This window comes from Neofelis nebulosa, chromosome 12 (assembly GCF_028018385.1).
Source record: "Neofelis nebulosa isolate mNeoNeb1 chromosome 12, mNeoNeb1.pri, whole genome shotgun sequence".
NCBI classification, from domain to species: Eukaryota; Metazoa; Chordata; class Mammalia; order Carnivora; family Felidae; genus Neofelis; species Neofelis nebulosa.
The window spans coordinates 68120306-68192394 of NC_080793.1; the positions used below are offsets into that span (position 1 = coordinate 68120306).

At 43.1% G+C, this 72089-nt stretch overlaps 1 long non-coding RNA gene across 1 annotated transcript; it reads right to left on the reverse strand.

The window, feature by feature from the left end:
- Positions 1–28556: 28556 nt before the first annotated feature.
- On the reverse strand, positions 28557–35770 carry LOC131491977 (uncharacterized). Its single transcript, XR_009251756.1, has 5 exons — positions 35564–35770; positions 33855–35054; positions 32293–32418; positions 32016–32185; positions 28557–30016 (listed from the first exon to the last, which is right to left on the reverse strand). It is a non-coding gene; the product is annotated as an uncharacterized LOC131491977 (long non-coding RNA).
- Between the last annotated feature and the right edge of the window lie 36319 nt (positions 35771–72089).

Genomic DNA, 72089 nt, shown 5'->3' on the forward strand with positions numbered 1-72089 from the left:
AAAACTAATTTGTACTGTTGATCAATAAGGAAAATGTCTCCAAAAATTATGCAATTTCACTTATTGTAAAAATAATTTTACCACTTTACCACTTATTTAAAGAAATAATTTTACCACTTTCACTCTGAAAAGCACCCTGGTTTGGGTGATGTGGTGGTCAGTTTCATGTGTCAGCTTGGCTAGACTACAGTCCTCAATCAAACATTAATCGAAGTGTTGCTGTGCAGATATTTTGTAGATGTGACTAAAAGGCCATAATCGGTTGACTTTAACTAAGAGAGATTATCCTAGACAGTCTGGGTGGGCCTGGCTCAATCAGTTGAAAGCTTGATGAGCAGCACTGAGGCTTTTCAGCAAAGAAATTGCACCTGTCATCTGCAGTTTTAGCCCCTACCTACCCTTCCTGATGGCCTGCCTTTCAGGGACTCCAACTTGTCCAGCCAGTCCCCATAATCAGTAAACCAATTCCTTACAATAAGTCTCTTACTCTCTGTCTCCTGCTGGTACTGTTTTTCTGGTGAAACCTTGATTGATTCAGATGTTAGATTCTATGGTCACCTTCATCTTTCCCTCACAGGGACATCTGGTATCTGGCACGAGGTCCTCTAGGGAGCCCGATGTCCAAATACTGACTCTTACCCACCGAGATCACCCAGTGGGAACCCCCAATTTGTAATTCTCTGATCTCTGAAATGCCTTTCCTAACTTGCTAGGTACACCTAGAGTAGCTGTTACATAAATTATCTTGACTGGGGACATTCATCTTTGAGAGTGAAAGAGGTGCTATTCACTGGCTGGGGGCCAGAACATGAGCATAACCCAAGCAAATTGCATCTCCTATATGCCCTCTTAGCCTGTGGCATCCAGCCAGCCATGCTGGCTTCCTCGGGGCAAGTACGTTCAACAGGCTCCTCCACTGGCCCAGGGAAAGCATATACCTTTGCACTTTCAGCGGGAGTGCAGATCCCTCCCACTGCAGCCCTGTCTCCTTTCTCTGCCATTATGGCAGCTTCAGCCACAGCCTGTCCATTTTTTTCCAGGGATAAATCAAGTAATAGTCCCAAACTTTCAAACTACAAAGAGCAGGAGGCAAGCTTTCTAGTTGGTGCTCTTGAGTAAATCATGTGATAGTCCCAAACCCCCAAACTCTAAAGAGTAGAAGTCAAGCTTTCTAGATGGTTCTCTTGAGTAAATCAAATAATAGTACCAAACCCCACACTCCAAAAGGTAGAAATCAAGTTCTCTAGAGGTTCTCTTGAGTAAATCAATTAATAGTCTCAAGCCTCCAAACTCTAAAGGGTAGACGTCAAGCTTTCTAGATGGTTCTCTTGAGTGCCTCCTCACTTGGAGGACTTCCTGCCTTCACCATGGTGGGTATTCAACAACTCTCACCAAAGAACTCCTCCCTGTTGAGTTCTTCCTTCAGTCCTCTAGCCTTCCCTTTTACATTCTGAAGCTGCCTGCCCAATCTGCTAGCATGCTCCATAAAGCTGGTTTACCCCTAGTTGCTTTTGGTTTGGGGGGTCTTTGAAGACATTGAATCAGCAAGATAAGTTTCCCTTAACACCACCACCTCTATCAGTTAACCCCTACCACAATCACATCAGGCAGGTAGGTAAAGTCCTAGAGTCTTGTTTAAAAGTGAGAAAATGTGTGTCTTATAAAAAATCATACCAAAAAAAAAAAAATCATACAGCTGGTAAGAGACAAAGCCAAAATGAGGAATCAAATCTTCTGACACATAGTCTAACAAACTTCTTATACAGCACATTTCTTCTCACTGACAAAACAATTGAAATACCCACTCTCATAAATATGAAAGATGGGGTCAATCAGCTGTTGACCAAATGCACAAGAAAGAAACAACCTGCATTCAAGTATAATTAAGTCTACATTCAAAATGTGCAGATTGATGATGCAATTTCTCCCACACTAACAATTGCCCTATCATTCAGAACATTTCCAGTCTAACTATCCAACAACCAAACCAATATACCTACCAGGGCGGCAACTTCAACTATGAATCAAAGAAAAACAAATAGAAAACAATCTGCTGTCCCTCTCTCTCAATCCAAATAATTAAGCCCCACATACTAATGCTGTCCATTCCAACACCCTATTTTTATTAGTGTGGGTCACCTTCAATGTTCTAAGAGAATTCTAGACCAAAGGTAAGATGGCAATGGTGTCATTTCATCATCCACACCTCAACACAGGCAGGACCCCTGAGAAGTTGCTATAATGTCCCCTCCCACGGCATGAGGATGGGCACCCATTCCTAGGATAGAACTGAACTAGTTCAGAGTGAACTTCCCTCTGGGCTTGGGAAAAAACCGAACTCTGACCAGTTGTCTCAGGGAGTCTTCCCATGGGCCATTGATCTAGACCATGACACAAAATGGGGCAGGATCCGTGAGGTATGGGTGTGAGAGACAGGGACAGCCATTCCTCTCTACAAAATCAGAACAGTGGAGCGCTGAAGGTTCTCTGGGGAATTACCTTCTCAGCCTTCAAGCTGAGGTGAGGACCAAATACAGCATTCTAAGAAGGAAGGCTGACACATTGAAGGAAAGCATAGAGAGAGCAAACCTGATCCTGTCTGTGTAACAGTGTCTTCTTCTCAGAAGGATGGTCCAGGATCCTCTACCTTCTCTCCACATCTTCCCTTTTGCAAGAGTTGTCACCTGTATTTCCTCAAAACCTTCCCCTTTCTGCCACCTTTCCATGCCCCAAGGTATCACCTAACTAATTCAGATTCTCCTCACCTCTACTATACTATACATTCTCAACAGGCCCACCTTGAGGGGGGTGACAATTGGGTTTGGGGGCGATGGGAGCATCTTTTTTTAAGTCTCTTTTTATGTTTAAAGTACAAATATAGATACACTATATAAACATACATACAGTATATCTGAATTTAAAACGTCATGGAGTTGGCAATTAGAAGGAAGGATGTCTAAAAGACTTCTTAGGGAAGTGATAATGAAAAAAAGGATGAGACGGGGCGCCTGGGTGGCTCAGTCGGTTAAGCGGCCGACTTCAGCTCAGGTCACGATCTCGCGGTCCATGAGTTCGAGCCCCGCGTCGGGCTCTGGGCTGATGGCTCAGAGCCTGGAGCCTGCTTCTGATTCTGTGTCTCCCTCTCTCTCTGCCCCTCCCCTGTTCATGCTCTGTCTCTCTCTGTCTCAAAAATAAATAAAACGTTAAAAAAAAAATTTTTTTTTAAAGAAAAAAAGGATGAGAGACACTGAAGCAGAAGTATCCTGACTGGCCTCCACTTCATTCTCTCCCTCAGCTGCCCAACCCTCCCTCCCTCCACCATTCCAGTGCATCCTACACTTCCTGACCAGGGGTGCTTCTGGAAGCACCAGTCAAGCCTCGAATAACAAGTCTTACATCTTCCTCAGTCTTACATCTTCCTACTTCAGAACTTGACGCTCATGTCCAGTCAACCTAGAGGACTTCTGATTCCTCCCATACTTTGGATCAGTTGCTTCCTTTTTAAAATTTTTTTAAATGTTTATTTATTTTGGAGAGAGAAAGGGAGACAGGGCATGAGCAGGGGAGAGGCAGAGAGAGGGGAGGAGGACACAGAATCGGACACCTCTGCCCTTGAAAGAACTATAATGCTGTCAGTGCTCATTTCAAGTACTAACTCCCTTATGAAATCTCTCCAGGACCACCCCAATAAAATTGGTCTTTCCTCTGTCAGACACTCCAGAGCACTTCGTACATTTCTACCATAATCGTTGATGGCATTATATGAGTCTATTACGTATTTGTTTTAGCCACACACCCCCGAAGCCACTCCATGTAAAGTTAGGCTTCCTGAGGACAGAAATGATGAATTGAAACTGGTACTGCAGCAAGAATGACCACCTACCCATTTTACTTACTCAACACTTAGGAATAGAAGTAATGAAATCAAAACCACACGCTAACATTCAAGCAATAGTCATAGGTTCGAAAATACAAAATGATCAGGCGGAAGAACTAGACTATTGTGGTGACTTGAAAACAATGCCGTACATAATCATAGAGATTTAATAACTGTTTGTGCTCAAGAAAGTATGAATTGTGACCATCAGCCAAGTTGGTGATCATGTTAAAGATGGTACACATCATCTGCAATTCATACAACAATCTGATTGGGGTGAGGGGTGGTTGAGGGGGCGTCATTTGAATTTTAAGGAAGAAGAAACTCAACCTCAAACTAATGAAAAGCAGAAAACTGAGTAGAACTGACTCTAAAAGGCCAGGTTCTTCCGTCCATGATATAAGTCCTCTGTAGAGAAGCTAGTTCTGTACAGCAGTTCAGAGGAACAAGATATCTTTGGTAGATGTCACTTTAATGAAGAGCCTCAACGCGCAGGCTCTAGAATCAAGCGGGTTGAGCTTAACTCCTGGCTCTGTCACATCTCAGCTGCAGGACTTTGGAAACTGAACCTTGTTTTTCTCATCCACAAAATAGGGAAAATGGATAAAGTGGCTCTGGAAGCTGTAGGGGAGAATCCATTTCCTTGCCTTTCCCAGTTTCTAGAGACTGACTGTATTTCTTGGCTTATGGCCCCTTCTTCATCCTTCAAAGCCAGCAAAAATTGGGAATCCTGGCTCATATGAGATCACTCTAACCTCTTCATTGTCACATGTCCTTCTCTGACTCTCTTCTGCTTCTCTTTTCCACGTTTAAGCATCCTGGTTGTTACATTGGGTTTGCCCAAATAATCCAGGATAATCTCCCTATTTTAAGGTCAGCTGACTAACAACCTTAATTCTATCCGCCGCATAACCTAACATAATCACAGGTTCTAGGGATTAAGATATGGGTATCTTCATGGGCCATTATTCTGCCTACCAGACTGTTCCACTAATTAAAAAGAAGAGTAGTTAGTAGTAAGGAGTTGTAGGCAGAGTTGAAGGAGCTAACGGGAAGGAAATTCTTTCCTTGACAATTACATATGGAGAAAGGCTAGTGCTCTGGCTAACATAGAGTATATATAATGCAATTATCTCAAGTCAATGGGTCTTTTGAATGGAAAATAGTCAACCAGAGTTCTGAGTTATGGGTTACCGTGCTAATCGTGTTAACTTCAGCATAGCATATGCCCTTTCTAGGGCTTGGTTTTCTCATTTGTCAAATGGAGATGGGACACTCACGGGGAGATTGTGTGGAACAAATAGTACAACATGTATCACTTTTTAAGGCAGCGACAGCAATAATAAAAACAAGGATATATGGTGTACTTAACACCAAGTGCTATGGTGAGAGCTTTAACATTAGTCCTGAATCTTCACAACAACCCAATGTGATAGTACTTATTAATTTATCCACTTTACAGGAAAGGAAACTGAGGCTCAGAAAGGCTAAGTAATTTGCCCAGTTTATGTATAGGAGAGCCAGGACTGGAACACCGTTCCATGTTACCCCAAAAATCTCTACTTTAAAAGCAGTTATGATATAGAATAGAATAGAAATCTAAGCTATAAAAATTAGTTCAGGAGTACTTCATTCTCTCACTAAAAAAAAAGAAAAAAGAAAAGAGAAGAGAAGAGAAGAGAAGAGAAGAGAAGAGAAGAGAAGAGAAGAGAAACTGAAGTCTTGCATCTGTCCCCCTGTAACATAATTACTGGAAACCCACAATTCCAACCAACCCCCCAGCCAGGGAGAGATTCATTTGTTAACCACCTTTAGGGTTCTGCACAGAATGAGGTAACGTGAGGCCTGAGTGTTGTTTGCTTCTGAAAGGGCTGTGAACTGAGGCTCCACATTTCCATCTCAGGGAGCTCTTGCCTCAGTCACATTGCCCTCTCGCATGTAGTTTTCTACCCAGAACAGACGTGTGATTTCCTTTCTAGCCTGAGTCTGTCTTGCCTACTCCCAGGAAAGCCCGCCATATTGTTTTCCAGGACATTCTTTTCGAACAACAAACAAGCCAAAAATTGTTTCTGTTCTTCACTTCAGTAGAAATTATAAAGCTTCCCCTGCATGCACAATGTCTTTTTTCATGTCTCTGGTAAATTATTTGCACGTGTTGCCACCAGACCAACTGACTCTGCTGAAAGCCCACCCTTCCTCATGCCTGGGATGACCTCTCACCCAAGAGGTCAGTGCCCAAAAGGCAGCATGTGCCAACTGTGCTGTGTGCTCCATTACCCATGAGATTCTGAATAATTGTGGGTAATTACTGAAGCAAATGAGTTATAGCTAATTACTAATGTGGTCTTAATCCCAGCAACAAGCGAATGCAAAAATGCTCACTGACATTTCACTCTCTACTATAATGAATACAGCTTGCAGTTTTAGTTGATTCCAAAATATTCACTGTTATGAACGGAGTCTGAAATCCCAAGGGAATTAGATAGCTGAGTGTTTAAACACGCAGGATTTTGCTTTCCCCACTTCTAATTTGCTATCAGATATTTTTAAGGGCAACTTCCTTTTTGTGGTACACAACTGCGTGGGCTTTCTGCTGTAGTTTGCAAATGTTATTAAGAGTTACCTGACTCTAGAACCTGCTGAAAATGCCATATGATAAGAATTTAAGGCATCACTCGGAAGGATAAAATGAACTAATAGATTTTAAAGTCCTTTGGGAGGATAAAAGCACAATACAATTATAAGGTATCATTATTATCCCCCCATAACTATGATCTATAATGCCCCATAAAAAATAGAATTTGCTAATTGTTGCATCTAATGTTGTCAGTGATAATCAGTACATGCCTGGATAACTGTAAAATGTAGTCTTTTTTGAACAAGTAATCCAAGAGTATTTCCTCTCATTCCCTAAATCCATATTTTAATTGCTCTGATTTGGGGATGCTTCCAACTTCTTAGGAGAGAGTTAACTTTGAGACTGAACACAGTGGAGATAAGAGCATGGAACATGATATATAGCAAAGCCAAGACTAAAACCCAGGTCTTCCGATAAGTAGCTAAATGCCCCTGGGCAAAGCATATATTCATTCTGAGTTATAGTTTTCATATCTTCTAAAAACGGGACTGATAACTGACACCTAAGAATACTGCAGGGATGAAATGAAATATAAAGGAAAAAGCACTTTGGAATGCTTTTTGTGTACATGAAATCAAGACTTCTATGAACAGCAGAATATGGTACTCCTAACAAAACTAAAAGCTTCATCATGAAATGAGGACAATTAGCTTCCTTTCCTGTCAAAACTGCTTTAACACCACGTTTCTGTACGTCAGGGTTTGGGCAAGAGTGAAAGTTTTGTTTGAGCTGCAAAACTAAATGGAAGAAATGACATTGTTAGCAAATCTCTCTGATTTGAGACCAAAGGAAGAATTCCTGTTTAGGGACTTGCACGTCTCCAAAGTTTGTTGAATTTGGTTTGCAGCCTATGCCACCTTTTACATCCAGAAGTTTCTCTGCATTGTGAAATAAGCGCTATTCTGTAGAGACGATGGCTTCCATCAAACGAGAGACTTCCAAAAAGAATCCCTCCATCTTAATCTTTTTCAAGGCCCATATAAATGTACAGGGGGGAAAATGGGGAATATAAATGCAATTGCTAACGTGTCCTTACCTGCGTTTCCTATCTTGCCAGAATCCAGATGTTAGTGAACTCTCTTTTTTCCTAATGTACATAAATAAAAACAAAGCTGGGCTCAGGCAAATTTGCAAAGTATACACTCACTCAGACAATGAATATTAATGGAGTACCTGTGTGTGCAGGGCACATTCTAGGTTCTGGAGACTCAGCAGTGGACGAGACAGACATTTGTCTTTTATTCCAGCAAACCATGCTCAATAGGAAATAAATCAATAAACAAGAAAATGTCAGATTGTAACAAACCATTTTCAAATCATTGGAATAAGGCCATGTGATGGGAGTAACTGGCTGACCAGGCAAGTCCGTTCTGAGATGACGTTTTAAACTGAAATCTCAATGACAGGAGGGCTCAGGAAGATGAACACCCCATCTTGGTGAGCCTTCCCCACCTATACACGGCTCCTTTCCTTCTCTGCTTCCTCTGTTACAGATCAAGCTTCCCATGTTAAAGCAGCCTGCCCAGACCAGGCCTTCTATCAAGCTGGCCAGCTTCGTGCCTTCTTAATTCATTCATTTAACAGACTCTAAAAGGGTTCTATGCTTAGGTCATGACCTCGATCCTAAGTGTTGAACAACCTCAGACCTGTGCCGCAATGTCAGTTTTATGAAATCTGTTTTGCTAATAGGGCTCATAAATAACAACCACAACAACAACCAACATTTACTAGATGCTTACTACGTGTCAAAATCCAACAGACCAAAGCAAAGGAACAATGGCCACAGCAATCACCAGAGACCTAGGACCAGGGGCCTTTGTCATTTTTCTGGGCTACAGAATCTGCAGGGATTCTGTGCACCCAAGGGAAAGTGACAAAGTGCCACAATCAACTGATAGCTGCCTTATGTCAACTGTGGCAGTGAGGGATTGATCCAGATTCATTAAAATATATATATATACACACACATACATATAATCACTTATATGGATATATTTTATATAAAGTTATATAATATATAATTTATGTAAATATATATTATACTTACATGTATGAAATAATATACATAAAATATTACTGGATCTGGAGTGCTTTGAATCAGACCAGTGTGATCAAATCATTCTCCAGTTCAATAAACTTTCAGTGACTTCCCACTTCCCCTGGGAAGAGCAAACAGGTGACCAACAGGCCTGCCAGTGTTTCAGTGGGCGGTCGGGGAGAACCCACACAGTGCTGTAAAGATCAGAAAGCCCTCATTAAAAATACCAGGTTCCCGGGATCCTCTGAAAAGACTCAGAAGTTCTGGCATCTTTGGGACCCCATTTCTATATGGCATCACCAGCTGGCATTGAATATCAACTGTCCACCAATTTCATTAACTGTCAGTTTCACATAATTTCTAATTTCCATTTTGGTTGCTTCTTTGATTCATGAGAGGTTTCAGAGTGCATTTTTGGATTCTCAGCCTATGCTGTGTCTTCCAGTTGTCTTTTGTGTTACAATTTCTAACTGTTTGCATTCTGTTTACACAATGTGGTCTCAAATGACACTCATTTTAATTTTTGTTGAGGATTGCCTTATGTATAAAAACTAGGTTAATGTTTATAGATCCTCGGTATGTTCTCCAATTGCTGGGGGAAGTGTTCTATATATGTCTGTTAGATGCTGTTAATACTCTGTATACCTAATGAATGTTTATCTGGCTTATCTATAAATATCTGATGGAGTAGTCTGAAAGTCTCCCACTAGGATGGTTGTTGTTTTGTCTACTTTGTAATTTCATCAACTTGTGAATCTTTTCTCAGTAGGCATTATATAATGATCTCCTAAATGCCTTTTGTCTTAAAACCAGCTTTTATCTAATATTAACCTGGCTATTCCAGTTATCTGGAGTTTGTACATGTCTGATATAATTTTTTCCATTCTTTTATATTCAACCTTCAGTATCTTTTTATGAGGACTTATAAATAGTCCATATCTGAATCATCTGCTGTACTGATATGTATTTGTTATCGACAGTCCATATCTGGGGCACCTCAGTGGCTGAGTTGGTTAAGCGTCTGACTTCAGCCTAGGTCATGATCTCACAGCTCGTGAGTTCTAGTCCCTTGGAGGGCTCTGTGCTGACAGCTCGGGGCCTGGAGCCTGCTTCCAATTCTGTGTCTGCCTCTCTCTTTCTGCCCCTCCCCTGCTCATGTTCTGACTCTCTGACTCACAAAAATAAATAAACGTTTAAAAAAAAAAGTTCATATCTGAATCTACTGCATTGATGCTTATTGTTGGCTTGTTCATCCAGTGTGAGAGTATTTGTCCTTTTTTAAAAAATTTTTTTTAATGTTTTTATTTATTTTTGAGACAGAGAGAGACAGAGCATGAGCAGGGGAGGGGCAGAGAGAGAGGGAGACACAGAATCCAAAGCAGGCTCCAGGCTCTGAGCTGTCAGCACAGAGCCTGACGAGGGATTCGAACTCAAGAACTTGAGATCATGACCTGAACTGAAGTTGGATGCTTAACCGACTGAGCCACCCAGGCACCCCAGTATTTGCCTTTTAACTACATATTATAGTCTGCTAATATTCGTTTTGATTAATGATATATTTGGATTTTTTTTTACCACCTTGTTTTGTATTTTCTCCTTGTCCAGAGCTTTTTAGTTTTTGCCCCTCTGTCTTGCCTCTTTTTAGCTTTGCTGTTTTTTTCTCTCTCTCTCATTTCATTCTTTGCCTCTTCTGATTTGAAAATTACATTTTGGTTGTCTATTCTGTTAGTGGTGTCCTATAAATGACCAACATGCATCTGTAACTTTAAAAACTAGAAGTTAAAGCCAAATGCAGGGAGGGGATGCAGACGGAACCCACTGGCCAGCCCCCACCTTCTGAGTGCGTCTGAAATAAACTGCAATCTCTGATTCCCCAAAAAAAAACCAAAAAACTAGAAGTTAATCAATATTTTTACCTTCATTTTGAGCACCATATGAACCTCAGGGCACTTCAACATTGACCACATGCTTTTGACTTACATGTTATGTATTTGAAGGTTTTATTTCTACACTGATGTTATACACTGTAAATTAGATTTTAATTGCTTATGCAGTCAGTGTTTGTTTACATTTACCAAGACGTACACCATATTATTTATTCCTGTTCCCTCTTGCATCTCAGGTGCTCCCTCTGGGGTCATTTTTTTTTTCCTGAAATATATTTTTTAGCCTTTCATGAGTGAAGACCTATTGGTAGGAGTCTCCTGCAGGGTCTTGGGGTTTTATTTTATTTGCTTGTCTTTGTCTAAAAATGTCTTTATTTTGGCCTCATTCTTGAAAAAATAGTTTCACTGGACGTTCGATTTTATCTTTAATTGTCACTATTGATGTTTTTTAGAGCCAACATCCCTGGGAATGAATATGGAAAAGAAACCTAGAGATGTCTCTGCTGGCATATGTTTACCACTTGTTATCTAAAGTGACTCATCGGATGGGGGCTGATGTCAAGACTCGTGGACCTGAGAAATCTTTGTATTGTAAAACGCATAGATAGACAACTAATTAGGCATCCTTTTTTTTTTTTTTCCACTCACAATTTTGGCTACAGGAGTAAAACACACTTAAGCCCCTTTATGTCAACAAACACAGCACAATAGCATCTTCTCAACGACATTGTATTCAAATAGAACCACGGGACACTACAGTAATCTTGAACCATCTCTACAGCCCAGTAACGCCCCCCAGTAACACTCCCCAGAGTCAGTTGCCTTCCAGCTGCTTTAGATTAACACCCTTCGTCCCACATTGAAATTGTTCTAGAATGAAGGTACAATGTCCTCACTCTTACTAACACAGAATTCCCTTTGTACACCTTCTTGTCCACCCCGCGGTAAGCTTTACCTTTGGTAGATGCTCAGTGAGTATTGGCTGAGCTTAAAAAAAAAAAAAGAAGACTCAGCCTTGTCCTGAGAGAGATTTCAATCTAACATAGAAATAGGTCAAGAAATAGTTACCTACCTGTACCTGCAATACGGACAGCTTTGATAGTGACCTAAATAATGTGTTTACAGAGAAATGAACTATTGCATCGATCGATTCCCTTTATCTGTGAGTGCTTATGGCTAGAAACTGAAATGGAGTTCTAGATTATGAGCCCTAGGTGCTGAGAGCACAATATTTTGATGGAAAAATGTTGTATATGGGAATTGATGCAGAGAACAATAATCGGGAAATAACTGCACGTTGACTATGTGTCAAGCATGGTGTAGACCACTTTCTCTATATTATTACACTTACTCTTTACAACAATGCAAAATAAATACTATTATCTGGATTCTATAGTTTGGGGAACTGAAATTTAGAGACAATCTAACTAATAGCTACCTTCCCCACCACCACTATTCTCCACCACCACCAAAAAAAAAAAAAAAATTAAAGGCTGGAGTGAGGTTGACACCCCTTATTTGAGACCACTGGGCATTCTGCCACTCAATATGATTCTGGAGGATTTCAGTGACAAGACCCGCCCTCCTGACCCCATGGGTGGCCCACCAGATTTGCTCTCTGAGACCCTCCAATGTCTTGCGAAGTCATAGAAGCAACAGTGCTGGGGGTGAGTCATGAAAGCAACATCTTGAAACGAGCTCTGTGCTCTGCAATTCACACAACTTCCCTGGCTCCTTCTTAAGGCCTGGTAGGCAGCTCTTTATTTTTTCCCTTTAGTTTGGTTTGCCACGCAGCATCCTTCCAACAAGTGTTCTTTTACCAGACTGAATTTCTGTTGTGTTCAAACAAATAACCGTAAGGGATAACTTAATACTGAATAACACTGGGAAAGAAGCATGATTATCATCCTGAAATGGACACAGGAAGTGAGATTCCCATCTGTGATGCTGGAAGGTCGACAAGCACTGATGAACCTGATCAAACCAGTGCCTGTGGCCCTGGACACAGCACTCCTACGGTGGGTGGGCTCTCAGGAACTGGGCAGTTCACTGCTCAGGGGGAAGAATGCCAAGACCACAGGCCCAGAGGGTTGCTTCTGAATGCACAAGCTGAATTAAAACTACAGAATACATGCTCAAACCTTGGAATTCCCACCTCCAGGCAACAAAGAAAAAAACATGGTTTTTCTGTGAGTGCTAAAAGTATTCCTTTATCAGGTTAGAGTTGACCTGATAGAAAACCAAACCCAAATGATTGACAGGCTGTTATTCGACGAATCCGAATACCAGTTAAGTCCACAACATAGCGAAGTCTCTTAGTGAACATTTGGGACTTGATCAGGAAGGAGTGGAATTCTCCCAACTGGAACAGTGACATCTAGAGGGAATGAGGAAACCAGAGAAGCCCATTTAGTTCTTTTCCCACAAGAAAACAATGAAGAAGACCACCTTTTACAGACTAGAAAATACTTTATAGACAAGAAAAACGTACAGGTTTCACACGGTAAGAGGCAGAGCCAGAATTCAAGCCAAGAAAGTCTGATCCAAACCCCAAGCTCTAAACCAGGGTTCAGCAAGCTCTTTCTGTGAAGTACTTTCCAGGCCTTTGCCAAAGGTCTAAGCTCCACCAGGGTAAGCAAAAGCAACTTCAGGTAACACATCAGCAAATGAGGGTGGCTCTGAGCCAACAAAATTTTATTTGTGGACACTGAAATTTGAATTTGATGCAATTTCCACAGATCACTAAATATTCTTCTTTTGGTTTTTGGAAAGAATTTTCAAATATTGAAATCATTCTTAACTCATGAGCCATACAAAAGCAAACATTGCTGTCATTTGCCAACACTCACTCTTAACCATACTATGGCAACAGAGGTGACACAGATTCAAACTGTACTACAAAGCTATAATCATCAAGACAGTATGGTACTGGCACAAAACAGACACTCAGATCAATGGAACAGAATAAAGAACCCAGAAATGGACCCGCAAACGTATGGCCATCTAATCTTGGACAAAGCAGGAAAGAATATCCAATGGAATAAAGACAGTCTCTTCGGCAAATGATGCTGGGAAAACTGGACAACGACATGTAGAAGAACGACCCTGGACCACTTCCTTACACCATACACAAAAATAAACTCGAAATGGATGAAAGACCTAAATGTAAGACAGGAAGCCATCAAAATCCTCAAGGAGAAAGCAGGGAAAAACCTCTTTGACTTTGGGCACAGCATCTTTTTACTCAACACGTCTCTGGAGGCAAGGGAAACAAAGGCAAAAATGAACTATTGGGACCTCATCAAAATAAAAATCTTCTGCACAGCGAAGAAAACAATCAGCAAAACTAAAAGGCAACCGACAGAATGGGAGAAGATATTTGCAAATGACATGTCAGATAAAGGGTTAGTATACAAAATCTGTAAAGAACTTATCAAACTCAACACCCATAAAAACAAATAATCCAGTGAAGAAATGGGCAAAAGACATAAATAGACACTTCTCCAAGGAAGACATCCAGATGGCAAACAAACACATGAAAAAATGCTCCACATCACTCATCATCAGGGAAATACAAATCAAAACCACAATGAGATACCACCTCACATCTGTCAGAATGGCTAACATGAACAACTCAGGCAACAACAGATGTTGGCAAGGATACGGAGAAAGAGGATCTCCTTTGCACTGCTGGTGGGAATGCACACTGGTGCAGCCACTCTGGAAAACAGTATGGAGGTTCCTCAAAAAATTAAAAATAGTTGGGGCACCTGGGTGGCTCAGTCGGTTGAGTGTCTGACTTTGGCTCGAGTCATGATCTCACAGTCTATAAGTTCAAGCTCTGCATCAGGCTCTGTGCTGACAGCTCAGAGCCTTGAGCCTGCTTCAGATTCTATGTCCCTCTCTCGCTCTGCTGCTCACCTGCTCCTGCTCTGTCTCTCTCTCTCTCTCTCTCTCTCTTAAGAATAAATAAGACATTTAAAAAAAATTAAGTTTAAAAAAAATTAAAAATAGAACTACCCTACAGCCCAGCAATTTCACTACTAGGTATTTACAAGGGATACAGGTATGCTGTTTCAAAGGGGCACATGCACCCCCATGTTTATAGCAGCCCTATCAACAATAACCAAAGTATGGAAAGAGCTCAAATGTCCATCGATGGATGAATGGATAAAGAAGATGTGGTGTGTGGGTGTGTATAAATGGAGTATTACTCGGCAATCAAAAAAATGAAATCTTGCCATTTGCAACTACATGGATGGAACTGGAGGGTATTATGCTAAGCGAAATTAGTCAGAGAAAGACAAATATCATATGACTTTACTCATATGAGAACTTTAAGATACAAAACAGATGAATATAAAAGAAAGGAAGCAAAAATAATATAAAAACGGGGTGGGGGGGACAAAACATAAGAGACTCTTAAATATGGAGAACAAACCGAGGGTTGCTGGAGGGGTTGTGGGAGGGGGGGATGGGCTAAATGGGGAAGGGGCATTAAGGAATCTACTCCAGAAATCACTGTTGCACTAGATGCTAACTAATTTGTATGTAAGTTAAAAAAATAAATTAAACTAAATGAAAAAAAAAAGAAGGAGAAGAAGAAGTGCCACAGGCTTCCATGATTTCTTGCTACTGTGTCCAGGAAAGGCCCAGTGTAGATAAATATAGCACGTGCTTACTCTTTGGTTTACGAGCAGTAGGACATCACACTGTCAGGAATGGCAGCCTGCATTTTGGAACTGCCCGTATGGGCCACATGGTTGGCTGTTTAGAGGACGGAAAGTCGAGTATTCATTTCAAAAAAATAAAATAAAATAAAATAAAATAAAATAAAATAAAATAAAATAAAATAAAATATCACATTAGAAGGAGGAGTTTGAATGTTTGAGGAAAATACTCATGCTGACGTGAGGCCAGCTGAAACGTGTGTTATGCCTAGGAAGTAAAATACAAAGAGCCAGGCATGTTTACTTTGCATCTCATAAATGATTTATGAGAACTTTAATACGGCTACTGAGTATACTTTAGGCTTGTTAGACGTTTTATTTTTTGACCAGGGAAAACTTTGTAAATGAAGACCCTGATATGTTAGCTTGGATTCCAGAGCCAAAGATATTTTTAAGTACGTCGGGGCACCTTTCTCTCTGACCAGTCCACTCCCTGCTGCCATTCTGATCTATGTACATTTCTCCGTGGTCACTACAACTCTGACATTAATCACATAAAGAAAGACTCCTTGTCTACTACGAATTCCACATCTGCTTTCAAGAAAGGCTGGGAAAGCAGATCTAGGGTGGAGGTGGGGGATCAGAGCAACGTTAGACTCAGTCACAGATGTAAGATACATTCAACCAAAGCACGAGCACAATCTTATTGTCATCTTCATATAAGTGGCTGTGAGTGTTGAACACTTTAGAAAGCCCACACAGGGGTGCCTGGGTGGCGCAGTCGGTTAAGCGTCCGACTTCAGCCAGGTCACGATCTCGCGGTCCGTGAGTTCGAGCCCCGCGTCAGGCTCTGGGCTGATGGCTCGGAGCCTGGAGCCTGTTTCCGATTCTGTGTCTCCCTCTCTCTCTGGCCCTCCCCCGTTCATGCTCTGTCTCTCTCTGTCCCAAAAATAAATAAAAAACGTTGAAAAAATATTTAAAAAAAAAAAAAAAAAAAAGAAAGAAAGCCCACACAAATCCACCACGTTGAGGTTCATCCCAGGACAGCAGGTGAACACATTTGTGCCCTGCGTTCCCAGGGAGAGCAGCCTTGGGATTTGGGGAAAGAAATGAAACTATGTCTAGAGAGGTAGATATATCTTCCATCCATCATATCCCATTTTTTCTTGGTTTCCAAGAAAGTCTATGTAAAAGAATTTTGAAGACGTGTTCTGGTTGCTTTCTATTTGCTAATTTATAGATAGAATAGTAGAAAGGAGTAGAAATGGATAGAAAGTGGATAAAGAGTGTTGGTTGAGAAATAAAGGGTTGATAGGAATTCTTACGATCAGTTCCTTTCAAAAGATTTGAGGACTGAATTTGTACCAGACATTTGGATGGATGATGCAGAGACACTAGGGTTTTAAAAGCCCTTATTTTCAGGAAACTAATTATATGGAGTCAAGTAGAATAAAATATGTACAATAAACAATGATGCTTTAAATCAAGAGTGGAAGGAAATACTCCTTTAATGTTGTAAGAAAAACACAGAAGAGCAGAAAGATCAGAAGTTCTAATCTTGCTTTTTGTTTGTTGCATCTGAGATACTTACCTGAAGGCCAGAACATTGTGAGAGCCCTTCTGCTTTCCCTCTTCAGACCCCAGAATCTGAAGATCCATGCCCCAGCTCCACCCATTATAAGGCAAATAGAAAATTGCTGGCAACTTCATCAGGAGCCAGATACAAAAGGATGTGAAGTTGGGGGGAGGGCAGGGGTTGGTACCTATGTTCCTTAGGCCAAACTGGACCACTGCCTAATTTTGTATGGCCCACAGGCTAAGAACAGTTTTCACATTTTCGAATGGGGAAAAAGATAAAAGGAATCAAATTCAAGTTTCAGTGTCTGTAAGTAAGGCTTATTGGAAGACAGACACCCCCATTCATTTACACATTGCCTCCGCTGCTTTTGGGGTGAACAGTTCAACAGAGACTCCATGGCCCACAAAGCCTAACACGTTTACATGCTGGCCTTTCACAGACAAGGTTTTCCAAGCCCTAGGTGAAGAATAAAAAGCTAAAGAACTGAGGAGGGAGAGAAAGATGGTGAGGAACCGGTCCCGGCAGCACTGTCATCACCAATTGTAAGAATATGCGGCGGGTGGGGGGGGGGGGGAGGTGGCACCAGGAGAGCCCACAGAGAAAGCCTTGTGCCCTCAAAAAGGTCGAAGCGAGGTGGAGAGACTAGGAAACCCATTCACAAATTTATCTATGGGTTGCCCTGTTGTTTAAATCCAAATTAAAGGACCGACTGAACATTCTTTGAAATTCTACACGTGCTGGAGCAGCTGAAAGGAAGCCTACTTTGTTATGGATCGAAACTCCCCCCCAAAAGCACAATAAGTCTGTGTGTGTTTAGGAGGAAGGGGTGGATATGTGGAGACATACATATTGCAAATACCTTTTGAAAGGTCTATAGTGGGGAGTGAAACTGACATGAAGGACTGAGGTTTCACTTCCGACCATATCTATTTCAGTAGCGCTTAAGTATTGTCATAAGCATTCTAAGTAAGTGAATAAAGCAATAAAAATGGAAGAAAGCAAGAAAAAAGAAAAGAGAAGGAAAGAAAAGAGAAGGCAAGGCAAAGCAAAGCAAAGCAAAGGAAAGAAAAAAGAAAAGATGCTCCATTAAAGAATTGTAACCACGAGTTTTGTGGGTTCAAAGATAATGGCAGTCAGAGTTGACTATTCAGGAAAAGGGATATGGAAGAGGCAAATCAGGAAATGCTTTAGGAGGACATGACATTTGTAATAAGCCTTTAAGGATCAATAAGATTTGACAGGGTGACGAGGGCATGGTCAGCCAAAGAAACATTCAAAACCAACAAGAGTAGGCGTTCTCTGGCCCCAGTGAAGAAAGGGTCTTCCCAAATGGTCTCCAAGCTTACTGATATGGGAAATATAGTTTCAAGGCTGATTTGGTTGTATGCACAGGGACACATTCCACAAAATAATCAGCTGTGAAGAAAGGCTTGGCTACTTATTAGCACAGCTTGCAGCTTATAAGAAAATAACGAAAGAAGAGAAGGAGGAATATTTCTATCACAGTAAGATAAATGCTGAACATACCGGACCATCCTGAATTCCAGCCACACTTGCTCAATGCTTCACAGTAAAGTGACCAAAAGTGGATCAATCCGGTTTCCGAAGTAATTAGCAGCCATGCCTTTCTCGGATGCAAATGAACTTAAAACAGAGCCAGCTTGCAGGTTTAATGGTGGTCACTTTGACCTTCCTATCAGTACAGTCTACCAGCAATTCTCACCTGATAATAAATGTCCTGAATTAGTGTCTCTGCAGGTGGAGACTGAAAGTCTCTAGTTCTGTCACACTTCCAGGTGAGATTTACGGATGAAAATGTGAGAGCCTCAATTCTAGAATGTGCACAGCATTGCTCCATGGCGTCTGTTGTTGATGACCCTACTAAAAGACAAGTTGAAACGTTTAAAGACGTAGCTTCCAATTTGACCTTTCCAATCTAGCAGCTTCGAATTGAGGAATTTGAAACCATGTTCTTTCTGGCTCATCTGTGCTCCGTTGAGGACTTCTTAGACTTAACGTCCACATTTCTTCCGCTTCTTTCCCCAAACTTCTTCCTCCAGTTGCTGAGGGAGGTAAGAGGAATAACCCTCATAAAGCATTTAGCACAAGGCCTGATACGTAGAAAAGGTCAAAAAATGTTGATTGCTTCCCGCGGTTGGATTCATCTCTTAAATCTCTTGGGTGGTTTGTCATAAGACTTCTCAGAAGAAACGGGAGAATGATCGCAGGTCCTTAAAGTGCAGCTGTAGTGAACCTCGTGGGCACTTGTGCTCCAAGCCATTGGCTGAAGACAGGGCACTCAATGGTGCTGACTTTCAGTGGCTCTTTACCCATTTCCAGGCAGTCAGCTTGGAGCTGCTCTCTGGAGCAGTGGTTCTCAGCCTTTGCTCAACTGTGGAACCCCGGACTCTGACAGAATCTGACCCCAAGGTTAGCTCCGGAGCAGTGCCAAGTCCCTGTGGTCGAAGCAGGGGTGTGAGCGCCCGGAGTCCACCCTCACCACCCCCCGGCCCAGGACCAGCTTCCCCACTAGGGGTCCATTTGGAAGCCAACCTTAAGTCTCAGAGTCTCTCAGAGTCTCTCAGAGTCTGCGATGGAATAAATTCGGTGTGAATGTTATAAAAGTGTCAAGAAAAGACTCTTGATCACTGGAAAGAGCAGAGTCCTGCAGTGAAGGCAAAAACCACTCTGAAACACTGCTTCCGTTATAAAATGAATGTTTAAAATAAAGCTAACCTGCCCAGATACGTGACAGCTTTGCGAAGAGTTCCTGCTAATTCCACAGCCCTAACACAGTGCCATTACCTACTTGGTACTTTTGGAAAGTTGGTAAGTGGAGAGAGAACAGGGGTGGAATCATACAACGTTCAATAAGGCCCTGGGCATAGTGACACAGCAGAGTTACACTACGGGGCCGACTGGGAGCTGCTTTGCCATACAAAGTGAAGAACTGGACCTTTCTCCCAAACCACGGGACCTGAGGTTCTGGCTCTTCCACTCCAGGTGGAGCCAGGGCCCTGGGGGGAGAACAGAGGGGTAAGAAAAGCTGAGGGATGGAGAGGAGAAGAAGAGGGAGAACACAAAAAGCCCACACAGAGAAGGAAACTTCAAGAGGCCCATCAGAGGGGGGACTCAGGGCATATTCGTTATCAGCTCATTGCAAGGCCTACTTTCCAGCGAAGAAGCATGCTTTCATACTTGTTCATACTCCCAGCACATGACTGAGAGGCTACATGACCACACTGCCGTTAGCAGCCTCTGAGGACGTTTGGGATGAAGCCCGAATTGCTGAACGTGACTGATGAGGCTCCTGTTGACTTCTCCAGACATGTCCCTCACCCCCCACCCCTTCCCCGCCCTCACCACCCTCCTAGTCACTCCCCACAGCCACACTGTCTTCTCCAGTCACACTTCGTTCCCTTCTTCATTGATTTACCCAAGTGTCCATTGAGCACCTGCTACGTGTCATGTACGTAGACTGTGTGCTAAATACCAAGGAGTCCCCAAATGTCCACCTGGAATCATCTGTTCTCTGTCCCTTTACTCCTGCTGTCGCACTCCCCCCCTGCCTGGACACTCCTTTCCCCTCTGCTGACCACCTCCTGCACCTCCTTCAGATGGAAGCATCCAGAGGCTTTCCTTCACCCTCCTACCCTCCCTGAGCAAGCTGGCTCTTCATCCGTGTGCTCCCATAGCACGCACCCCCTCTCCTCATCTTTTTCACACCCCCATGACACATCATTGCCAGACCCCATGGTCTTTGTCGCCTTCACATGCCACATCATTGCCGGGCCAGCTGCCAGTCCCTCTGGGCTATGGCAGGGCGGGTGGGGGAACAGCATTGTGCCTGTGGCCCGGCCTTCACCGGGGATGTTACCTGAGAAATTAAGCCCTACAGAAAAAGAGTCCACGTGTTCTCAATCCTCCCAGGGAGGTCACGTTGCATAGGAAACGAGCTCATTCCTGAGCCACTGCGGACACCGCGGACATCCACGCTCAGTTCTCTCAGGGAACCCCCCGGGAGGGCCTACTGTCCATCCAAGCACAGAGCCCAGCACCCAGCATCTCTCAACAAATGTTCGTTCAACTGTAAGTGAGCGAGGTGTCCAGGTGTGGGGACAAGGGGAAGAATTCACTGTGTTCTCAGTCGCCTCTAAGTAAGGTCAATATCAACAATATCCCTTGCCCGCCTATTGGACTAAAACTCGCAGGGAAGATCAGAGCTAGTTAGAAGAAGCCGGAGAAACCGTAAGATCTGCGGCTCTTTCAGCACCAGAGGAGCATTGTTCCCGTGGGTTCCAAGGCGGAGAACGACTTCTCACCTTGCCTTCCTTCACTGTCAGCCTTTACTCCTTTACTCGCTGGCTGCTTTTATTACATTGCCTTGCAGGTGCCTCTGTTCCTAATTAGAGCCCGGGGCCTGACCCCCTGAGAGCTGATAACAATTTTGCCCCGAGACATACCTGACCGGCTAACTGGAAAAGGCAGGTTAATGGTGTTTGCTCGGAAGGTATATTATTAGCAGTGAGTCTGTGAAGCAAATTCCCCGTGACTCTAATCTTCGGAATGCTGACTCCTGAGGTCAGTAATTGGGCCCCGCAGAATTCACCAGAGCAGCAGGCCTCAGCCTGTCTTCAGACCTCTTTGAAATTCAGTTCCTGAGGTCAGGGAAATAATTGCTTCATTTGAAGGGGGTGAAAAGAGACGAAGGGAGAAGAAACAGCCTTCGTTAATTCTTCAGTTTATCAATGCACCATGTTCTCAATATCCCGGTCTAATTAAAATAACACAGGCTGCTTGAGAAACTCAATCATCTCCACGGTGATGCTTGTCAGTTTGATCCTCCTGCCCGCTCAGAGATGCCTAATGGCAGATAAGCCTGGCGTCTGGGACTCCCTCACTTAGTCATTAATTCAGCAACCAGGGTGCCACGATGCTCATTAACGTCCTTTGCCCCTGCTCTATTAAAACCTTTCATTAGCGGGGAGGATATTTTAATGTCACTGCTTTGCAACTTTCCAAAGAAAAATGCCAATGTAATCAACTTGAACTCTTGACCACCACGCCTAACGCAAATCTGCCTTCTTCTCAACCAGCCTGACTCTGGGCTCGGTTCACATTCCAGATACACTGACCATGATAATCTGGGCACCTGGTACCGCCTCGCCCGGAAGTGCTTGAACGTGGAATCATTCAGAGGATCTCTCTGAAGTTTGGCCCCTGGTGTTGCGACCCTGGCCACCTGAGAAAAAAGTTCCAGGCAAGATCCAGGGATCCCCTTTTTCAGTTCATGATAAAAGAAAGAGGGGTGAAGAGGAATGGGGTGGGGGGGGGGGGTTGTTGTTCTTTTGACTAAATCCCCATAACTCCCATGGGTCAGACTTAACTCCAGCTCACAATCAAGAGAAAACTGGGCACAAAAGAGATGTGAAAGGAATAGACCAAAATTTACACTCCAGGCAAGAAAGGAGTCGGGGGAATCAGTAGCGAGTTCCTTGGCCAAGTGAGGCACCCACGCTGACAGAGATCCCGACACGTATCCAGTCCGGCCCGGCGTCTGTATCGAGGACCCACTGCAGACATGAGGAGGCAACCATTGCCCTGCTTACTGTGGAGACCTGAGGCATGGATCTCTAATCCCCATGGCCTTGGGGCTTTGGGTCTGGTCCTTCCATACCCACACGAGCCTCCACATCTGATTTGGCACCTGGGCTCAGGACTCTTCCTCTCCCCACACCATTACTGCGAGAGCCAGGGCCAAACTGGCCCCTGGGCCTCAGTTTCCTTCCAGTATCTGACCCAGAATCTGCCAGCTTGGCCACTGAAATGGCCCCTTTGACCTGTCTTGTTGACAACCTGTTAGCCTTGGCGAGGGCATACGATCTCGACAGCTCTCAGAGGCAGTAAGCATGCCTAAGTGGTGGGAGTGACATGACATGATGACAAGACAGGGTAGTGGATATAAACCAACTCCACTTGAAACAAGAAAATGTTTTAAAAACCAGATTACCGTTTCCCTCCCTGTGCCCTAAAAGGCCAACATTTTACATGGGATTATAATAATTGTAAAGACCCTTTAAAAGTTTCCCCTTCTGCTAATTGCAACGCAGATGCAAATATTCCTTTCGCTTCTCAGGCCACAGCAGAAAAGCACTAGAAAGGAAATATATCAAAGCTCAGAGGCTGGAATTTTAAAAATGAGATTCCGATGTGTCTATAAATCTGACAGAAAGATGCAAAGAGACCCTTCAAGCCGGTGTGGGCAAAACATGCCTGGAATCTGGTCTGTGACCTCACCTGGCCACTTGCTTCATTAAATCTGCTGCTTTGGGGCACGCACAGGTCTGGGGTCAGCTGGGATGTTTTCGTCCCACGTATACCACGCAATATTGTTTGCTCGCCTTGGGGCTGCCCAGCGTCCTGCCTCCTGCTTAAGTGTCGTCACTCGGCCAAACTCAAGAGGCAGGAAACTGAGCTGGACGGATCACTGTTTTGATCTCCAGTGACAAATCCCTTGTTGTGACGTCTTTCAGAGACAGGAGATTGCCCAGGGGTGGGGGAGGCAGGGAGGAGGCTGAAGCGGGAAAAGGGCAGGAGATGAGTCTTCACCAAGATGATTCCTGCTCCCCAAACCACCTGCACGTGGGCACATCTGTCCTGCTTTCGATGCTCCCTCATGCATATCTATCCAGAGAGAAGGTGGAAAAAAGTGCCCAGGAGTGAAGCACAGGGAGAGACCCCGAAAGACATTTGCAGGTGTTCAGGAGCCAAAGAATTCTAGGCTCAATGCTCTCATTCCCAAGATCAGGCAAGAGACTTAGCCTTCTGTGTCTTCGTTTTCACATCAGTGAAATGGGGATACTAACACTCATGGGTCACGGTTGTCAAGAGGAATGAATTCAATAACATACGCAAAACGCCTCTCATAGACAACTGATCCTTTATTAATAAATGCCGGATCCTTTCGCTTTCCTTTTCCAGATTATCTGCTACAGGTTTGCCAATTTAGTAGGGCAAGTAAAGGGAAGACCTGAGAAACATAATTCTGTTCTCTTAACAAGGGGGGAAACACAGACAAGATGAAATCAAGGCTCTTGAACCTGAGAATCATTCCCAGCGAGAAGAGATATTTGTGATGAGAAGATTCATGAGGCACCAGCCCTTTTACTTTAAAAACCATTAGATACTTTTCCAACCCAGTCACCCAGATGAGTGACTGACATGATCACAATCTGTTGGATTCATTTTCCCAAAAGGCCAGCTAGTCATGGAAGTACCATATGGATGACCTTGTTCAACGGGTGTGTTTGCTTAATAGTCTAGCCCACGTGCTTACCCTACTCGGGTCCTAGGAATTCCCTTTCCTGGCTCCTACTTTACCACCATGTCTCAAAGTCCAGCTCTCCTACTTTCTTTCTGGAATGCAGACTTTTGCCAGGAGGACCTGAGAGAAGGCAGAGACAGAAAGAGAGAGAGAGAGAGAGCCCTCTTCCTGTGGCCCAGCACACCATCCCATGACAAAGAGCAATTTCTCCCAAGGGGATTGACATTGAGAACCTCCATTCCCTTACTGCTTGCTCCTTTGCAAATCAATGACACCTAGTGATTGCTGATAATATTTGTTCAACTTCAATATGTAAAGGAACGGTCATATTTACATATAGCTACATGTAGACCAGTTTGTTGTTATAGATCCTTCTGCTGCACCAAGTGAAGGATGCAGGCCTTAACTCCATAAGCTTCCAGAAGTCCTCACCATATCAGGTCTGAGTCTTTTGCAACACAATCACTGCACAAAAAACACCCACAATTTTATAAGAACAGACAACAGTTTGTAACACACACACACACACCCCCACACACCAATTCTCCCAAAGATACCCAGCTAAAATATAAAATATGCAATAGATGTTGCCCAAAACAAAACAAGTATTGATTAAAACCTCATTCTGGTTATTCCCAAGTTTTTTCCAACAGTGGTTGGGTATTTGCTTATTGACTCATTGCTTATTTACTCATTCATTCAACAGATGCTATTTAGAGACAGGCACTGTTCTACAAAACAGGGACACGGCCTGTCTTCACAGGGTTTAAAATTAGTAGTTCATTGTGATCCTTTCCCAGAACTAAATGCATGTGTATATGTATGCATACATTTAAAGAAAACAAAAAAGCAAGCTTGTTTCAAAGACTTGAATCGAAGTCTTAGATTCTGTTCGCGTAATTCTTTTTCCATGTATGCCCATTTAGGCTTAAAAAAACACATGAGGGACTGGGCACTGGATATATATTGCCTTATCTGGTACTTGCCCGTTCTTCTAACACTGCTTCCTCTTCTGTGTCCTCACAGACCACCCATTTAATGATCGATTGCATTCTCAGCCAGAATTTACCTTTTTTATTTTAAAATAAATATGTTCACCGTTTCTAATCTAATGCACTTCCCAGCTTCACAGAATATGTCTGTATCTGTATATTAAACTGTTCACAAGAGCAGGGCTCCTGGGTGGCTCAGTGGCTTAAGTGTCCGACTTCGGCTCAGGTCATAAACTCGTGATTTGTGGGTTTGAGCCCCGCATCGGGCCCTGTGCTGACAGCTCAGAGCCTGGAGCCTGCTTCAGATGCTGTGTCTCCCTCCCTCTCTGCCCCACCCCCGCTCACGCTCTGTCTCTCCCTGTCTCTCAAAAATGAATAAACATTTAAAAAAATTAAAATGTTCCTAAAAGCGATTATAATTGCAAGTATAATGTTTTCTGGCATGCCAGGTCAGTCTCCCTCCACCAGTGAATGTGCCCAAGGATGTAGGTGCTAACATTCTGTTGAGTCTTTATTTAGTTTTGATTTAGTGACCATCACTGTGCTGAGATCGCCATACTCACTTTCCTCTTTACTTCCCATAGTAGCCCCAAAAAGTAATTTATTGACAGATGAAGACTCTGGGGCTCCCTGAGTAGCCCTCCACCCAGTGAGTTGATCGCAGAGCCAAAAGTTAACCTCCAGATTGAATATTGAGAACTATTGCCCCAGGAGAGAGCCTGGGGGAGGAGAAAACATGGGCCTTTGAACTACAGTCATGTCTAGATTTTTAGAGGTCTTTCCAAGATATGTCAGGGGTTTTCCTGGGTTTTCTTTTCAGATAAATGCTCCAGTGTTGACTCCTCTGTGTCTAAGCTGGCTCAAATGAAAGTATATTTATTTCTGTGGGAATGGTAGAACATGGGATGGGGGAGATTCTTTCTCTGCACAGCTGTCTCTAATCTCAGAAGGTCAAATCTCCAAAGCTGATAGACCATCATTCAAGTTGGTGGGTCCACCAGAAAGACCTAAGCTCTCTCGTGATCGCTGGGATTTGGTACCAGCACAAAGAACCTTTTAGAACCTTTTGCATAACAGAACCTTTCAGTGGGTTAAAAAGAGAAACTGAGCTTATATCCTCTTCTTGCTGCCCTGGTTCAAGAGCAGAACTTTGAAGATTCCTTGTCTGAAACAGTCCTCATGGTGGTCCTTTAAGCAAAGTCATCCAGTTGGTGCTCAAAACAAACCCTGTAAATATCTTGCATCCTAGGTTGAGTATTAAAATATAAATTATTTGGAAACCACAACCAATTACAGATTCATAGCATCATGTTGTGTGACGGGCAGATGATATTTGGTAACAGAATATATCCCTATTTCTGGAAATAAAAATCCTGTCAGGAATACTAATTTTTTTTATATAAATGTTTATTCATTTTTGAGAGAGAGAGATGCATGAGCAGGGTAGGGGCAGAGGAAGAGAAGTATAGAGGATCCAAAATGGGCTCTGTGCTGACAACAGCAATCCTGATATGAGGCTTGAACTCACAAACCGTGAGATCATGACCTGAGCTGAAATTGGACACTCAACTGACTGAGCCACCAAGATGCCCCAGGAATACTAACTTTTTCACAAACTTTTTCTGTCCCAAAATACCTGAGGGGTAAGACACACTCCCTCAGTCACAGCAGCCATCTCTAGGCATGATTTAGGAGTAAGGAATTTGGTGTCCCGTATAGGGGTTACAGGCTCTACAATATCACAATCTGTCAGGGAGAGAATGTACTTTACAAAGCCCCACAGGCGATTAGAATGTGCCCATTCATCTTGCCCAACACTTCTCTGCTCCTACCTTTGTATAAAGATATAAAGTGAAAATACTCACTCTCCCCAAAACAACCAAACACCAAGAGGCTACTGAGGCATCTATAACTTATAACAGATACTTAAAATAATCATTTACTCAGCTAAGCTATGTTTACTGGGAAGGGCCACAAAAAAACCCTAACATTAATCCATTAAAGAATATAATGTGATACATCCTAGTACCTTTGGACAGTAATTATCATGGTCCTACACATGCTACCAAACTTGAAAATAAATTTACTATTTGCTTTTTAGTGATTGCAGCTTATATTTACAAAGCCAGATTAGCAGACTTTACTAAGAATATATACATTCTCCAGGGAACCTGGGTGGCTCAGTCAGTTAAGCGTCTGACTTTGGCTCAGGTCATGATCTCACGGGGCTTGAGCCCCGTGTTGGGCTCTGTGATGACAGCTCAGGGCCTGGAGCCTGCTTTGATTCTATGTCTCCCTCTCTCTCTGTGCCTTTCCCACTTGTGCTCTTTCTCAAAAATAAATAATAAACATTTAAAAATTTTTTGAAGAACATATACATTCTCCTTTTCACTAGTATTTTAAAGATTTTCCCTTACGTGAATTCTCAATCATTTCACCAAATTTTTATGTAAAACTATTAGAGAAAAATGAAATATTTTACTCACACTATTTTCTTAAATAATCCCTAAACATAATAAACATAAATGGCCTAGATTTTTTTTAGATACTCTAGAATCTGAACATAAAATAAGCCATCTGTTGTTTAATGACTTTCATTTAAAGAACTTGCAAATAGGGGCACCTAGGTGGCTCAGTTGGTTAAGCATCCAACTCTTGATCTTGACTCAGGTCATGATCTTACAGTTCGTGAGTTCCAGCCCCACATCAGGCTCTGTACTGACAGCACAGATCCTGCTTGGAATATTCTCGTCTTGTCTGTTCCTAGCCCACTCATTCTCTCTCTCTCGCTCTCTTTCTCTCTCTCTCTCTCTCTCTCTCTCTCAAAATAAATAAATAAAATTTTTTAAAAAAAGAACTTATAAATAGATTTATTCTGTTCCTACCCTCCCATCATTCCCATTTGGAAAAATAAAAGCAAGGAAGTTTTTTTGAAATAAAATACTAATCTTTGTTGCATTCATTGCTGCTAAGAATACAACACATAGTCAGCAAAACTTCCTGGGATGTGAACAGGTGAATTTAAGTCAAGTAAGTAATCAAATTGGCAGAGTTTTCCCAAAGTGAAAGTATGACTTATACCTTTCATTTCTGAAGAGACTTACTTGCTGTTTTCATCTTAAGTCTTCAGCCATTACTAGAAGAGAAGTTAAAGGAGTCTGCAGGAGAATTTCCATTCTAGGCCAAGCAGCACAGCTTTGGGCTCGCCTCATTGTCAGTGTGCTTGAAGTTGCACAACCAGGGGTTAAGCATGCGATCCACTCATGTGTTTGTCATTGTGAGGAAAACTGGTCCCACATGCCCACACGCACTCGCACACACCTCATTTCATGTCTGGACTTCAGACATGTGCAACAGCACATAGCGATGTCAAGGAAATGGCAACCTGTTCCTGCTTAAACCCACTTACAAGAGAAAACTGCATTCAGATGACCTATTCAAAAGGTGCTTTAACTTTATTCCAAGTGGCCGACAGGAGAGCTTGCTTGAAATGAGCCGATTTTTACCTTTTTAAAGAATTTGAGTGATCAATATTTTTAATTATAAGATTCATTTTGATCAAGTGTCCAAATCAATCTCCAAGGAGTTTTCCTTGCTTTTTCCTAGGTTTACAAATATCATGTGTCCAGGGCGCCGGAGTGGCTCAGTCAGTTAAGCATCCGACTCTTGGTTTCAGCTCTGGTCATGTTCTCACAGCTCTTGGGTTCCAGCCCCACATCGGGCTCTGTAGCTGGCAGTACGGAGCCTGCTTGGGATTCTGTCTCTCCCTCTCTCTCTGCCCCTCCCCTGCTTGCGCTGTCTCTGTCTTCTCAAAATAAATAAGTAAACTTAAAAAAAAAAAGTTACCTTAAAAAAAATCATGTGTCAATAGGGCAAAAGCATCAAGTTGAAATCACAGTTGACCTTCAGGCATGAGAACTGGGAGGGTGTTGGGAGCTAAGAATGCCATTCAGTAGGAAGAGAAAGGGATTCTGATGTAAGTGGTGGAAGTCATATAACAATTTGGGATATGGGTTCTTACACACACACACACACACACACACACACACACACACCTGCTTCAGCAAAGCTGCCACAGGATTTCTCCTAGGGCATTTTCATTCCCATAGCCCTAACACTAGGCCAAATTATGTGAACTGATCCATTTCATCTACTTTGAGCCAGTGTATCTGATTCACACAGGTTCACAAGGTTTTGCCAACTTTCCATGGTATTAAAGAGTCTGTTGCCCTACAATGATTGAATATCTTAGTCCTCTGAACTCGCCAGCATCTTGGAGGGCACTGAGAGCCTTTGCCTTCAGTCCACCCCAAACTACCCCAACCCTGCCATCAACAAACACGTGTTCTGTCAGTGTCCACAGTGAATTATTGGGGAGAACTGGGGATACTCCATTGTTCAATGTCACCGTACAGCAATCCTAACTTGAGGTCCCCAGGCTGTCACCTTTTCCATGTTTACTTACGGCTCTATGACCACAAGAAGTATATAGTGCTAAAAAAAAAAAAAAAAAAAAAAAAAAAAAAGCCAGGCTGCATTAACACTGAGACTCTTCTCACATCCCAAAAGGCCTGTGGCAGAGTCAGCAACAGACCAAAAGATACATAAGGGTAAAGCCATTTTTCTTCCCCAGGTCCCCTTTCTGTTGATGAAATTGGAAGCACAGTTGCTGGTTCAGGGGGAAGAGGTGGCAATTATCCCATCCACCTGGGTCCTAAATCTGCTACCTCGGTGATGACCCCTTGATGACTCCATGGGCGCAATTTCCCATCTCTCAAATTTTGCCTCTTCCCGTAGACCTTGTGTGGATGAAGGCTGAACTCGGGAACCAGTTTCTGATTCCAAGAACCCAATGTTCTCTCTCACACTGTTTCCAAGACAAGGGAGCAATGCCAGTTATGAATCTGAGCACACGGATCCAACAATCCTCTTGAAAAAAAGACAAAAATACCAATTTTCAGTCCAGCAAAAAATGCATGCCTTCAGTTCAAGTGATTGATGAAAATGCATTCCTGTTCGACACGGAACGAAATAAAACACATTTTTAAAGATGAAGTACCCTGGAATCCCTGCTAGCAGCTTATCTTCAGCTACTCCTGTCACAAAACTGCCATTATAAAGCTAGTATTAATCAGTTAATTAATATATTATTGTTAATCACGTTCAGCATGTCTAAGAGGCTCTTCAAAGACAACTTAACTATTCACGCCATCTCACTACTTTTCTCCGCTAAAATTAAATACCAAGACGGCAATGGTAAAACTAAAACATCCTAATTAGATGCCACAAAAGACCTGTGCCATTCGGCCAGAACTCATCTCAATTCTTTTCATACATAAATACAATTTAATTTTGGGTGTCTGGTTTTAATTGTATTTTTCCCCTTAAAAATTTTTAACTAAGTAATATGACATTGACAAATAAAACATGTTTTCCTCACCTCTAGACTGATCTGATAAAGGGGAGCAGAGGAGCATACACCTGGGTCTCAGGTGGGAGGAAGTGTGGCAAACGCACTATAGGACAGCTAGGGTGGAATATCGCTGGCCATGAGACTTTAGACCAGTTACTAAATGTCTCTGTTATTTGGTTTCCTCGTCTAAAAGTGGAAAGAATAATAGCAGGATCTCTTTCATAGAATTTTTGTGAGGATTTAAGAAATTAATATGTGCCGGGAGCCTGGCTGGCTCATTTGGTTAAGCGTCGGACTCGTCTCAGGTCATGACCTCGCGGTCCGTGAGGTCGAGCCCCGCGTCGGGCTCTGTGCCGACAGCTCAGAGCCTGGAGCCTGCTTCGGATTCTCTGTCTCCCTCTCTCTGCCCCTCCCTCGCTCACGCTCTGTCTCTCTTGGTCTCTCAGAAATGGAGAAACATTTTAAAAAATGTTAATAAAAAAAGAAATTAATATGTGCAAAGTTCTTAGAACAGGAAACACATAGTGAGCACAGATTAAATAGTAGTTGCTCTTATAATTTAACGGAATTTTCAGCTGAAAGGGCGGGCCTACGCCGGCTGACTCCATCTTGTTCTGTGTCCTTCACCTTGACCACACCTCCTCCCCTTGAGTAACCCCCCCCTCCTCACCTGCCTAACAGGACTCGGACCCTTCCCCAGCCAATCGGCTGAGGCCATAGCCATTACCTCACCAACTGCCCCTAGGCCCCAATAAAACCTTTGTCCTTTCGAAACTCGCTCTCTCCCCGGTATCTCACCGCTGAGTCAGTGCAGGTAGGGGATTGAGCTCGAGCTAGCTCAAATAAAGGCTCTTTTGCTTTTGCATCGGACTCGGCTCCCTGGTGGTCTTTGGGGATCACGAATTCTGGGCATAACACAGCCACTCGCTAGACTTTTTCTTTTGACTGCACCTCAAAATCGATTCATCTAGAGAGGTAGTGCTCTTCTCTTCAGAGCAGCTCCTCCTCCCAGCTTCCTTGGAAATAAAACCCCAGGCAGTGGTGCCACTATCTGATAACTACAGAGGTGCCACCAACATATTTGATTCCTCCTGCCTCTGCTCTCTCCAGCCATCCACACTGTCACCTTGTCACTTCCCTCTCCATTCCAGCTGTGATACTGTGATCCAAGGTCTTTGTCCCTGGTTCCCTGGTTCCTGGCACAAAGCTCTTAAAACCCTTAGAATTACCTGAGGAATGGGGCAAGAGGAGCATCTTTTGTTATTCATACTTAGCCTCTTTCAGTCATACCCGAGTTTATGCTAATGAGCTGATTCTTGGAAGATGGGGGGGGGGGGGGAGTGTTGCCAAATAAGTAATGCTTGTGAAACGTGGGCTAGAACTTTAGTCCCACCGGCCCCAGGGGGGTGGGGGAAAGAACCAGGGATTGCATTATTCATCAATGGTCAAGGACTTAATCAACCATGTTTATGCAACAGAACCTCCATAAAAACCCAGACGAAGGAATTTAGAGAGCTTCCGAGTTGGTGAATGGACCCATGTGCTAGGAGGGTCGTGCATCCCCGGGACAGAAATTCCCACATCTGGGATGCCCTCACCTCGCGTCCACATACATCATCCTACTCGGAACGGGCTGCTCACTTGCCCCTGTGTCACGTGGCAAGAAGCAGAGCCTCACTCAACGTTGCCCCAGTTGATGGGGGCCTGCATCCAGAAACAGTGAGGCCAGGACATCATTCATCTCAGCCGTCAATGCTGCCCCTCCCTCCTGGGAAGGAGAAAACACAACACTGAGGACACACACTAAAAAATCACTTGTGGCTTACCTGAAATTCAAATTAAACTGTGTGTCCTCTTTTATTTTGTCGTTCTTACCGTTTCATTTTTCCGTTTGCTAAATCTCACAGTCCTACGTCACACACACCATGGAGGACATCAAGGGTCCTCCGTTTACAGTGGGAGCCAGCTTGTCCCTAAAGGGGATCACCATGTCCAATGCCTCTAGGGTTGGGGGCGGGGGGGGGGGGTAGTAATGTGAACATGTGTAGCAGGGCCTCTGTAGGATGATCTATGACAACTGGCCTCAAGTGTTGAGAGATCGCCCCAGCGAGCAGTGGAAACTGTTTTGTTTTTTTTTTAATGTTTTTTTAAGTTTATTTTTATTTTTGAGACAGAGAGAGACAGAGCATGAACGGGGGAGGGTCAGAGAGAGCGGGAGACACAGAATCCGAAGCAGACTCCAGGCTCTGAGCCATCAGCCCAGAGCCCGACGCTGGGCTCGAACTCACGGACCGGGAGATCATGACCTGAGCCGAAGTTGGACTCTTAACCGACTGAGCCACCCAGGCACCCCCAGTGGAAACTGTTTTAAACTGATGTGCACTGTGCATACTCCAACTAAGCCAAGTAGCTGCTACTCACTTCCATCTACGATTGCCATAGATATGGTAGAAATGCTCAAAAAATTCCCAAATGTTTGAAAGGTTTCAATTTGAAAACTTTTGATATTTCAGTGTTAACAACGAATTTAATCATAAAGCATTGTACTGGCAACCCTGTGTAGATGGACAGAATAAAAAAAATTTTTTTAAAAAAGGTGTAATGTCCACACCAGCTGGCCTGCAGGCCACCTCTGCCCTATAGCAATTCTAGAGGTCAGTCTTCAATCAGGAAGAGGTATCCATTGCCCCAGCCAAGGTCCGCCATGACAGTGGTTCAGCTGCAAGTCTGCTCTTGGCCAGTGGACTCCTTTGGTACATCTGGTTCGAACTCCCTAAAAGAAGGGACTTGACTGGGTTGGTTAGTCACCCTGCAGCATATAGCACTCTACCTGGTCACTGGCCCGCCTAGAGAGGGGAACTCTCTAGTCTAATCAGCTATACTCTGGGAGGACAATTACAAGGTCCAGACCCTTCACATTCCTCTTGCCCTGTGCACACCAGTCACACTTGCCTTCTTTCGGTTTCTCTTTCTGCTCTTGTCCCACCACAGAGCTCCCTTACACTCCTTCTCTGTGGTCATGCCTCCTCGCCCTTCTCCCCAAATCAACGCTTTCGCACACTTTCAATCTCTTCCTTGGGGAATCCTCCCCTGGCCTCTCTGATTTGGTCAAAGACCCCCCCCCCCCCATACAACCCTATGCCACCCGGCCCTCGGCGAAGGTATTCAAAGCATTTATTTACTGGAAATGTGCAGACGTCAGCCCAAAGAACACAGAATGGATTCTGGAACAAGAAACTGGAAGCTTCCTGCTGTGCCGGGAATTGACTGCTGAGTGCTAAGTCATGGTGGGGAGCCGTCCTGGAGGTGCTGGAGACAGATCTGAGGGGTCTAGGCCACAGGGGAGGGGCCACTCAAGGGGCTCAAGGCAGCAGCTATACTGCAGTTTTAATGATCTATTGTTGTGTAACAAACCTCCCCAAAACTTAATAACTCACCATAACCATTTATTCTTCTTTTGCAATGTGCGCTGGTTTCCTCTGGGTGGTTTTCCTGTTCCACGTGGTGTCCACTGGGAGAAGAATGCCCCGAGAGGAGATGGCCTTCTTCTGTCACGTCTGACGTCTCAGCTGGGAAGGCTGAAGAGCTGGGACCCGGCTGAACATCCCTCTCTCCGTGTGGCCTCTCCCCGCTGCTGGCTTGGCTTCCTCACAGCACTGTGGTCTCGGGATATTGGGCTCTGTCTGCGGCAGATGACTTGGAAAGGGAAGGCGCGGAAGGCCATCAGTTCTCTTAAGGCGTTGGCCCCAAACTGTCTCACACAGATCCCTTCACAGCGTTCTCGGGCTCAAAGCAAGTTCCAAGGCCAGCCCCATTCAAGGCAGGGACAAGGCTTCACCTTCTGACGGGTGAGAAGGCCTTTGCGTCAGCAGAGGGAAGGACAGGATGGGGGCCATCTGAGGAGAATGTCACGTGGACGCCTTAAAATACCTTCACACTGACCCAGCAGCGTATTTGCTTAGTGGCTGAACATAGAGGTCAGGTCTGTGCCTTTTATTCAGGTGAGTGTGGCAAGTTTACGTTTGTTTGTGATTTATTCGATGCGAGTCTCCGAGATGGCCGCAAGGGTGACTGTGTTTGCTCTGCCTTCAGGCGCAATGTCTGTCACATTGCGGAATTTGCTACGTGTTTGTTGAATGAACGAACTAATGAATGAATGAATGAATGAACGAGTATCCCCTTTAAGAAACAGCCACCACGATCATCACTGAACCGCTTCGGTGACCGAAACACTTCAACCTTTGCGTGGTGGAAATTTGATGAAGGTTTTTTAAGGGGGCTGGAAACAGAAAGTTCAGTGTCAGAGTTCGCCCAGGCAGAAGAACTAGTTTTGCTTAAAGGCACTAAAATGTGTCTTTTGGAACTGATACCAGGTGTCTGTGGGAGGCAGGAGGGAAAAAAAATGAAAGGAGAAAGAAAGATTTAATACAATAGGTTTCTCCCTCCCCTGTCTTACTGATGTTTCTTTGCACCAGGCAAAGATCCCCTACCACTGATAAGGCCATCAATAAGGGGAGCCACCCACCACGAGGGTTTGATGAGCCACCTCCCAGGAAGGCTCTCCCTAGGCAAGAACGAATGCCTTCTTCCAGTTTCGAATGTGTAGCTTGAGGTAAAGGTTTTATTTGGGCAGCAGCCTGGAGTAAAGAAAAAAACAGGAACCAGAAAAACTGGGTTCCCGGCCAGCTTGGCCACACTCTAAAGAAGAATCCTTCGCTGGCGGAGGGCTCAGCTACCCCAGATCTCAACCCCTCTTGACCAGTTTCATTAAGTCGCGCTGTGCCCCTGACAGGATGTGACAATCCCACCCTTCCAAACTCCTCGTCCCCATCAGTAATGTCCATCTGCCTGCTGGTCCAGCCGTGACCATCTGGAATGCATCAGTATTGGCCCCTGCACATCTGCTACATCTCCTTGCTCACCAGACATCGTAGTACTTCCTCCAGGACCTCGTGCCTCCTGTCTCCATTCTGCTCCCAAGTCCGGGTCCTCCTGGAAACCAGCTTTGGTTTGGTTCCTCCGATCCAAACCAACCCCTGGTTCTAGACCGTCCTCAGTTCACCACTCCTAGTGATTGCTGACTCTCCTGACGTTATGCCAGCAGACCCTGGTGGTTGCCTACGTGGAAGGCAGAGGTAGACTTAACCATTTACCACGAAGCCATTGAAGCTTGAGCTCCCAGGTCACTCACTTGGCTGGGCTCCTTTCCAAAGCCAGGAAAAAGGAAGCTCTCGCCTTAAGGTTACCTGTGTGAGTAAGATTGTTTACCACCGTGAAGTATAACCACCTCCGTTTTCTACCCCAGTTTTCTTCACTCACATCTCCTCTCATGCTAAATGGTAGCAGAGTGCCAGTAGACTGTTTAGGGTGTACTGGTGGGTTAGTTGGGTTGAGGATACACTTAGATTGTGTTTACTAGAACAGGTTGACGTGGCTCCCTTCAAGGTAAATGGGCACTGGTTAAAAGAAAATAGTGAGGTTTGGGAACCATTTGGATTACACCCAGCATATATTTTTTAAAGCAGCAATATATTAAGAAGAAAAGATAGACTGAGGATAAAGTAATGAAGAGCCTCTGGGGATTATTTGCTAATGTGATTAGTAGTTCAAATCATGTGGACGCACTGGAAACAATTTTACTTTCTTAATAATTTGGCACGAAAGACTAACAACAAATTTAGGACAAAACTCATAACACACATTACAATGAGGACATTGAAAATGAACTCTTTTACGAGTAGCATGAATGGAAAGAGTGTTTGAGATTAGCCAACACACAAGACAACTTGAAATACCTGGAGATCTTACAATTCATCTATAAAAGAAACCGGGGGGTGGTTTTGTCAAAGTTGGCAGTAACCCTACATCTTTACATAACATTACCAATAAGCAAGTTGTCAGGCTGAAAGAAACTTTTTTAAACTGCTGATTAAAAAAACGTCTTGATCCCCCATGTTGAGAAAAGACTGAATGGTCTTTCTATCGTTGCTAAAAAAAATTATACACAAATTCACTGTCAGGTGAGGAGGATTTCGAATAAAATGTTTCAGAGGGATGTGCCAGATAGTTACTTAAAATGTTACCATTTTTTTAGTTTTTTTATTTACAGACAGAGTGAAAGTGGGAGAGAGGGGAAGAGAGAAAGAGAGACAGAGAATCCCAAGTAGGCAGGCAGTTACTTAAAATGTTACATTTTTTTTAGTTTTTTATTTTTTATAGACAGAGTGCAAGTGGGAGAGAGGGGAAGAGAGAGAGATAGAGAGAGAGAGAGAGAGAGAGAGAGAGAGAGAGATAGAGAGAGAGAATCCCAAGTAGGCTCCACACTTAGCATGGAGCCACACAGGGCTCAACCCCACAACCCTGAGATCATGACCTGAGCCGAAATCAAGAGTCGAGATGTTCAACGAACTGAACCACCCAGGCACCCAAGAATGTTGTAAAGTTTATTTTTTTTTTATTTTATTTTTTTTTATTTTTTTTTCAACGTTTTTTTATTTATTTTTGGGACAGAGAGAGACAGAGCATGAACGGGGGAGGGGCAGAGAGAGAGGGAGACACAGAATCGGAAACAGGCTCCAGGCTCCGAGCCATCAGCCCAGAGCCTGACGCGGGGCTCGAACTCACGGACCGCGAGATCGTGACCTGGCTGAAGTCGGACGCTTAACCGACTGCGCCACCCAGGCGCCCCGTAAAGTTTATTTTTTATTCTTAATTTTGTTTTCAGAATTTTGTATGCCTTTTCTTAAAGAGAGATTTCAAAGTGTATAATCATCAGGCCACACAACATCTGATCTACCTTGCCAATGGCCAATTCTCCTTCCTCTTTCCAAACGGACCACAAATTTTGCTCAGAGACAGGCACTGGATCCTAACTCTGGTCCTTCCAGGCACTGATGGGTACAACTGCATTAACTACATAACACAAAGAAGGCAGTTACTGACTTGTTTATTTAATAAAGATAGTCTTCCACAAGCCTAACTCCAGCCCCACTGGCCAAACTGGCCGTGTTTTTTATTTCACCAAACCAACAGTGCCTTTGAAAACACTAGAGCTGTGTTATTCCATCTGACAGCCACCAGCCACATGTAGGGCTTTAAATTTTAAATTTTGTTTACTTATAATTAAATACAATTTAAAAATCAGTTCCTTGGTTGCACTAGCCACATTTTAAGGGCTCAATAGCCACATGAACCAGTGGCTACCATAATTCTACAACACAAATATAGAATAGTCTCATCATCAGAAAGTTCTATTGAACAGTCTTATTCTAGAAAACCTAGAGTAGGACACCATCTAGGATCTGTTCTTCTTCTTCTTTTTTTTTTTTTAATGTTTATTTATTTATTTATTTAGAGAGAGAGAGCATAAGAGGGGGACAGTGAGGGGTGGGGGGAGAGACAAAGGGAGAAAGAGAATCCCAAGCAGACTCCGTACCCAACCCAGAGCCCCATGTGGGACTCAATCTCAGAACCACAGGATCACGAGCTGAGCCAATATCAAGAATCCGACGCTCAACCGACTGAGCCACCCAGGTGACCCTAGAATGTGCTCGTATCAAAAGAATAGAACTTGAATCTGATCAAGTCTCTACAATTCATAGGAAATGCAAAAAAGGGAAGAAATGCTCATCTACACCACAGAAACACAACCATAAATATGCAGGGTGGAAAATTTGATGGGATAAATGATACAGTTTCCTAAAAGGAAGATTTCAAGAAAAAACAAAAACAGGGAAACCTATAAATACTGGTCAGATACATCAAACAATGAAAATGTGTGGACTTTATTGGAATAAATTCAGATATAAACTATAAAAGTATGTATTCTAAGGATGAGATAATAACTGACATATAATAATTGATAATAGGATATATATAACAACTGACAACATTAAGGAGTGGCTTTTTAAATAATTTTAGGTATGATAATGGTATTTTGGGTACGGCATAGTAAAAAAGATCTTATCTTTTAGGAATGCATACTAAAATATTTACAGAAGAAATGATATAATGTCTGGGCTTTGCCTTGAAATAATTTAGGATGGGGGATGGATGGGCACATAGATGGAATAAAATTGGCCATGATGTGATGGCTGTTGGCTCTGGGGGACATACCCACAGGCATTAATTTTATTATTCTGGCTATGTTTACATTTGTTAAAAATTTTCCATAGTGAAGACTTAAAAAAAAAAAATGTACTAAGGCAGGGCCACAAGAAGAGAGCTACAGGAAATAAAGATGGCTTCTTAATTCTCTTAGTACTTAGTAGGCATTGCCCTTGACCTTGGCCTTTTCAGTCAGTCGTTGTAGACCTGCTTCACACATAGACCTGATGAAGACACCTGGAAGCCAGAACACAACACTCAGAATCTGGCAGAGCAAGATAGGGAGGTAGAACGTGATTCCTAAAATAGGAAGCCTGGATTCATTTTAAGTAGGGATTCATCTACTTCTAGTATATGGATTAAATGAGGTAATGCACATAATGCACTTAGAACAGTGGCCAGCGTAGAGAACACTATAGAAGTGTTCTTATCCGGATTCTGATGATTAACGATGGGTTGGAGAAGAACCAAGAACTGAAGCAAGTAAACAAGTTGGGAGGTTGCTCCCATAGTCCTTAGTGGTGGCTGGGAAACTGGAGAGCAGTGCAGTGTGAGTCAAAAATGGGAGTCAGATGTGCAATCATTAGGGCTTCCTGATGAGCAGGGAAGGAAATGAAGAGCTGTCCCCAGGTTTCCATCATAAACTATCAGATGGATGATGTGGGATCACGCCGAAGAGGGCTGCCGAAGAAATCTATCTGGCAGGAAGAATCAAGAGCGCCATTTCATTCCGTCGAATTGGAGATGCCAAGTGGAAATATCAGATATGTCATCATCCTCATTGCACGTTGAGGACACTGAGGCTCCTTTACATGAGGAAGCTGAGATCCAGAAGGACTAAGTCATCTCAAAGTTGAACAGCTGTTAGGAAAGTCAAACTTGGAACTCAAGCTAAGAGCCCTTCGCAGCCAGAGATCTCACCTCCAGGTGCTGAAACCCCCATAGGAACGGCGTCTGCTTCCTTGGTGTAACCCATCGGTATAAGCACCTCCAAGATACGCGCAGGGGGCTGGCATCCCAGAAATTCCAGGCAAGTGCCTGAGCCAACACCAGAGGCCAGGAAATGTGCCTCAGTTCTCGGAGTCTTAGCAGATAGATAATTTGCCCGGGAAAGAAGCAAAAGCCAGGGAAGAAAACTATACACAGTTAAAAGGAGGGATGTTAGCTTGCTAAGCCTGGCTTCCTGCTCTACTATATAGGGTGGGAAAGCTAATACACACAATTTCAGGTCTATTATAAAGGATTGTGTTCAAAAAGAGAAGCAAGGGAGAGCAAGCAAGATCATGTACCTTATAAGTCTCCCAGGTCTGCATGTTCATTTACCCAGGCCACAGATTAAAAATAAAACTGGACCAGGGGCTGGGGGCACTGAGAGAAACGGGGACTTATTACCTCATGGGGACAGAGTCTCATCACAGGGCTGATGAAAAAGTTCTGGAGATGGCTGGTGGTGATGGCTGTACATCAGTGAGAATACACTAATGTCACTGAACTACGTATTTTTAAATGGTTAAAATGTTAAATTTTATGCTATGTATATTTTACCACAATAACAATAAATCAAGCTGGATTTTTGCTTATATTATTGAATAGAAGGTCACATCACACACCTCCATTGTGTTTCTCTAGGAGCCGGGTGATGAGCCAGTGTCTCTTGTCGTCCCCACACACTTTGGATGTGGAAGAGAACCCGTTTTGACTTGGACAGGAAAAGTGCTGGAAATGAGAAATTAGCTATAAATAAAATGGCAACAATTGTCTAAAAAAAAAACTTGAATAAGAGGCTAGATTTCAAATGGCATACTATTTTATCTGAACAGGATCACATTCTGTAAGCAAGCATCTGTCTGCATCAGTTTATGAGCCCCTCAGGCCCAAGACCTGCCTCTGCCTGTCGTGTCAGTGCTCTCACGGGGCCTCGTGTGAAAGTATTGTTACGTTATTGGGAAAGTTGAATGGAAAAATCTAGAGACAGTGGAACCAGAGAGAGAAAAACTACAGTGCCCACCACTAGAAATAAAAATGCGAGGGAAATAAGTCAACCAGAGATAGACAAATACCATAGGATTTCAGTCGTATGTGGAATTTAAGAAACCAAACAGATGAACTTATGGGAAGAGGCGGGGGAAGAGAGAGGGAAACAAACCATAAGAGACTCATAAGGGTAGAGAGCAGAGGTTTGACCGAGGGAAGTGGGTGGGGGATGGGCTAGATGGGTGAGAGGTACTAAGGAGGGCACCTGTTGTGATGAGCACTGGGTGTTGTATATAAGTGATGAATCACTGAATTCTACTCCTGAAACCAATATTGCACTGGATGTCGACTAAAATTTAAATTAAAAAAAAAAAAAGTGTTAGGAGCTGCATTCAAAGGGAGGTCAGATTAAATTAAATGGAGCCTCCTGAACTTTTGAAGCTAGTAGACATTTTCCTGCTTCCAAGAGCTTGCTTTTTAATTTTTTTTAATTTTAATTTTTTTTTTTAGTGTTTGAAAAGGTTTAATTGTGTTAAATATATGTAACATGAAATTTACCATTTCATCATTTTTAAGTGTGGGGTGAGGTTAAGTATACTTGCATTGTTGTACAACCCTGTAAAGCTGACACTCTATGCCCATTAAATAACTCCCCATTTTTTCCTTCCTCCAACCCCCGCTAGCCATCATTCTACCTTCTGTCTCTGAACTTGACAGCTCTGGGTAGTTCATGGAAGAGGCATCCTGCAGTAATTGTCTTTTTGTGTCTTGCTTATTTCACTTATCATAACATCCTCAAAGTTCAGCCAGGTTGTAGTATGCGTCAGAATTACTTTTCCTTTTAAGGCTGAATAGTATTTCATTGTATGGATATACTCTATTTTGTTTATCCAATACCTGTTGAGGGACACTTGAATTATTTCCAGCTCTTGGTTATTGTGAATAATGCTGCCATGAACATGGGTGTGTAAATATCTATTTGACTGCTTAGTTTAAATTCTTTTGAAGATACACACAGAAGTAGAATTATTGAATCATATGGAACACAGAGTCCCCACACATGCACAACTTCCCACACTACACATTCTCAACCACAGTGGTGCATTTGTTTATAATTAATAACAATTGCATTGACACCATTATCATCCAAAGTCCGTAGCTTACATTGGGGTTCATTCGTGGTGGTGTACATTCTGTGAGTTTTGACAAATGTACAATGACATGTATCCACCATTATGGTATCATACAGAGTATTTTCACTCCCCTAAGATTCCTCTGCACTCTGACTACTCACCCCTCTCTGCCCCCTAACCCCTGGAAGCCACTGATCTTTTTATTGTCCCCACAGTTTTGCCTTTTCCAGGACACCGTATAGTTGGAATCATGTAGTATGTAGCCTTTTCAGAGTAGCTTCTTTCGCTTAGTGGTACGCATTTATGTTTCCAGAGAGCTTTCATTTTTACATAGCCTATTCTTGGCTGGTTTGCTTCTCACTTGTCTACAGTCTCCAGTGAAGACATTACTAAAAGAAGGGAACCCTCTAGGCTGCACAAAAGCATGACTCTCAATGCCCCATCAGCCAGTGCTGGAATCCTGGGCCAGAGACTTAGAAGTCAAGGCTCTCAGGCACCTCCCTGAAAAGAAAGGAAAGCCAATGCCAAATTTTGCTCTGATCAGGCAAGGCGTTAGCCTAATCTCACAGTATAGCACCCATAGCTAAATTATCTGCCACTGTTGGTCACTTGTGACCATATTATATTAGCAATGTTAGATATCATGAAACTTTTTTTAATGGAAGAATTTAGAACCCAGTGTGAGCTCTTTCTAGTTTCTAAACATTTGGAAACTAAACAACACACTTCTAAAAAATATCTAAGAATCGAAGAGAAAGCTCAAAGAAAGTAACATAATAAATAGAACATAGGAATTTCAGTGATGCAAAAGTGGTTCTTCAAAAAGAAAAAATCAGCCAAATTGATTCAACTCTAGAAAGACTGAAAGAGAAAAAAGAGAGAAGACAGAAATCACCAGTATCAGGAATGAAACAGAAAGTATAATTCCAAACCCTACTCATATCAAAAAACAATAAGGAAATACTACAAACAACTCTACGTACATAAACATGACAACTTAGAGGATATAGACCAATTTCTCAAGATGCGCAAACTATCACAATTCACCCAATATGAAATAGATAGTTGGAAAATTTGGATAGCCTTACAACTATTAAGAAAATTAAATGTGTAATTTAAAAACTCTCAAACAGAGATCTCCAGGCCCAGATGGTTTCATTGAAGAGTTTTTTTCAAATGATTAAAGAATTAACAGTAGTTCTACACAGTCTTTTCAAGAAAATAGAGGAGAGTACACTCCCAAATTCATTTTATGATGCCACTATTACCCTAATACCAAAACCAGACACAGAAAATGACAGTAACAAAAAAAGAAAAAAAAAAATGAATGAATGAAAGAAAGAAGAAAGAAAGAAAAAAGGAAGAAAAAAGAGACTATAGACCATTACCCCTCATGAATACAGATGCAAATCTCCTGAACAAAATATTAGAAAATAAAATTCATGATACATAAAAAGAATAATATGCCATGAGCAAGTGGGTTTTATTCCAGATATGCAAAACTGATTGACTATCTGGAAACCAATCATTATAATCTGAGAAGAAAAAAATCATGTGATCATATCAACAGATGCAGAAAAATCACTTGGCAATATCCAACAGGCATCATGATAAAAATTCTCAGAAAAACAGAAATAAAGAGGAGTTACTCAACCTGATAAAGAACATCTACAAAAAAAAAAAAAAAAAAAACCTACCTTAAAGTTAACATTATGTTTAATAGTAAAAAAACTGAATGTTTTCCCTCCAAGATCAAAAACAGGCAAGGATATCTCAAAAGGACAACCATACAGTACTTATTCAATATTCAATATTCACTCATTCAACATAGTACTGAAAGTTCTAGCTAGATGGCAAGGCAAGAAAAAGTAAAGTGAAATAAGGTAAGAAAAGTAAATTTGGAAATAAGGAATAAAACTGCCTCTGTGTACAGATTATGTGACTACCAACATAGAAATTCTCAAGAAATCTATAAGAAACAAACAAATTCTGTGAGTTCAGAAGGTCGTAGAATACAAGAACATACAAAAGTCAATTGTATACAGGTATATACCAGAAATATAGTAGTCATGACATCATGGCAACTGAAATTTAAAATAGCATACCATTCACAATAGCTCAGAAAAATGAAATAACTTACAGATAAATCTAGCAAAACACATACAGAACTCGTATGCCAAAAACTTCAAAATGCTGATGAAAGAAATCAAAAACATCGTATGTGTCATATGGATGTGCACTTGAACACTTCACATGATAAGAATGAAAATTTTTAGAAATATTTAAGCCAATGCTCATCCAAATATCAGCAAGAGTTTTTGTAGCTAGAGACAAGATCATTCAAAACTCTACACGGAAACTCAAAAGGAGCTAGAGTAGCTAAACAACTTTGTAAATGAAGAATAAAGTGGGAAGGATCAATCTATCCAGCTTCAACACTTATTTTGTAGCTTTGTGAATCAAAACTGGGTGGTATTGATGAAAAGCGATCAATGGAACAGAAGAGAGAGAGAACCCAGAAGCAGACGCACAAATACACTCAACTTTCTGACCAAAGTGTAAAAGCAATTCAATGGAGGAAAGATCATTGGAACAAGTGGACATCCACAGACAAAAAACATAACATCTAAATTTATACCTTATACAAAATTTAAGTCAACATGTAAATCATGAACTGAAATGTAAAATGCAAAGCTGTAAGTTTTGGAAGAAAACAACAAATCTTCAGGATCTACAGCTAGGCAAAGAGTTCAGAGACTTGACTCCAAAAGCACAGTCCATAAAAGGACAAACCGATAAACTGGACTTCATTAAAATCAAAAACATTCACTCTGTGAAAGACTTTGTTAGGAGAATGGAAAGACAAGCTTGTAGACTGGGGAAAAAATATTTGCAAACGGCATGTCTAACAAAGGGACTAGTTATCTAGATTATATAATGAATTCTAAAAACTCAATAGTAATAAACAATCCAATTAGAAAATGGGCAGAAAACATGAACAGACCTTTCACCAAAGAGGATGCGTATTGCCAAAGAAGCACGTGAAAAGAGATTCAGCACCGTTAGCCACTAGAGAAAGACAACTCAAACCAAAATAGGTTATCACTACACACCTAATGGGAAAGACTAAAATGAAACATAGTGACAGTAGCAAATGCTAGGGAGGATGCAGAGAAACTGAATTCCCATTACCTGATGGGAATGCAAAATGGTACAGCCACTCTGGAAAACGGTTTGGCAGTTTCACGAAACAATAAATAAATATAAACTATCTTAGAGCCCCGCAATTATACTCCTGATGCATTTGCTCCAGAAAATGGAAAATACATGGTCACACAAAAACCTGTCCATGAATCGTCACAGCAGCTTTACTCCTAATAGCCAGAAACTGGAAACATTCCAAACGTCCTTCAACAGTTAAGTGGTAAAAACAAACTTCCATTTCAGTACCATGGAATATTACTTGGCAAGAAAGGAGTAAATGCATGATATATCAACAACTTGGATGAATCTCTAGAGGACTGTGTTAAGTGGAAATAAAATCAATCTCAGTAGGCAATATGCTGTATGAGTCCACTTACCTAGCGTTCTTGAAATAACAAAATTATTGAAATGGAGAGCAGATTAGTGATTTCCATAGTGTTCTGGATGGGGAGGAAGAAGCAAAAAGGAATGAGGCATGTCTGTAAAAGGGCAGCATGACGGATCCATGTGGTTGGTGGTGGAAATGCTCTTGACTACATCAATGTCAATATCCTAGTGGCGACATTGTACTATAGTTTAGCAAGATGTCACCATTAGGAGAAACTGGGTACAGGGCATAAGAAATATCTCCGTATTATTTCTTGCCAATGCGTGAGAATCTATAATTAACTCCAAATAAAAAGTTCCATTTAAAAATGGTTTGTCCATTAATTTGTTCAAACATTTCTCGAGCATCTCATTATGCATTATAACCATTGATCTCCATAGAGTTTATAGTTGCTGTTGCAACAGCTGGGATTATAAAACAAGATCCTAGAGCTTGCCTAGGGTCTGGAGGAAGAATTTTCTTGGTGGGTAAATCCAAATTGTGAGGCAGAAAAACATTCCAGTCAGCTGTCCGATAAATGAGGGAAAGGGTGTTGGTAAAATTCTCTCTAGATACTTCCAGGCGTTCAAAAAGAATGGGTTGGCCAAGTTGTAGGTTCTCAGAAGACCACCTTTGCCATCTGAGGCCAATAGGCCACCCCCTACATTTTCAGTTTTGCTGTCTCGGGAGAGAAGGGGCCATTCAGAGCTTTGTGTGAGGCTGGCAGTCAGGATTTCCAGGTTCCCAAAGGAACTATGCCCAAATTAGCCTCAGCCCAGAGCATGCTGGGAGTGAGAGACGGTGGCATGGGTGTTAAAAACACTGCCTTTGAAGCCACAAATATCTGGTAATTGTTCTTTCTCTGCTCTCTCTTGGTTGTGTAGTCTGGGCCAAATTGCCTATCCTTCTGGAATCTTGTCTTTTCATCTATTTCATGTGGCTATTATCGTTTGTTCAATACATTTTATTGGGGCATCCACAATGGGCCAGGCACTGTTGTAGGCACTAGAGAAACCACATGTGAATAACACAAATCAGGAAAGAAAGAGGAAGGGAGGGAGGGAGAGAAGGGTGATGCAAGGCAGTGCCTAAAAGCGTGGCCAAGGATTCCGATTCCACAGCAGCAGCATCACCAGGGGGCTCCTTAGGAATTCAGAGTCTCAGGCCCGCCCCGGACCTGCTCCTCAGACTCTCTGAGGGTGGGACTCAGAAGTGCACATGCTCACCAGCTCTGCAGGGGATTCTGCTGGCCTCCAGATTTGGAGAACTGTGTGCGGGTCTAGAGGGAGCAAGAGCCTTTACCACGTGACCTTGCGCAAGGCGGTGCTCACTCGTACTATCCCAATCCCGACCCCATGGGAAACATTCAATTTGTCAGAAGGGACGAACCCTCCAAGAATTCAGGCGGACCTGGAACTCAAAACCCAAGCCCACTACCCTCCAACTGGCTGTTCTTTCTATTGCCCTCACGGCCTTCACGTGCCACAAACGCAAACGCGCAGCAAAGAGGTCCTGACCATTTATCCGGGGCTCCCCGCACCCTGTGAATTGCGTTTCTGGGCCTCCACGGTGTCAGCGCCCTCCCGCATCCTCATGGAGACCTCGGATGCTTCACTCCCTCCTGGGAGGTTATGATACACAATTAAAACCGGAAAAGACAGCAGCTTGCGCGTCTAAAGGTCAACCGTTGGCTTGCGGTCATTTTTGTCTAAACCGCAGAGAATGAACACAGCTTGGAAACAAGATCATTCCTTTATCTGCGCCTTCCTAGGTCTGCGGATTCTTTGAGGACCGTGGAGTCTGCACGTCTCTCAGAGACGTTGGATGATGGCCCGGGCGCTTCCCGAATCCTCCCGCACCCGAAGCGGCCCGCGGTCCCGCCTGCCTATTCAGTTTGTGCAGTGGAGGGGACACGGTCCCCGGGGTTAAGAGCTGGCAGTGGGGCACTCAGGAGCCCCTCTACCCCCGCCGAGGACGATCATTCAGAGCTCCGTGTGGGTCTCTTTTGTGCGGTGGGTGAGGCTTCCCACCATGGGTTCCGGTGACTTGGAATGCCAAGGGCCCAAACTTAATTAACTTCTCCGGGCTGGGACTCTACCATGTCAACCCGCATCCTGCTTCGTGGGGCGGCCGGACGAAAGTGCTCCCTGCACAAACAGAAGGCCAGGGACCTTAGTGGGAGCGTTGGCAAATACAACAGGGCCAGTGGCATCCTCATTAAACTCTGATTAGCAAGTGGACTTGATCCAGGCTAAATCAGAGCTGAATGAGATTTCTTTCTTTCTTCTTCTTTCTCTGCTGCCAGTTGATCAGATGTAGGCAATTAAGAAGCCCCACACCTCCAGCCCTTGTATTTTTTTGAAGCAGGGAGCCCATACCAGTCAGGCCATAAAGACACTATTGTCCTAAGAACAATATTCCCCACTAATCTCACTTCTGGTAATTTACTTTTTTTTTTTTTCCCAAGCAGATTTAGAAACTTAAAAAAAAAAAAAATCCTTGAAAGAGTTGGGGGGGGGGGGGGGTTGGGGAGGAATACTCCACGGTATCTAATCCCATCGCAAAGTGGGAGTTTTCTTGTTCCATTCAGCTTTTCTTTGAATGAGCCCTGGATAAATAAACTTGGGCTGCCTTGCCACATTGATGCGGAGACCGTGAGGGTCCAATTATGCATATGGGGGCGTGTGCATTCTGGTTTGCAAATCAAACACAAAGAAAGCAGCACAAGTGCCCCCTTGTAATCAGTTCTCACTACAAATTTACAAACCTGCGAGGTGAGATTGCCTTTTGTTAAGTGTTTAAAAGCAATTATTACCTTTCTTTCATTTTCTGGTGGTAATTAGGCTTCTGAATCTAGTCCAACCTGGTCTGCGCCTTGAAGGCTTCTCGCTCCTCCCTGTGGTCTGCACGGGTGAGCTTCCCCTCGGAGCCAGGCTTGCAAGGATTCCTGAGAACTCCAGAGCTTTTCCAGCCCGAGGGCCAAGAAGTCTGACAGGCGGACGTCAGACGCTGAGAAGCTGTGTCCTTTTTTGCCTTGAAAGAGAGAAGATAAAAGACAATGGTGAAGAGAAGGATTCAGGGAGGGCAAAAGGAAAGACAGAAACTGGGGGGGGGGGGGGGGGGGAGCATGAGGCAACAGAAACTTGAGAGGGAAAAAAAAAGACGGGGAGGATTATCTAAAAAAAGGAGAGTCACCTCAGCACTGTTACTGTGTTCACACTTTTGCATTCACTTGCAGGATTGCGGTTAATGAGCCCGGCTGCTCCCGGCACCCTTGCCTCAATGCATTTGCGTTCAAAGCCGAGTCTCTCTGCAAATAGAAGCCAAAGGGGAAAGAAAGCAAGAGAATCCAAAAGCCCTGCAAAATAGCTAACCAAAAAGCTCTACCTTTCACCATGTCCCAAGGTCACACCAACTTGGCAGGCAAGAGAGCCCCGAGAAAGACCTGCCTGGGGCTCCGCCTACCGAGACCCTAGCGGAGGCCAGGCCAGAAATTCCATTGCTCTTGGCACATTCTGTGACAGTGCAGAACAGCAGCACCATTCCCAATGGCCAGATCCATCTCCAGGAAGGCCAGAGTTGACATCCCATGGGTCTCTTGGAAAGACAAACTATTTTGGATTGTTGAGTTTTTGAGATTTAGGACGGCTGAGCCCACCTGGGTGAGGATGGGGTTCATCGTAAAAGGAGCTGGCGAGGAAACCAGGCTGGAGTCAGAGGGAATCCCCGTCGCTAGAAAGGAGGCAAGCTGGGTCATCTTACTACTGTCCAGGAAAATCCTAGCTGGAGGGCAGTTCCAATATCAGGAGCAAACCAGAGGTGGAGTGGTCACCTGTTCTGTTTTCTTCTCGGGAGCAACATTTCCTCCCAAGATGAAACAGCCCATCCCCTTTCACAGTGCGTGGTTCTGAGTCATCCAAATCTCATTTCAGGCCCCGGTCGGGTATTTACCAGCTGTGAGGCTGGTCAAACTCTGCAGTCTCGAAGAGCCTCAGTTGTTCTCACCTGTACAATGAAGAGATTCCTCCCTGGAGAGGATAAAATAAAATAAAATACGCAAATCACTCAACACGTGTCCGTGACAGACACTCCGTATATAATCGTATGAGAAAGTTAGTCTAGTAAATGATGAATGTCTATTGGTCATGTTTAAGAGGCTGAGTTAAAAAGAGAAACAAGTACTGTTTCCACGAAAAACAGCTGTGTGATTGAGAAGATAGATTCAAATAGAGAGAAATCTATATAAAAGCGTTGCTGTGAAGCATAGTAAATTTGTTGGCATACTGAGTGCCAGTAATGTGACTTCCACCCGGTCTCCACGGAGGGTCAAATATCGGATAGGAGCTGTAAATATGAACAAGGCTCTCATCCAAAAAACTCACCATCTGGGGTGATGTAAGCCGTGTGACTATCCCACCAGGCAGAACGTGATAAGAGTCAAAGGAGTTGTGTAAAGAAACGAAGGAGCGCACTGAGGAAGGAGAGATTAGTTCCAGATAGCAGGATTAGGAGAGGCTTTAGGTTGGAGCTGGCATTAAACCAAGACTTGAAGATAGGTGAAAACAAGGAGGGCGTTCTGGCAGGAGGGGACAGAGTGCATGCAAGAAGGCAGGTATGTCCAAACGATGGGGAGTGGAGGGACGGCACCTGCAGGGCGCGAGGCTGTGTGCTTGGGTCAGGGGACAGGAGTGCTCATTTGCCATGACGGGTTGGACCTTCACTGTCTGCAGCAGACAGAATGGAATGGTTTGACTCACGTTGCCCCAGAAGCTCGGGTGTGAATTGGAGGTGGGGAGAGAACAAAGGCCAGGTCCGGACCGGCAGAGGCCTTTGCAGCAAGAGACAATGATGGCGTAAGGAAGGGTGTGAATGCACAGAAGGGCATGGATGTGGACACATCAGGCAAGATGGGTGATGTGTTGAACGTGAGGGCCAGGTTGCAGGGAAGAGTGGCAGAGACGGTTGGAATCTGAGCCCAGGGAATCAGAAGAGCTTACAGACCCCTCATCCTCCCCCCCCCCCAACCCTCAATGCACGAGGGGTGGCTGCTAAGCCAGAACAGGCATCTTCCGTGGAGGAAAGGACAGGTGTGATGGTGCCTTGGAGAAGAGACAGAAGGAGAGCAAGGTATTAGAGGAGGTGGTGTCCCAGGGCTGGGGAAACTGAGGAAAGGGCAGAGAGGAAGTGCCTATGAGTTCTTGACCTCCCTGTCCCATGTGGAGACAGGTCAGGGAGAGAAAAGGTGCCTGCAGTGCCCAGTGGCCTCCAGAGCACGGACGCTGGGTCCTGACCCTCACTCAACAGCTGCGAGAGGTCTGCACCGTCCTCGGGCCCTGACACAATACAGTACCCTTGTCCTAATTTTGCCACTGGACTATTTATTGCTGAGGGAATCTGCCCCCAGTATGTCACCGCTACCCCCTTCAATAAGATCATCAGTGAGCTAAGGTTCCACAATGATGGTGAAAAATTTGTGTATGGCCCTTCTCTCACACTTTTCTCTTTTACTTGTTTAAAAAAAATCTACTGATCATCAGTGTTCTTATTAAAGCTTTTCCAGAGATATCCATTGAAGGGGACTAAAGAGGCCCTGGAAAAAAGATATTAAAATGTTATACCCAGGCAGGACCGCAAAGATCATCTGTTCCAGGATTTTCCAAACATTTTGGGTCTTAAGCATCACCTGGGCCTTTATTAGAACTATAGAAGAAGACCAAGAAAGTGGACTAAACCATAAAAAAAATTATAGATTCTCGGGCCTCATCTCAGATCTACTGAAGTAGAACATCCAGGTGATCCTTAACATCATGCAAGTTTAGGGGCACCTGAGTGGTTCTGTCAGTTAAACGTCCGACTTCAGCTCAGGTCATGATCTCACAGTTCATGGGTTTGAGCCCTCCATTGGGCTCTGTGCTGACAGCTCAGAGCCTGAAGGCTGCTTCGGATTCTGTCTCCCTCTCTCTCTGCCCCTCCCTAGCTAATGTTCTGTCTCTGTCTCTCGAAAATGAATGAAAAAAAAAAAAAAAAAAAAAGATCATGCAAGTTTAGGGAACACTGATTTAATCCAATCTCTTAGAGACAAGGCCCAGAGAAGTCAGTTACCAAGAATTCACAATCTCAGGGGGACATGGGACTCACACTCTCAGGGGTCACCTTCTAACACAATCTCCTGGGAGAGGAAAATGTTCTGGGTAAATTGATATATTGACTGAGCAATATTTGAGCAATATTGGTATTTTTTCTCAAGCTTGATTTTAATTCACTACAAAAAATTAGCAATTTTTCAAATAACTTTCTCTGTTCGCCTTAGAAAGCAGGTTTGGCATATATATGTATCTGTATATGTATGTGTATGTATATGTATGTGTGTATGTATACATATGTATAAATATACATGTATATGTCCATGTGGATGAATATGTATCCATATATAAATATATATTTCTGTATGTATGTGTATGTATGTATATGTGTGTGCATCATGTGTATATATACATATGCATGTGTGTACATGTGTGTGAATATGTATCCGTATATGAACATGTATGTGTATGTGTGTCTGCATGCATGTGTGTGCATGTACACGTGTATGAATATGTATGTGTGTGAGTGCATGCATGTGTGTGTAAATACACGTGTATGTGTCCATATATGGAAATATATTTGTATATGTATATGGGTATGTATAGCTATATACCTACGGGTCTTGAACATCAGGTGATGAGCAAATGTGTGATGAATGAGTTGAATGAGTGACATTATCCCAGGAACAGGCCGGGCAGCTGGCCCGGCAAGTTATGGCCACAGATATTTTCTGCCCAGAAGCAAGGATTTCTCTTTGAAGATCCTGAATCTGTAAGGCAGGGGTGTGGATTTGCTGTGCTTTCCAAACCTGCCATGTTAAGGGAAGGATTTCTTTTGTAAAAACCTGTGAATGGTTCTTTTACTGGCATGTTCTGAGTGTGGAAGTGTTAGCAAGAGATTCGCAGAGTTAATTAACCACCCCCACCTCCCTCCCTCCTGTTTGCCCAGCTCATTCAAACACATAAATGCCACTACAAACAACCACTAAATCTACAGAGGCTTGTTCTGGCTGTCAAACACCACCGTAAAAATAATATGCCCTCCAGCAGGGGAGGGGAAAGAGAAGACGGCAAAGCACTCACTAATTTTCAACAATCCCTCTTTAGAGACATAATCTTCAAATAAATATTTAACTTGCTCTGTCTTCAGTCTTAGATTATTTACAAATCAGGCTTTAAAGGCGATTTTAAATGATCCTTCGCTGAGCTATTTGCACACCTAGAGTTGCCCCGGGCGGCGGGGGGGGGGGGGGGGGAGGAATGATGAGCCTTCCCAGAGGCCAGGGCTGGCCTCCCATGAGACCATACATGGCCTGTGAGCTCGCAAAGCAGGAGGCTCCAGAACCCAGGCAGTTGCACACCCCCTGTCAGTTTCCAGCGCCCCTGTGCTGTGAAGGGATGGCTTGCCCACCTCCGGAAAGTTATTACTCAGGACCCTTACTTACAGAGACAATAGAGACTATGGGAAACTTCCGTGGCAGAACCAGAAATCTGTCCTAAGGAGGCCTGTGGCCCCGCTGAGACACCAGGGGAAAAAGGGTTCAGAGGGCAAGTCCAAATTCTCAAGATCACCAGGTGGAGGCTCACAGCCAACACTCGATTCTGATTGTCTCCCGAGTTCTCGTTCCCGAGGCTGCACAGAGTACAGTGGAAAGTGTGTTAATCGCATAGATTAACTGCTTCAACAAGCAAGACCAAACGCAGCAGAAGCTTATTCTCATTTGTATAAAGTTCTAACTCGTGTTCCCAGTTGGCAGGCAGGCCATTCCTTCGGCTGCATCTGACCAGCAGTCAGGAAAGAGAGAGAGGGCACGGCGAACGAAGCAGCGGCCTTTATGGACAAAGCAGCGCTACTGATGAGTTTTTTGGGGTGATGGTGGGGTTCGTGGGGTCCGGAGCCGACGGCCAAGAAAGAATTCCTGAAGACGTCTTTGGTGCAAAAAGGTGATTTTATCAAAGCACGGGGACAGGGCCTGTGGGCAGGAAAAGCTGCCCAGGGACCTTGAAGAGAGACTGGTTATATACCTGGGAGTTGGGGGAGGTAAAATCCAGGGGAAGTTTGCAGTGAGATTTTCATATGCTAAAGAAGACTCCCAGGACCCTGGAGGCCTAGCTAGCGTCAAGCTAAGGGTGTTTTTCCCTCTAGCAAAGCATTAACCTTGAGACAGTAGGCAGTTCCTGGAGAAACATTTTGCTCTGCCTGCCTCAAGTATTTGCCAATGGGCTGCAGGTCATAAGGAAATGTAATTTTACCTGTCATTTCCTTCTGCCTTTCTTCCCCACATCACTAAGGAGGGGAGGGTGATGTTGGGGCTCCAAGAAACAGAATCTATAAATTTCTGGGGATTAGGCTATTGATTAGACTGCCTTTTTCTTGTAATTTACTAAGATATTTGTAAATGGGTGGAGACCGGTGTCCCTCAGGACTGTGATCGCTATCAGTTAATCTTTTGTTTTTCCCCTTTCCTTTGTTCTTGGGCAGCCAGGAGTGCCCAGGAATATCACACACATCCCACCCCGGGGCTGGGAGGGGGTTGTGGTCTGTCAGCTTGCCTTAAGCTCCCTCATCACTCTGAACACCTTTGGGCCCTGCACAGGATACAGTACAATGGGAAACCCAAGGTGAAGGGCATGGCGCCTCCCTAGAGAACCAGAGACAACCCGACACCAAGCAAATGATCTCTGTATAAGTCTGCACACTGAGCCTTCACTTGACCTTCATTGTACTTCCCACGCACCACAAGGGGTCTTTCTATTTATTTGCTTTATTCTCTTTTAGTATCTCAGTAAGCTGCTCCATTTTATTTTTTGGCGTAGGAGGAAACCATTAAATGAAACTAATAAGTCATGGTTCAAGGGAGGGGAAAAATTGCCCAGTGAGGTAGGTATCATTAAAAACAAACAAACACAATAACAAAGCAGATTGGAGTTTACAGGAACTCCTGGGAGCTTTTTCCTTGCTTGAGACAACCCTCGGGCATGGATGGCTCTGTCCAGGTTGGACTGGCCAGTGCCCCTCCAGCCTGGGAAACCCAGCATCAATTCTGCATCCATTCCAGAGTCACCCGGAGAGGAGTGTCTTTCTGACCTGTCTTTCAATAGTCTTGCTGCCGGCCGTGTCCTTCCATGAGTCTGGCCGGATTCTGAACCCCAGCCAAGGATAGATAGATGGGGGCCATCTTAAGGTGGGCCAGACCCAGACCAGCTCCCACCCCAGCATGGGTGTCACCTTGTGGTGACAGCTCAGAGCCTGGAGCCTGCTTCGGATTCTGTGTCCCTCTCTCCCTGCCCCTCCCCTGCTTGTACTCTGTTTCCCTCTGTCTCTCAAAAATAAATAAAACATTAAAAAAAAATTTTTTTTTAATTAACTGCCATCTCCTTGAGGGGGGCGGAAAGCAGGGGAGGATGACAGGCCTCTTGAACCACATCGTAAGGACACACACTTACATGCTCTGTTTGATAGCCCCGACTGACAACAATCATTTCTTTCATCAGGGACACATTTCATCTTTATAAAGCTAGATGTCCAGGAATGTAATTTTCGGAAAACAAAGTGGAGACAATCCGTAAGCCACACATCCTTCACTCTTACCACAAATGAAGTCATATACCGACAGCTTCTTCCCCTCCCAAACATAGGATCCTTTTGGAATTTGAATTCGAAACTCAAATTTGTCTCCCCTATCTTAATCCTTCGTTATTGTCACATCGCACATAAAACAATCACTGGGAGATGGTAAGAGTAGTTCACACATTCACATATGCATTAACTACTTACACATACACGCATACATAGAGATGTAACTGTGCATAATGCACGTATATTACACAGTTCCGGATTCCACGTATATTCTCATTGTATCTTCGTGACAACCCATGAAAGAGGCCTGGCAGAAATTTCTCCCGTTTCACAGTTGAGGAGACTGGAATCAGTTGGGTGAATGAGGTCCTAGGGAACAGTCCCACATGGGGCTCTCTGCTGTCATCGTGGAACCTGCTTCAGGTCCTCTGTCCCCCACTCTCTCTCTCTGACCCTCCCCTGCTCACGCTCTCTTTCTCTCTCTCTCTCTCTCTCTCTCACACACAAATAATAAATTAAGCATTAAAAAGAAAAGAAAAGAAGAGGAAAGGAAAGGAAAGAAAAGGAAAGGAAAGAAAAGAAAAGAAAAAAAAGAAAAGAAAAGAAAACATTATACTCTCTGTACCTGAAGCACAGACAGTGACAGTTGAGACATAAAATCTAGGATCCAAGATTCCATTCCAGCTATAACCCTAAACTCTCCCCAAGGACAGGGCCTCAATGGCCTTTGTAACTGCTGTTTTTCTTTGCAGGTGTACAGATGGCAATGCAAATACAAAGGGAGATTATATAATGTTCAAGATGTCAAAGAAAAAACATTGTAAAAAATGTTACACGACTTAAAGTGTATTCCTGAGGACGTACAAAAAGGAAGGAAATTAGGACTGGAAATTAGGATTTCTCTCCAGAGCATTCCAGGGAAGTTTAAAGACCACCATGCCTTATAGATTCTCACACTAGCTCTCCCCCAACCTTTCTGCAGCTATAGCCAACTATGGAGAGGGAACGTCAGCCCCCTTGTGGAATGTGGCTCACTTTCTAAAGGTCTATGACAGAGAAGGATCATTTCCGAGGCAAAACAAAGACAATGACATAAGGTTACGGCTACATAATGAGTGTTTTCACATTGAGCCAGTGACTGCACAGAAACAACACAAGCACAGACTAGGATCTCCCTTCCACGCTCTCGGTGGCTTTTGTCACACTTGGTTATGAGTCGAACTGTGTCCCCACAAAACTCATATGTTAAGGACTTACCCCCAGTGTCTCAGAATGTGACAGTATTTGGAGGTAGGGCCTTTAAAACATGAATTAGTTAACGTGAGGCCATTAGGCTGGGCCCTGATCCAATCTGGTGTCCTGATACAAAAGGGAAATGTGGGGCACCTGGGTGGCTTAGTAGGTTAAGGGTCTGACTTTGGCTCAGGTCATCATCTCAGGGTTCATGAGTTCGAGCCCCACATCATGCTCTGTGCTGACAGCTCAGAGCCTGGAGCCTGCTTCGAATTCTGTGTCTCCTCTCTCCTCCCCTCCCCTGCTTGTGCTCTGTCTCACTCTGTCACTCAAAAATAAACAATAAGACAATTTTTTTTTTTTTAATTTAAAACAGAAGGGGAAACTTGAGCATGGACATCAGAGTTGCTCACACAGGGAAGACCACACGAGGGCACAGCATAAAAGCCTGAAAATCTACAAGCCAAGGAGCAAGCCTCAGGAGAAACCACCCCTGCCAATATCTAGATCTTGGATTTCTGGCCTCCAGAACTGTGAGACATAAGTATCTGGTTTTTTTTTTAATTTTTAATGTATATTTATTTTTGAGAGAGAGAGGGAGAGGGAGAGGGCAAGTGGAGGAGGGGCAGAGAGAGAGAGAGACGAAGGCAGAGAATCCGAAGCAGGCCCCAGGTACTGAGCTACCAGCACAGAGCCCAATGTGAGGCTCAAACCCACAAACTGTGAGATCATGGCCTGAGCCAATGTCACACGCTTAACCAACTGAGCCACCCAGGCACCCCAAGTTTCTGTTTTTTAAGCCCCAGTCTATGGTGCTTGTTATAGCAACCCAAACAGACTCACACACACCCATAAAGCCTCAGAGCAGAAGAGGGGAAAGCATTTGGCCTTGGAATGCGGAGGCTTGGCTTCAGGTGGGGCTTTGCCACTAAGTCACGTTCCCAGAAAAGTCAGGGTTTCTGAGCAACGCTCTCTTCCTGTGCAAGATGTAAGGGTTGGTGGGGACTGGCTGAGAGGTTCTTTCTCCCACATTCCATGACTTCGCCACCTGTCCATCACAAGGACGCCCCACCCAGCCCTCAACCGCGGGGGTGGGGGAGAGTCCCGCCGCAGTGAGGCTCACTCAGTGACTGCAAGCTACAAGCACACTGTGGCCTTGGCCTTGAGACATGGGGGAAGGATCTGTATTCTCTAGTGGCAGGAATTAATGAGTTGGGAAGTCATGTCATTCTCCCTAATTGGCTCTTGTTGAGGCCAGGGCCGCCTTTGCCTGGAGACCTTTGCAATCCTGACTGCTCAGGTGTTCAGCTGGCCCCTCACCCTCACCGGGCTTCCCACACACGCCTCTCCCCCAGGGCTTGCTCTGACTTGGATTGCCGCCAGACTCCCGCCCAACTCCCAATTAAGTCTACCAGGCGCGGTCTGCCCCTTGGAGGAAGCCCTCACATGCAAAGGGACGCCCAACTCCCAATTAAGTCTACCGGGCGCGGTCTGCCCCTTGGAGGAAGCCCTCACTTGCAAAGGGACTTAAATCACTTGACGCGTGCATGCCAATTTTTCCCTCCATATCACTCTTACTGATTAGCCTTTTCTTTTCCCCTTTTTAAGAAAATGACGACGACTCATTATTTTTAAAGAAAGCTTGATGGGCTTTGGCTCAGACACAAAACAAAATTTCAGCCAATGGCGATGAATGCAGACCGTTCCAAAGGATAAAAGGCAGAGGCACCTAAGACCACCTAAGTAAAGGTTAACTGAAAGTGCCTGACGTGCCCACTCTGACACCTTCACGTGTGTTCTCGCTCATTTCCACGCACCCACAGCAAGTGGGGCCCATGCATCTAAAGTACCCTGATTGTCCGAGAAGTTGCTCCTCCCACCTCCCCTTCCCCATCTTTTCTTCTCTCTTCTTATTCACTAATTAACATCAGCAACCTTACTGCATCCTGTCCTGTCCCTAGCAAAAAGGAAAGCCAACAGGGACGCTGCAAAGTGTTGTGACCTCCTTACATCATTTTAAACTGCATTTTTTTTTCAACCCAAAGGACCTTGAATAATAGGAGATTGAAAATGGCCAGAGAAAAAAAGAGCCTTTGAATACCGAGAAAACTTCCAAGTAGCATGTAGTCTGTAAGTTTCAATTTGCAACTAGGTCACTGAATGTAAGCCTCTCCCACAGGCTTTTCTAAGGTCATATGTAAGCAGAAAGCATTCTCCTTTGAGAATTTTGAGCAGTCGCTCAAAATATGCGTGAACAGAATTGCATAGATCCATACAGTAACAAATAGGAAGAGAAATAACTGGACAGGGAGACAGTCACATAACAGTGAGTCCGAAAAGCAGGACATCTCTGTGTTTTAGAAAACTGAACTTCATGCAATTAGAGGCAGAGACTGAAGACTCCAATATTATTAAGAGTTTTGATGGCAATCAGATGTGGACCACACACCACATGGTGAAGGGCAAGGGAATGCATGGCAGTGGAATACAGAACCAGAACCCAGAGGACAGAGTTATGACCAGACAACGTTGCTGGCCACTCCTGGAGATGTCACCATCCCTGATATAGCACCCCCAGGAGTCACGCACGTATACGATGAGCTGCTCTTCTCTAGGTTGGAACTTTAGTGCCCTTCAGTGGGTCCACCATGGAGCTTCCTGGGCGGCTCTGATGTGATCCACGATAGCTGAAAGTAAAATGTACAGGTGGCAGATTGCCATCTCCCTGGTGCTCTCGAAGCATGGGAATAAAGATTACTCGTAAGTATTTTATTCTTTCACATATTATTGTAAATGGGATTCTTTTCTTAATTTCCTTGTCAGATAGTTGGTTGTTAATGTATACAGTGCGGCTGATTTTATCTTAGAAGAAAAGCTTTCAGTTTTTCACCACTGAGTATGACATTACTTGGAAGCTTCTTATATATGGCTTTTATTATGTTGAGGAACATTCCTTCTGTACTTAATTCGTTGAACATTTTTAACATAAAAGGCTATGGAATTTTGCCAAAGGTGTTTTCCTCGCCTATTGAGATGATCGTACAATGTTTTTGATATTTATTTATTTATTTATTTTGAGCAAGAGGGAGAGAGAGAATCCCAAGCATGTTCCACTCTGTCAACACGGAGCCCAACACAGTTTTCTGTCTCACGAACCGTGAGATCATGACCTGAGCTGAAATCAAGAGTCAGATGCCTGGGGCCCCTGGGTGGCTCAGTCGGTTAAGCGTCCGACTTCGGCTCAGGTCACCATCTTGCGGTCTGTGAGTTCGAGCCCCGCGTCGGACTCTGTGCTGACTGCTCAGAGCCTGGAGCCTGTTTCAGATTCTGTGTCTCCCTCTCTCTCTCTGACCTTCCCCCGTTCATTCTCTGTCTCAAAAATAAATAAACGTTAAAAATAATTAAAAAAAAAAAAAAGTCAGATGCCTAACCAACTGAGCCACCCAGCCCCCTAGATTACCATATGATTAATTTTTCGTTTCATAATGTTAATGTGATTTATCACATTGATTGATTTGCATATGTTGAACCATCCCAAAAATAAATAAATCAGACTTGACGTATTGTTGAATTTGATTTGCTAGAATTTTGTTGGAGATTTTTGCACCTATGTTCATCAGGAGTATTAGCCTATGATTTTCTTTTCTTGTGGGTCTTTTTGTGTTGTTTTGGTATCAGGGAAATGTTGGCCTTATAAAATGAGTTTGGAAGTGTTCCCTCATCTTCAAATTTTTGGAAGAGTTTGAGAAAGATTGGTGTTAATCCTTCTATAAAGGTTTAATAAAATTCACTAGTGAAGCCAGCTGGTCCTGGGTTTTTCTTTGTTGGGAGTTTTTCACTACTGATTTCAATCTCCATATTCATTATTGGTCATGAACAATTTTCATTTCCTCATGATTCAGTCTTGGTAGGTTGTATGTTTTTAGAAATTTATCCCTTTCTTCTAGGTTATCCAACATGTTGGCATATCAATGTTCATAGTATTATCTTTTGATCCTTTGTATTTTTGTGGCATCAGCTTAATACCTCCTTTTTTGTTTCTAATTTTATTTATTTGAATTTTCTCTCTCTTCTTCTACTGAGGAATAAGTAAAGGAGGTGAAAGAGTTGTGCACTGAAAACTATAAAACATTGATGGAAGAAATTAAAGCAGATACAAGTAAATGGAAAGACAAACTGCCTTCACCCATTTGGGCTCCTATAACAAAATACTACAGACCAGGTAGTTTATAAACAACACGAATTTATCTCTCATGGCTCTAGCGGCCAGAAGTCTAAGATCAACAGCATAGTCGAGTCCTGGTGAAGACCCTCTTTTGGGTTGTGTACTGCTGACTTCTCTCTATGTCCTCATAATGGAATGGGAGATCCAGCTCTCTGGAGCCTCTTTTATAAAGGCATTATTCCCATTCATGAGAACTCTGTCCGCATGACCTAATCACATCCCAAGGCCCTACCTCCTAATGCTATCACCATGGGGGTTAGAATTTTAACATATAAATTTGGGGCAGACATAAACATTCAGATCATAGCACATTCCACGTTCATGGATTGGAAGAATTAATATTGTGGGACACTTGGGTGGCTCAGTTGGTTAAGCATCCAACTTTGTCTCAGGTCATGATCTCACTGTTTGTGGGTTCGAACCCCACATTGGGCTCTGTGCTGACAGCTCAGAGCCTAGAGCCTGCTTCAGATTCTGTGTCTCCCTCTCTCTCTGTCCCACCCCTGCTCGTGCTCTGTGTGTCTCTCTCTCAAAAATAAATAAACATTTTTTAAAAATTAATAAAAAAAGAATTACTATTGTTAAAATGTTCATACTACCTAAAGCCAACTATACATTCAATTCAATGCCTGTCAAAATCCCAATGGCATTTTTTACAGAAATAGAAAAAATAGTCCTCAAATTCATACAGAACCACAAGAGACCCTGAATAGCCCCAGGAATCTTGAGAAAGAACAAAGTTGGGGGTATCACACTTCCTGGCTTCAAAATAATTTACAAAGCTATAATAATTAAAACAGTAAGGTACTGGCATAAATACAGATACATAGACCAATGGAATAGAACAGAGAGCCCAGAAACAAATCCATGCATATATGGTCAATTGATCTTCAACAAGGATGTCAAAAGTACAACGCCGAAAAGATCATCTCTTTGACAAATGGTGCTGGGAAAACTGTCCACATGCAATGGAATGAAACCGGACTCCCATCTTACTTCATACGCAAACTCACTTCTAAGTGGGTTAAAGACTTAAACACAAGACCTGAAACTGTAAAACTTGAAGAAAACATTCTTTGACATTGGTCTTGGCAATGATTTTTTGGATTGGACACAAAAAGCACCAGCCAAAATCAAACACAGACAAACGGGACTACATCAAGCTACAATGCTTCTGTACAACAAAGGATACCATCAACAGGCTAAAAGGGCAACCTACGTATTGGGGGAAAATGTCTGCACACCATCTATCTGATAAGAGGTTAATACCCGAAACCTAGAGAACGCTACACTAAATGAAACAAGCAAGTCACGGAAGGTCGAATATTGCGTGGTTCCGCTTATTCAAGGTGTCTAAAATAGTCAAACTCATAGAAGCGGAGAATAGAATGGCAGTTGCCAGCTGTGGAGAGGAGGATTGAGGAGTTGATGGTCAATAGGTATAAAGTTTCAGTTATGCAAGAGGAAAAAGTTCTAAATATCTCCCGTACAACACAGGACCTGTAGTTCATTTAACAATACCATATTATGCACTTTAAATATGTTAAGAGGATAGATCTCTCATGTTAAGTGTTTTTACCGCACACACACACACACACACACACACACACAAGAACACAAGGAAACTTTTGGAGGTGATAGATATGTTTAGTACCTTGATTGTAGTGATGGTATCATGGATGTATATCTACAGCCAAACTGATCAAAATGCATACAGTAAATATATGCAGATTTTTGTGATATCAATTATATCTCAATAAAACTTTTTTAAATAGACAGAGTTAAGGAACATAACACAGTCAAAGATCCTCCAAATATCTGTGACCTCCCAGGACCTCATTTGGGGTTGACTTTTCTAGAAAAAACCCAAGCTACATGGAAAGATCATTGAATGCTCCTTTAGACTAATTCAACCAGATTTTAAGGAAATTGGGATTCGATGTTCCCTGTTTATATGAGTTGATAGACTCAGGTTCATGTATGGTTCATAATGTGATGAAGTCAAGGGGCTGACTGATTTCTAGAACAGTTTCTAAGAGCTCTACACATGTCCATGAGCCACAAATAGCTACAGAATATGGTGAGCAGAGCAGTCTCCTCTACCCCCATGGACTACCTTTAAGTGGGAAATGCTACCAATCTTACCGGGCCATTCTCTGGGTGCCGCCACACGGACCTGCTTCTCAGGTCTGCTTCAGGGTTGTACAAGGAAATGAAAGTCACAGTCTCCAGTGGGAAGCTATTATGCTTCCATCGTCTCAGGGAATCCTAGACTTAAAATTCCTTAGAAGTTCAGGAACTTCCTATTTTTATTCTTTGCCAACCTAAATATCAAAATGTCTGAGAGGAAGGATTGATTAGGCAAATGAGCCACTATCGAGATGTTCCCTATTTATTGAGATGCTCCAGCATGCTTGGAACTCTTTCCAAAAGCTCTAAGGAGGGCACTCACATGTCTTCTCTTGGTAAATCGATGTGATTTAAAAACAAGGAAGAAAGAGAGTATTGTTGGTAGGGGCTGTGTTCTTTGCTTCACGTAACCCCCTCAAGTCTCAAAGTGTTTAGACCCTAGGTAATATTTTTATTGGTCTCTCTCAGATGCTTTAGTGTCACCTCCATGAGAATTTTTTTTTCTTTTTTTTTCTTTTTTTTTTTTAATTCTTAGTCTCTGAAGATGTCATTGGTGGAGGGGGTTGTCACTGGAGAGAAAGCCACCTGGATTCAGTTCCAGAACAATGTAGATTGGGTTACAAAACATCAAGGAGTCTAGGACAGTCCCATAAGTAGTGAGGATAACTATGGTTTATTGTAATATTAAGTGAGTTCCCAGCTGGGAGGATTATCTACTCATTGAGAGTGAACATTGACTAGAAAAGATGAAAATGGAAATTTGGGGGTGATGGGCTTATCCTAAAATTGACTGTGGGTGACATTGAACCCCACTGAATGATGCACTTCCAATGGTTGATCTTATGTTACATAAATTATACCTCATATCTCAATAAAACTACGTTGTTGTTTTTTTAAGTTAGTGGCATAAAATAACATTGAATTGCATTAAAAAAAAAAAAAACAAGAACCATTTCATTGCAGTGATGAATCTTATGGTGGAATTCAGTTAGGACTGTGAGTCTGGCTTGTCTCTGCTCCAGAATGACCATGGATTCTGATGGGAAGACTTGAATGGTTGGGGGCTAGAATCCTCTGGAAGCTTCTTGATTGGCATGTCAGGCACTGGGCTGGACAGTGGGCTGAGTTGGCGGTAAAGATGAGCTCAGTCAGTACCGTTGACAGGAGCGCGGGCATGTGGCCTGTCTACGTAGCTTGGGTTTATTACAGCAGAGCGCAGGATTCTGAGGTAGAACATCCCAGGAAGGAGTTTCTAGAGAACGAGCTTTCCAGAAGCTCCAAGGCTTCTTAAGTGTCCAAATAAATCTCTAGGCCAGCCCAGATTCAAGGGAAGATAAATAAATCCCCTCCCTTTGATGAGGGTGTGGCAGGGCCACATTGAAGAAAGGCATGTGGCACGGGACATACCATCCAGAGCATCTTCAGAACGTAGAACCTGCTGCAGGACCCTATTCTTCAGAACACCATGCTCCCTTGGTCTCACCGTCAGGCCCAGAGGCCTCCCTGCAGGGTAAGAGAGCTCGGTTACAGAAATTCTAAAGCTAAGGTCCTTGCCCTGCCACAGCACCACAAAGCCTTTTGCTCTCAGAGGTCTCCCTGAGATATGTCACCTGGTAGGTGCAGGTATCATCACTTGAGAAACTTGCTGGCCTCTGACCTTGTTTCAGATTTAGAAACTGCCCCTCACGATTGCTCTTGCTATGCTGCTCTCCAAGGTACTTCTCCCTCTTGCCCCCACCCCATGAGATGTCTCAGAAAACATCTTCAGGGGCGCCTGGGCAGCTCAGTCAGTTAAATGTCTGACCCTCGGTTTTGGCTCAGGTCACGATCTTGCGGTTCGTGAGTTCGAGTCCCGCATCAGGCTCTGTGCTGACGGTGCGGAACCTGCTGGGGATCCTCTCTCTCCCTCTCTCTCTGCCCTCCCCCTGCTTGTGATCTCTCTCTCTCTCTCTCTCTCCTTCTCTCTCTCTTCCCCTCCTCAAAAATAAATAAATAAACAATTTAAAAAAAAAGAAAACAACTTCAATGAGCTTTATGTTTCAAAAGAGGTTGCTCACAAGCAGCAGCTTTTATATTTAGATTCTGTAAAATCTCTAAAGCTGAGAGAGAGAGAGAGACAGAGAGACAGAGAGAGAGAGCCCACCTTCTTTTTTTTTTTTTTAATCGGGAAAGGCCAAAAAAAAAACAAAACAAAACAAAACAAAACAGAACAACAACAACAAAAACACATTAGGGACACCTGGGTGGCTCAGTCAGTTGGGCATCTGACTTCACCTCCGGTCACGATCTCACAGGTTGGTGAGTTCAAGCTCCACATGGGCCTTGCTGTTGTCCATGCAAAGCCCACTTCGGATCCTCTGTCCCCCTCTATCTCTGCCCCTCCCCCATTCTCTCTCTCTCTCAAAAGTATATAAATTAACATTTAAAAAAAGACACATCAATTTTTCAGGAAATCATCATGCCACAATGGTCAAATGTATAAATGCACATAAGGGTGTGTTCACACACATAAGAAAGGCAGAGAGAGGGAGGAAGGTATGGGGGGGGAGGGATTTGTTAAATCCTCTGAAATAACTTGCATGCATTTTTGAAATAGCAGAAACAGAGTCCCGCTTAGGGGCAGAATGTAATAAATAAGGAAGAGAGGAGAAGCTAATTTCATATAAAGAAGAAAAATACAATTTTCTCTCTCTTTTTTTTTTTTTTTTTTTGGATACTTAATGCCACATCTCATATTTGTGGGAGATAGAAACCTAATCTTTTTTTTTTTTTTAATCCACAAACACCTTTAACATAAGTCATTAGTGACAGCCTAGGGATCATTTTTTAGACAAAGTCAGCGGCTTATCTTTGTCTATATCAAAAAAAAAAAAAAATTCGTTAAATGACCAGAACTTGGCACTCTAGGAAAAACTCAAGGGGGAGATTGGAGAAACAAAATTTGGCTTCAAGTATTGTGCAAGGGGCGTTCCACTTGTTATGCAGTCAAATCTCCCCCATTATGTGAGGCAGCTGCTAATATCTCATTTAGTTTTGCAGTTTAGGAAACTGGCACTAAGAAGTTAAATAACAAGCGAGTCTGTCCGTCACTGGCACTGCAGACCCAGGTGTGGCTTCGCCTGGGCCTGTGTCTGGCCTGGAGTCGCGTTCCTTGGCTCAGGAACACCTGGGTGTCTCCTCGTAGGACGATAAATAGAGACATGCTGGTTGGAGGCATTCTGATAGGCCACCAACACCTTTCCCTCCAGCTCCGTTTCCTCTCTCTGGGACAAGCTAAGAATGCAGCTCATTTAGGTCTTCTTCCAGATTGACTCTGTCCCTGGCCGCCCAGCAAGCACTTTGTTAAATGCCCTGCTAAGTCCTCCCGCAGCGCCCTCCACCTGCTCTATGCTTACTCCTAACGTAGCACCAACCCTTCTAGTCTACAAACATTTTGAGTCTCTCACAAGAGACTTTAAGCTTCCTGAGGGGGCAGACTGTGTCACATTCAGCATTTATCCCAGTGCTCAGCACGTAGAAAATGCTCCCATGCTTGTTGAATGCCTGGGGTAGTTATTAAAGATCACTCAGCCACAATTAGTGCCCAAGTCCCTTCCTTGCATCTCACTAAATGGCACTGAGTATACAAATCACAGCGCTTTCTTCATGGGGAAAGATGGATAGGAATGACTACATAAAGATATAAAGCTTCTATAAGGCAAGAAACACATGAACAAAATTTAAAAGGGAAGTAGCCAGCTGAAAGAATATATTTGCAAAGAAAAAAAAAGATAAAATCCGTGGTATATAAAGGATTCCTATAAATTAATGTTAAAGATGCATGGCACAATAGGAGAGGGGAAATTATAAATGGACAATTCACAGGACCAATGCATATGACTAAAATACAAAAAAGATGTTGAACATCACTAGTAACTACAGAAATGCAAACTTCAATGACTGTCAGCCTTGCAAAATGTCAAAGGTAGAGCGTACTCAGTTGGAACACTGGCAGGATGAATCAGTACGACCTTCTGAACAATCATTTGCCAACATTCCAGAAAATCTCAAATGGACGACTCCTTACAGTCCATGATTCCACTTTGAGGAGCACTTACTAAGGAAATATGACCAACTAGCAGGTGGACCTAAAGCTATTCTTACAAATATACATTCTACAACTTTGTTGATACTGGCAAAATTATAGTGAAGACCTAAATGTTAATCACAGTCAAAAGGTAAAATGCATTTCACAACACTAAACTATGAAGCGACTCTACTTCATGAGGTCCTTCTAGATGTGTTAATATATCTATGCCACATAATGAAAAGAAAAGTAAATTGCCAAAGCAACACAATAGTAGACTGAATTTTGGGGGTGGGGTGGGGATATGCATTAGTTTGGAGAGATTTGCATAAGCACTCCAAAAACTTGTAGAATGACACCCCCAAGTTGTTAACAGTACTTATTTCTGGGACTGGAAATGGAGTGAGCAAGAAAAAAAAGGTTTCCTTTTAACTCTGTATTTGTCTGTACAATCAGTTAAATGTGTTACAAATTTGTTACAATCAGTTTCTATTGCTTTTCTAATATGAAAGAGAAGCAAAGACGTTCTTGGTTTTAAGTCTGTCCTATCTTTTCTTGGCTGCGTTGCTATTCTCTGTAGAGTTGGACAGAATGTAAAAGAGAGACAGAGGGAAACTTAGTTTGAGAATGATGCGTGTCCAGCAACCCCCACTGACACCCTCTTTGCCCCATAATGTCCCAAGAATGCAAGGAAGCATTCTTGGATCATTGCCATTTTCTTGAAAGTGTCGGTGTTTGCTTGCAAAATTCAATGAAGTGGTCTCTTCCCTTAAGGAGCTTACAAGGTCTAGTGAGGAGAAGAACAATCAACTTATACAAGCATATAACCTACAAGGAAGTATAGTTTATGAAATAATGGCTGGCCTAGGATGATGAGTAACTGAATCATCCAGGAAAAGTCAGGGAAGGCTTTGCCAAGGTGGAGGTTTGGGAACTGAAACTTAGCCATTGAGCAGAATTTTTTTTTTCTTTTCAGGTAATTACACACGCAGTTTTCAATGAAATTTTATACAATGAAAAGTAAAATTGTTGTTTGCATAGCCCCATGAAAGAATTTGAGACAAAAGCAAATACACTAATTAAACAGGAAGTGACAGAGGAAGTGACACTCTCGGTTAAAACTACGTGCCGTGGTCTCAGTTCTTATGAAGTTTACGATCTTGGGGCCCCTGGGTGGCTCAGTCGGTTGAGCATCTGACTTCGACTCAGGTCATGATCTCACATTCCTGAGTTCAAGCCCCACAATGGGCTCACTGCTGTCAATGCAGAGCCCGCTTCAGATCCTCTGTCCCTCTCTCTCTGCCCCTCCCCTGCTTGCACTCTTTCAAAAATAAATTTAAAAACATTAAAAAAAAAAGAAATTTACAACCTTGCTAAGGATACCAAACTAATGCACAGAAATCTGTACTCAATAGGAACCACCCCAGAAGGCCATTCGAAATGTTAATCTATTGACATTACATAACTAGGCACCAAACCGTGTGGTATAGACCCTGAAGATGATGTCCATAAATGATACAACCCAAAAACAAGACACTCTTCAAATTTGTAAACCAACCTCCAAGGTGCAAGTATTTCACCATATTCGCTAATACACTTTCAATGGATGATTCTTTAAAGTAGTAAAGCTATGTGGAATCTAAATAATGGCAAAAATACACATAAATTAGCAAAATATATGAGTCCAGCTGACCCTGAACGACATGGGTTAGAACTGCATGGCTCCACTTATACTTGGGTTGTGGTTGTTATTGTTGTTGTTGTTTCAGTAAACACAGTACAGTGGTGTAAATGTTTCTTAACAACATATCTTTTCTCTAGCTTACTCTTTGGTAAGAATACAGCATATAAAAATATAGCATACCAGATATGTGTTAATTGGCTGTTTATGTTATGGGTCAGGCTTCCGGTCAACGGTAGGCTATTCGTAGTTAAGTTTCTGTGGATTCAAAAGTTGTACACAGATTTTTGACTGTGCAAGGGGATCGAGGCCCCTTACCCCAAGTTGTTCAAAGGTCAACTATATTGAATTATTATAGGCACTACAAATGTAGGTCAGAAAACAAAGCTCTCAGTGTCTACTCAGTGTCCACTGGAGAAATCAGAAAAAGTATGACCAATGGGGGCTTGAGTTGAGTCTAATAGAACACATTGGATTTAGATCATAGAAGAGATTAGGTAGAACATCAGAGACAGGAAGAAGGCTATGAAGAGTTGCAGGGTTCTCCTTCATTCTGAATGACTTAATAATGATCTACACTATTTCTTATTACAATTGCTACCTGTCTATAAAACGCCCAGGCATAATCAAGTTCGCTCTTATTTTTTTTTTCATATTTATTTATTTTGGGGAGAGTGCAAGTGGGGGAGGGGCAGAGAGAGAAGGAGGTCAGAGGATCTGAAGCAGGTTCTGCACAGACAGGCTGACAGCAGCAAGCCTGATGTGGCGCTCGGACTCGTGAACCACGAGATCATGACCTGAGCAGAAGTTGGAGGCTCAACCGACTGAGCCACATGCCCCTCAAGTTCATTGTCAAGGCAGTAGGAGGAAAGGGACATTTGATGGTTTCCAAGGGCAGAAGTATGTGGGAAGCCTGTCGGGGACACCATCAAAGGTTCAGAACTTCTGCTTTCTCGCCTCATGAGTCTGAGTGGTACACTATTGGTTTCTAGAAAGAAAAAAGTACCGGAAGAAGATAGTATTCCCAAAAGTCTGAGAGGCTATCAGAGGTGAGTTCAAACGCACTGGGGAGTGTTGTATTGGAGAGGAGAACTGGAGAACGGACAGAGGGGAAGTGAGCTGGGGAGGTTGAGGGAAGGGAAGAGAACCAGCTCCTTCTGGGTTTACGGCCAATTCACATTTGCCATACTTCAGACTCGGACGTTTCGCAAGGGCTTCTCAGTATTAAAGGCAGCTCTTTGAAGAATACGGTCCTTTTTTGTTTCTTTTCTACAGTTCACAGCTGTCAGAGATCATTTAACTCCTTATACATTTCCAAAAAGCGACGCCTTTAATGGGCAGCATAAACAGTGGAGCGGGAGTAACCTGAAGCTTGACTTGGATGCAAGGTGTTAGGGCATCACTCGCATCTGTCAGGATCTGGAAGGGAGGCCTACATAAACAATTCCATGCATCTCAAAGAACAGAAGAAAACTAAAGAGAGAGAAGGTGGGATGCAGGGGAGAGGAACGATGAAGAATAGAGCTAGAGAGAAAGGAAAGGTAAGAAGAGAAGTAACAAGGACAAGAGAAACAGAAGCTGAGAATGCAAGGATTAAAGCTTCCATTTCCTTCTTAAAACAGTCCATTTCCATTCAAATGCGAATGTAGTCACAAAGGAACGTACTAAGTCTCACGTGTCAGCCCTAAACAAACTTCCTAGTTATTAGGAATTCGACCAAAACAGCACAGTTTGTATTTAATTTCCAATTTGTTTTCCCCTTTTACAATAGATCCAAATATCACATGTAACATGTACTGTTTGGTTTTTTTTGTTTTTTTTTGTTTTCCATTTCCTTGAGTATTTTCAATGGCCTTACTGTTTTCCAAGACCAGTAAAACTGCTGGTGTGATGTTCCTCCCTTTGGGCTGGGATTCTGTATTGGAAATAGAAGCCCCATCTGGTTATGAAAGAGAGACTACGGAACTTAAGGGAAAGGCTCACACCTCTGGGCAAGTTTCACCTGCAAGATTAAATGTGTGAGCTCAGCACTATTTGGGAAAATACCAGAATCTTCCTTTCACATGAATAGCGGGTAGTAAAACAGTCTTCATGACATGATGGTAAGTGAAATCCCAAATGCATTCAGGAATTTTAAATGAAATCTTAAAATCTGAAACCTTTAAAAACTGAATTCATGGGGAAGTGTCATCTAAATTCACCCTAAGTGATACCTATATTTGTAATAATAGTGTAGAAAGGCTTAGCAAAGTAAAAAGTTCCAAGAAAGAAATGACCCAGTCTCAATTTTACCATCCAGAAATAAGTAATGTTAAAAGTCTACAAGTTTCAGGGGTGCCTGGGTGGCTAAGTCGGTTAAGTGTCTGACTCCGGCTCAGGTCATAATCTCATGGTTCGTGAGTTCAAGCCCCACGTCAGGCTCTGTGCTGATAGGTTGCAGCCTGGAGCCTGCTTCGAATTCTGCGTCTTGCTCTCTCTGTGTCCTTCCCCCACTCGTGCTCTCTCTCTCTTTCTCTCTCCAAAATAATAAAAATAAACATTAAAAAACTTTTTTTGAAGTCTACAAATTTTATTATAACAGAATGAAAAATATACAGATAAAAGAATGACTAGTATATGTCAATTCTATCTCAATAAACCTGGAAAATAAAAAAGAAAAAAATTAAAATTTGATACACATAGATAGATATAAAGACAAACAATGATTTCATTAGAATGAATTCATATAACATGTGTCATTTTAAATCACTTAATCTGGAAACTCCTGGGTGGCTCAGTAGATTCAGCATCTGACTCTTGATTTAGGCACAGGTCATGACCTCGCCATCGAGCCCCGTGATGGGCGGGCTCCGTGCTGAGAGTGGAGTCTGCTCAGGATTCTCTCACTTCCTCCCTCTGACCCTCTCCCCCACTTGCACTCTCTCTCTCTCTCTCAAAATAAATAAACATCAAAAAAATAAATAAAAATAAAACATTTAACCTTATTTTGCACACATTTAACAAAGGAAAAAGAAACTGAAGAAAAGGAGATTTCAGAATTTTAGGTAAATATTTCTTTACCATCTAAGATTGAGAAGAAAGTGTGAAGTCATTAGCAGTCTGGAGTCATTGACTGCTGATGATTTAAAATACACATTTTATTTTTAAATAGTTTGGATCGATTTCCCTGCTAGGAAAGAGAAATTTCTTTCACTTCCTCCTGCCGCCCCTACACCTTCTACTGTTGGTTACTTTATATGATTTCTATATTGTCAGGTTCTGAAACATTTACATAAACTGTAAATGTCCCAGAGTTTCTTCTTCAATCTGTATTCGAATGGATCCCATGCATACAACTAGTCTTTCTACCACCACCTCTCTATTCTTGAGTTCTTTGTTACGATTCACCCCTTGCCCTGAGTTATTTTTTTTAATGCAGAAAAACATTTTTTTGAAACATGCTAGAAATTTTTTTAACTTAATACAAATCATGGAAATTGGGTACATGAAATTGGGCACTTAGTGAGTTAGGAAAAACATAATCTGCTTTGGCACCTCAGACGGAAAACACAGCAGGTCACTGGAAATTCAATTTGTGGAGGACGTGATATGCCTCCAAAGGGAAACCATGCAGAAAGTTCTGGGGACTGACAGAAGGGGCCTAGGAAGATGGGATTAAGGTTCCAAATCAGGGGGAGGGGAATGTCAGCTACATCCAATCTCTTTGGAAGTGCCCAATTAGGCAGCAAATGCCTCTCCAAGCAAGAAGGATCTGAGAGTCTGCCTGGGGACATTAATTATTTAGAGGCTAGCAGGAGACCTCCTTAATAGTGACTTGTCCCCTCTTTGTGCCATCTCTGCTTGGGCATGTCAATTTCACCTCAGGCTCAGCCTACCAAATATTGAACACA